The sequence below is a fragment of the Bufo bufo genome, chromosome 5 (assembly GCF_905171765.1).
Source record: "Bufo bufo chromosome 5, aBufBuf1.1, whole genome shotgun sequence".
In the NCBI taxonomy this organism is placed as follows: domain Eukaryota; kingdom Metazoa; phylum Chordata; class Amphibia; order Anura; family Bufonidae; genus Bufo; species Bufo bufo.
Window position 1 is genome coordinate 542,256,903 of NC_053393.1, and position 71,696 is coordinate 542,328,598.

The following is a 71,696-nucleotide window of genomic DNA, read 5'->3' on the forward strand; positions in this document are numbered from 1 at the left end:
AAGAGGAGAACTTAATGAATCTACGGGGTAATTAGATAAGTTTAAGAAAGTCTTCCATATTCTGAGGTAAATGGTAGAGGTTACTTTTTCCCAACATAATAGGGTACATACAACTTCCTTAGATAGACCTCTGTGTTCTATGATTTCCCTTTCAAATACCAGGCTGTTAGATGAAGGTGTCTCACTTCTGGGTGAAAGACAGGACCCTGAAACAAAAGATCCTGTTTGTCTGGAAGAATCCAAGGATCTGTTAAAGAAAGCTTCCTCAACCAGGTGAACCATGTTCTCCTTGGCCAGAAGGGGGCGATCAAAATGACCCTTGTCTGTTTCTGCCTCAGCTTTTGTGATACTCTTGGAAGAAGCCTCAGTGGAGGGAAGGCGTACAGAAGATGATTCAGCCACGGAAGGGATAAGGCATCTATCCCTGTCGGAGAATCTTGCGGATTTAGGGTCCATTCACACGTCCGTTGTTTCTTTCCTGATCTGTTCCGTTTTTTGCAAAACAGATCTGGACCCATTCATTTTCAATGGGTCCTGAAAAAAATCAGACATTGAGCTGTCCGTTTTTTTTTCAGGACCCATTGAAAATGAATGGGTCCAGATCTGGTCCGCAAAAAACGGAACAGATCAGGAAAGGAATAACGGACGTGTGAATAAGGCCTTAGGGAAAAGAATAGGTTGCATTTTTTGTTTTCCCTGGTTGTAAATAGGACTACTTCAGGACAGCCCGAGAGCTGAATTATCTGATTGAAGACTTCTTGGTTTAAACACCTCTCCCTGCTCTAGAAGGTTTCTGCTTAGATACTCTGCCAGCTTGTTTTCTGTTCCCTTTAAGTGTACTGCTTTGATAAAGGGAACATAAGGAATAATTAGGGGGGAAAAAAAGTTTGCGGACATAAGCTTTTTTTGATCTGGTCCCTTCTCTTTCCCTTATGTGAGCCACATAACCTCTGCCATCAGCTTTGTAAAGAGCCTGGGGGCCCGAGATATTCCAACTGGAAGTGCTCTGTATTGTAGATGGACCTGGCCTTCCATGGAAACTGCCACCCTGAGATATTTTTGGAATTCTGCATGAATTGGGATGTGGTAATAGGCACCTTTTATGTCTATGGTGGCCATGACAAGGCTTTAGAATAGATGTTTTATTGCGGAATGCATAGATTCCATTCAGAATTTTTTGTATCTTAGGAGCTGATTTGAGTCTTAGGTTTATGATCGTTCTGAATGTTCCGTCTGGCTTAGGAACAATGAAAAAGGACGACTAAAACCCCCTCCATTTCTCTGAGTCCGGCACAGAAACTAGAACCTTTTTCTCTAGAAGGGAAAAAACTTCTTGTTTTAGTGCTAGTTTTTTTGTAGAATTTTGCACAAGATTTGTCATTTTTAATCTTTCCGGTGTGGTGGTGGGGGGGGGACAAACTCTAGACGGAAACAGTCTTTTATAATACCAAGAATCCACGGGCTTGATGAGATTTTTTCCCCAAGCCCGAGAAAACAAAGAGAGAGTCTTCCCCCCACGGGACAGAAACCGTCATTGTTGACCAACTTTGGACCCTGAAGTGGACTGAGAATTAAAGAGGGATCCCTTATTCTTCCGATTTCTGTTCTCTTGTCGGAAATTTTGTCTTTTGTCTCTATTGAATTTTTTTATTTATTTCTACGAAAAAACTGTTGTCTTTTGGGAGGTCTGGAGACAGGAAACCCTTTTTTGTTATCAGATGCCTTCTCTAGAAGGTCATCCAAGACCGGTCCAAAGAGATAATCTCCCTGGCACGGAATAGTTTATTCTTTGAACCTGTGTCACCAGACCATCCCTTAAGCCAAATCGCTCTCCTTGCAGAATTAGATAGAGCAGCTGACCTTGCATTTAATTTTAATGTATCCGCAGAAGCATCTGAGATGAAGTCTACTGCTTTAAGGATGGTGAAGAACACTGTAATAATTGGTCTCTGGAGGTTTTATTCTGGATATGGGACTCCAGTTCTTGTAGCCATAGTTTTAACGACCTGGCAGTGGAAGTAGTGGCAATATTTGGTTTAAATGCCTGGGTAGAGGCTTCCCATACATTTTTGAGGTAAACTTCTGCTAGTCTATCCATAGATTTTAAGGCGCCGAGATCTTCAAATGGCAAAGCAAATTTTTTTTTTAGAGATCTTAGCGATTGTGGCATCCAATTTAGGAGGCCTATCCCAGCAGGAGGAATCAGCCTCAAAAGGGGTATTTTCTTTTCACATTTTTTTGGAATAAAAAAAATAATGTTTTTCATTTAATGGAAATACTCTTGATCTTTTGTGCCCCAGATCACCAAACATTATATCTTGGACCGACCTTTGTTCTCTAGATTCATCCACTTTCATAGTGGCTGTAATAGGCTTCAGCAGAGATTCCATGTCCTCAGCAGAAAATAAGGGTCTAACCGTGGTTTCTTCATCCGAAGAAGAGTTGAAGTCCGGGTTTGGGTACCACATTCAGTTTTTTTTTTATCACGCACGTGCAAAATGCATTGCACTCACACGGAAAAAACTGACTGAAATTGTGTGCGCACTCGCGTTTCCCGCAATGCCAGTCGGAAAGAGGCCTAAGAGCGCCCCTTTAAAGGAGTTCTCCAGAATTTACATATTAATACCCTATCCTCAGGATAGTAGTGATCCGGTCCACACTATCTTTGTAGAAGCACCACAGGGGGAAGGGGCAGCTTCCAACGGTATCCGTTGATGAATGCTGAACAGGCCAAAACACGTCCTGAGCTTAGGCTACTTTCACACTAGCGTTTTAGTTTTCCAGTATTGAGATCAGTCATAGCAGCTCAATACCGGGAAAAAAAAACCGCTTCAGTTTTGTCCCCATTCATTGTCAATGGGGACAAAAGTTAACTAAACGGAGCGCTCCAAAATGCATTCCGTTCTGTTTAGTTGCATTCCCAGACCGGAGAGCAAACCGCAGCATATTGTAGTTTGCTTTCAGTCCTGGGATGCGGAGCAAGACGGATCCAGCTTTACCCCCAATGAAAGTCAATGGGGACGGATCAGTTTTCTCTGACAATAGAAAACGGATCCGTCCTTCATTGACTTAATGGAGTTCCAAAAAAAAAATAAAAAATTCTGAAGAATTGAGCATCTATCCTCAGGATAGGCCATCAATAGGATTGGCAGGGGTCTGAATTCAGGAACCCCTGGAGACCGGCTGTTTCAGGAGGCCTGCTGCGATCCTGTGATCTCAACTTACCAAGAACAGCGCCGTCCATTGTAAGTGGCTGTGCTTGGTATTACAGCTCAGGCCCAGTCATTTGAATGGGACTGAGCTGCGCCTAAACCACATGACGTCACATGCCTCTCCTTACAACTGGATTGGTGGGAGCCCCAGGAGTCCGACCACTGCCCATCTCATTGAGGTGTGTAAATCACGAAAAACCCCCTTTAAAGGGAACCTGTCGCCGGTATTTTGGGTATAGAGCTGAGGACATGGGTTGGTAGATGGCCGCTAGCACATCCGCAATACCCAGTCCCCATAGCTCTGTGTGCTTTTATTGTGTAAAAAAAAACGATGTGATACATATGCAAATTAACCTGAGATGAGTCCTGTCCCCGACTCATCTAACGTACAGGACTCATCTCAGGTTAATTTGCATATGTATCACATCGGTTTTTTTACACAATAAAAGCACACAGAGCTATGGGGACTGGATATTGCGGATGTGCTAGCGGCCATCTAGCAGCCCATGTCCTCAGCTCTATACACAAAATCCCAATGACAGGTTCCCTTTAAGCCCTTTTTACCAGCTGTTATCTAAACCACCATCACATACCATTCAAGGGGCCGCATATATTACTAGTCCAATACTTAACGCTGCAACCAAGATAAGGTACATGAGAAAGACAAAAGCAGAAAATGTCATTATGTCACAAATATGTTTTATTGACAAAAGAATGAGAGCCGCATCATTGTGGAGGTTGCTGTCCGCGACCACGTCCGAAGCCTCCTCTCTGCAAAATACGAAAGCAATGACTTAGTGACGATCGAAAGGCAAGTGCAAGAAAAGGCTCATTATTGGAAGCAGGGCTTAGGCTCGCATCACCAACTAGGGGCTCATGCACATGACCGCGTGCCTGCCAGGCCCGTGCTGCGGCCGCATGCGAATCCATTCCTTTGAGTGGGGTCCGCGATCCGCATCAGATGGTCTGCAGCACAAAAAAGTAGTGCATGCACTACTTCTTTGCGGTGCAAAGGCATGGACAGAAACCCCTCCGTTCTGACTTTCCGGATTGTGGACCCATTCAAGGAAATCAGTGATGCAGTGCCTTAGTGGCCAGGGCCCATATTTTGCGGGCTGTAATACAGGCCCGGCGGGGGCACGCGGTTGTGTGCATGAGCCCTTACAGTGCGCCTTAGTGCCATCTATTGTACAAGGGACCCGGCACTACTATAAATGCAGGATGTGAACAGAGCCTTAATGGGAATAATTACTTTTTATCAAATGCCCGCAGCTTGCCTCAGTAGACAGAAGATTCATGGTCACCTGCTCCTGGCCTCCACGCCATTTTGATTTACTTCTGGCACAGCATGTTCCACCTCAGCAGTGACATGACCACAAACTGCACGTCACCGCTGAAGCCAGTCATTGGCCACAGAGAAGAATGAATGTAACCAAGGCCATGCTGCATCAGAAGCAAACAAGTTGGGAGCACAGAGTACCGGAGCAGGTAACTATGAATATGTCTACTGAGGAAAGCTGCAGGCAACAGATAAATGTTCCCAGATGAACCCTTTAAAGGGTTCGTTGAGCACTTTTTTTGTTGATGGCCTATCGTGGTTGGCGATGTTTGACAACCTGCACCCCATCAGTATCTCAGTAGCTCTGATAACGGACGGAGCTGTAAAGTGCCAGAGCTACTGAAGGACAGCAGATTGGTAGGGGTGCAGGGTGTTAGACCCCTGCAGACCAAACCCTTAGGATAGACCATCAATATAAAAGTATTGGACAAGCTTTCAAGCCAGATGCCCCACAAAAAAATGTATCACCTATTCACAGAATGTGCTCAGTGGGGGTAAAACTGCTAGGACCCCACCAATCACAAATACAGAGGACCCCTAAGGGACAGAGGTAGGGCGCTTCTCTCCATTCACTGTATGGCAATGAAGGAGATAACTTATCCTCTGTTAGGCGTATTAAGCATGCAAGACAGGATTGTTCCCAATTTACATGGTTAAACAGCAAACACACAATGTGAATGCCGCCCGAGATGGAAATGCATCACCGGAGATTGTTAAAAACTTACAAACTGAAATTCTGTAGCGGCTCCAGCGCCAGCCTCGGCCTTCTTGTCAGCACCAGCTGCCAAGGGAAAATAAACCAGGTTTAGCAGGGCAAGGGCAGCCATGGGAATTTAACAACTTTCATTTCAATGGATGCTTACGTGGAGCAGCGCTGCGTCTGTAGGTGTCTCTGTCCGTCTCTCCTCGGGACAAGCGGGCAGGGCGCTCACCCTCCAAACCTAAAGGAAAGCAAAGAAAAACCATCATCCCTCCGGTTGTGGGTAACATGAGTAAATTCACTTCGTAGTGATAGTGGCCAAAACCATTGCTGGGGTGTAGCTGCTCCCTGCACACGTGGCCGGGGATCGCATTAAAAAATACCAGAACCACTGATAAAAGAAGCTTCACATTTGATGCTCTGTTCACACGGCGGCAGCCAATACTGGAAAGACCGACAGGGGCCCCAGCAAGAGCAGCGTTCTTAGACCACACATGGAATTCTAGAGAGCAGAGCTTCTAGGTGTAATGGCAACGCCCCCGTTGCTCCTTGAGGTTAATTTGCATATATTAAAACACCACTTTTCTTAGCAATAGGGACACAAAGGAAAATGGGGCCAACACGGATGCCTTCAGCCGCCAAGCGCACATGTAACAGGTCAGCCCGTGTCAGGGACAAATCTGCTGACAGAGGCCCTTTAAAGGGGTTGTCCAACCGTCGACAAATGATGGCCTATCTGCAGCGGATGGAGAGGTCACCACTTGCAGTGACTATATCTGGTAGGTTTCTTCCATGACAGTCAAGCTGCACCCCCCGCCCCCACACACTGATGTATCACGGTTCTGTGATGGAGTTGAATAATGTCCTTGAGATCATAGTCACGCCATTAGAGATCTCAGGACAAGGAGTGTTTCTCACAATCTTGCTGCTTCCTTAGGAAATGTGACAAAGATGTTATCTGCAGTTAAACCAAATAGCGACATCCTTTTTTCCTAAATCTTATTTTCGGATTGCAAATTTATTCTATTTCCTGAACACGATTATGTGGTCGGCCAGGTCACCCGAGCTGTTCTTAAAGGGAATGTGTCACCAGAAACTGACCTACTGTTTTAATCATGGGTCCGCAATATACAGGCACCGGCCGTGTCACGGATGCTGACCCACTGACTTGACCGGGTCCGCAATCCGGCAGATATGGAGTGGTGGCACAGATGGGAAGCTCACGGTCATTTTTTTGTGGTGCGGACACAATCTTGAGGATTGCAGACCCCTTCAAGTGAATGGGTCGGCATCTGCACACAGGCAAACGGCTGGAGCACGTGCATTGCAGACCGCTGCATGGGCCACACGGTCGTGTGAATGAGCACCAACAGATCTTATTTTTCTAACCTGTTTATTTTCCGATTAGATTATTCTATTTCCTGAACGTGATTATGGGGGCGGCCATCTTGCCCGAGCTCTTAACAGCATTTAGAAAGTATTAAGAAAATTGCTTTACAGCAGCCACAGACAATGATCTGGGACCTCTGACTTCTACGGGAGAGTTTTCTGGGCATTCTCTGTGCATAGGAAACAATCACCTATTGTGAATGGAGGATCCTGTCTTATCTGTACACAGGCAGGATAAAGGCCCTATTACACGGGCAGAGGTAGCAGACGATTGTCGGGAGCGACGCGCTACCTCCGGGCAATTGCCTACTTGCTAGAGCGAGAGGCTGCCGCTATCACATGCCGCAATCTCCTCCCTATACTGTCGCATTGTTCCCCTTTAGCAGAGCATTTATTACACGGCGCAATCTGCTGGCAAACAATGGAGGATTTTTTAACATGTCAAAAGATCCCGATTACCCAATAAATGAGCATTTGCTTGTTCATCAGATAATCTGCGTCAGTATTACACTGTCAGATGATCACTAACGAGCATTCGTAGCAATGATGATCTGTTTGTGTAATATCGCCCTTAGAATAAGAGATAAGCAGGTACCACCAACATACCATCGCAGCCAGGACTTCAGTAGCATCCTGGCTGCCATGGTAACCGATCGGAGCCCCAGCATTACACTGCTGGGACTCTGATCGGAACTGCCCACTGCCACCAATGATGGGGGGGGGGGGACGCTGTGGCCACTGCCACCAATGATTAATACTGGGGAGGGAGGGGGGTGGGTTTGTTACCAGAGGGGGCTGATCAGAGGCAGGGGGGGCACATGATAGGCTCCCCACTGTTGTGTGCACAAAGCACAGGGCAGCAGGGAGAGTGTAAAGTCCTATTCACCCTAATAGAGCTCTATCCGGGTGAATATGACAAGGGTTCTAGCCCTTAAAGGGAACCTGTCACCAGGATTTGGGGTATAGAGCTGAGGACATGGGCTGCTAGATGGCCACTAGCACATCCGCAATACCCAGTCCCCATAGCTGTGTGCTTTTATTGTGTAAAAAAAAGCGATTTGATACATATGCAAATTAACATAAGAGTCATATGTAACTTGTGTGACCAGAAAAGAGTCATTTTCAAGCTCTGACTCATCTTAGGTTAATTTGCATATGTATCAAATCGGTTTTTATACACAATAAAAGCACACAGAGCTATGGGGACTGGTTATTGCGGATGCGCTAGCGGCCATCTAGCAACCCATGTCCTCAGCTCTATACCCCAAATCCTGGTGACAGGTTCCCTTTAAGGAGGCAAATAGTTATTAAAAAAAAAAAAAAAAAAAAAAAAAAAAAAAAAAAAGTTTAAAGAGGACCTTTCACTAGTTTAAAAACTAAAAATATCAGTGGGCAGAGCGGCGCCCAGGGGTCCCCCTGCACTTACTAGTATGTCTGGGCGCCGCTCTGTTCACCCGGTATAGGCTCCGGTGTCTGCAGCTCCCTCTGTTGTACGGGGCAGAGTTTTTGTATTAGGGTTGTCCCTTGCTGCAGTGCTGGCCAATCGTAGCGCACAGCTCATAGCCTGGGAGTCCCACTGATATAGTTAGTTTTTAAACTAGTGAAAGGTCTTCTTTAAACCCCCCCCCCCCACAATATAGAAAACAATATATCGCGATATATATCGCACGTTTAAAATTATATCGCAATATAGATTTTAGGCCATATCGCCCACCCCTAACTGCAGCTTACAAGGAGGACTGCCAAATCCTATCACATGAACAGTAATTCACTGCAGCACCTGCCATGTGTGAATGGTGCCATCCGACAGCAAACAAGGCATGAAGTGTTAGTTTGGGGGGGTTCTCTGGGCTACAGATATCGATAACCGATTCTCAGGATAATTAGTGCTGGATCTCTATTGATAACAGATCTAGCAGCACTTTTGTTAAAATTCAGTCTTTTGATCCTTCTCCATTAAAAATGAACCATAGCTGACACCTGTATAAATCACACCGGCAGAGTCTGAGTCCCGACACCTGAAGATCAGCCGTTTCTGAGAGCCGCTGCACTCACCGGGGCTCTGGTGAACGATGAAAGCTTCTGGCAGCTTCCCAAGCACAGCGCCGTACATCGTATAGTGGCAGTGCTTGGTATTGCAGCTCAGCCCCATTGACCTAGTAGCTGAGCTGCAACTAGGCCATGCGACTGATGTACGGTGATGTCTAGGGATGAGCGAATCGACTTCAGATGAAACATCTTCAGATGAAACATCCAAAGTCGATTGGCATAAAACTTTGTTTCAATATTGTATGGAGCAGGCGCTCTGTACAGTATTAGAATGTATTGGCTCCGATGAGCCGAAGTTATTGCTTTGCGAAGTCTCATGAGACAGCTCATAATAACTTCAGAAATTGATTTATACTGTTAAAAAAAAAAAAAAAAAAAAAAAAGGTTAGGTTCAAAAATGGTACCTTGGAACCGAACCAGAGTTCATGAAATGCTTTTTTACAGTATAAGGCCTCTTGCACACAACTGTATGGCTTTTTCAGCATTTTGCAGCCCGCAAAAAATATGGACTACGTCCGCGTGCATTCAGTTTTTTGCGGAACGGAACAGCTGGCCCCTGATAGAACAGTACTATCCTTGTCCATTATGTGGACAATGGGACATGTTCCATCTTTGAACTGAAAAAAGGAAACAGAAGGCATAATAGAGTACCTTGCGTTTTTTTTGCAGATCCATTGAAAGTAAACGGAAAAACGCCTACATCAATGCAAGAGGCCTAAATCAATTTGTGAAGTTATGTGAAGTCTCGCGAGACTTCGCAAAGTAATAACGTCGGCTCATTGGAGCCAATACATTCTAATACTGTACGGAGCGCTGGCTCTGTACAGTACTGACACGAAGTTTTACGCGAATAGACTTCGGATGTTTCATCCGAAGTAGATTTGCTCATCCCTAGTGAGGTCATTAGATCAGTGAGGGTCAGAGGTATCAGATCTGCAGGGGTCTGACAGGGACTGGAGTAGTTTTCAATTCAGAAGCACAAAGAATGTGCCTCGCCATAAATTAGGTGCATGCTCCGGCAGCGTCCCGACTATCATATACCAGTCTTTCATAAATGACCCCCAACATGCGTATTCAACTGTGATTCCTACAGACTTGTCAGCCATGGCTTGTTTTTAATGGATAAGAATACAGATACTAAATTTATGACAAATGGCGCTGGATCTCAGTTGGACTGTTGACATGCAGCGTCCTGGAAGACGCTGGGTTACGGCACGCTGGAGTGGCGAGCTGGCCATTGATCTTTAGTTTTTTTGCCTTTCAATATCAGATGGTTAGGGTTTGACACCGATCTTCTGTTTCGGGCAGCCGTGACGCTGGAACCCAGTGTATGGAGCCTTCTGCCAGGAATTTCTATATACACCATCAGCGGACTGTAAAAATCACTGAAACCCCTTTTAACACCGCAACTTTAAGGTTACCCACAGAGACAACTTCAAAGGGGGGCCTCCCGACTCTCCTCTAAATTGACAGACTTTCAATGCCAGATTTGTTCTCCAGGGGAGATAAGCCACCACTAGGCATCTGTAGTAGCTCACTCCCAATTCAGAACACATGCATGATGGGCCGACAGTTATGTGTATAAGCAGCTTTATGACCCCCAATGGGAATCCATTTTGGTGTTCTCTAAATGCAAGAGCCCCTTTCAGCCCGGTTTGCCCAAGGAAATCCCACTGGCTCATAACTGGCACTGCCCAAGAGCCTGGCAGCAGAATGACAGGAGACACTCACCTTTGGGTCGTGGTCTGCCAGTCTCTGGACGACTCCTCCTCAGAGTAGCAGGGACGATCTCTGGGGGCAGGTGCAGGAAATCCCGCAGATACTGGATGCCTTCGTTTGTAAGATACCAGTAGAAGTGACGCCAGGCAAACTGCTCCTTGACGTAGCCACGGGACTTCAGAGACTACGGGAAGAGAAATGGGAATCTCAGGACATGAAACTGGGGGGGGCAACAGACAGGAGGAGTAATAGGAGGGCGCCCACACACACACACAATGCCTCTACCGTTACCCAGAAACCTTTAGTCCTAGAACACAATCTAATTGTACGCTTGCACTGCGACACACCTGCATGGCCTTCATGACGTGGAGGTTGGGCACGTTCTTGTCAGCTAGTTCCGGATGCTTTGGCATATGTACATCTTTCTTGGCCACCATAACGCCCTCCTTAAAAAGGAGCTCGTAGATGGCAATGCGATCTTTCTTGGGCATCAGCATCTGAGGAGGAACAGGAAAAAGTTACTGATCATCTGTATGATAGACGGTATCCTACAATTCATACAGGAGGGATAAGCAGAAATCAGGCCTAGACATGGATCTGATCTGGACAACGATCCAGCACATACATTCTCCAAACTATAGGAGTAAAAGAAGCCTGACAGACGCATTAAAGATCTGCTCCGTTCCCTTACAGAGGGCCGGTCACTGGATATTTTATTCTAAAAACTAATCTCTTCTGCTGTGGTCCGCCTTCATCAAATGCCATCAGGTTATTCTTATAGATTGACCCCTCTGCTGGCCACATCACCCCCAATATGAAAATGGGGAGCAAAGGTACAGGGAGTGGGAGACCTCAGCTCTCTCCAGCGAGTGCCTGCACGTGACACTGTCCATTCACTGCGGAGCGCTTCACAGTCCAGGAGAAGACGTGCTGTTCACAAAGTCTCATGAGAACAGCCTGCAGAAGGAAGGAATTCCCGACCGATGCCATTTTGATCTGAGACGACGTAACAGGCAGAAGAGAAGGGGAACCCAAGATTAGAGCTTCGGATCCGAGTGCCGGATCTTTGATTCCTCTTCTCAGGTCAAAATGGCATCAGTCAGAATTACTTGCTTCCATAGGCAGTTCTCCAGATTTGGTAAATCTTGTGAGAGCAGAACGTCTGCTCCCGGTCCACAGCGATCAGACCGTGTCCGCCAGAAGACGCGCACAGAGAAGAGCTGAGGTCTCCCTTGCTGCTTTTTTGCATATTGGGCACCAGAAGCAGAGCAGTGGGATAAGCGGCGCAATGGAGAGGTCAATCTGAAGAAACAAAATAAACGCATAATCGCATCTGACCAAGGCGACCACACAAACTTATTTTCTTTCCGCTTCCGTTCCTTTTTTTTGTGGACGGTATGCGGAACCATTCACTTCAATCGGGCTGTAGAAAATACTGAAGTTACTCCGTTTGTATGAAAAAAAAAAAAAAAGTACTGCATGTCCTATTATCGTCCGCAAATCACGGTCCGAGGCCCCATTCAAGTCAATGGCTCTGCAAAAGATACAGAACGCACACGGAACACATCCGTATTTTGCGGATCCATACTGTAAAAATGCTATGCCTAGCCCACATCGCTCATGTGTTTGGTGATTAATAAGTTAATGTTTCCGATCCGCAAAAAAAACTGATCAAATACGGAAACCATACGGATGTTTCGTGGAATAACAGAATGGAAGAGGACTTAAATCAGAAGAAGAAAACCCTCAGATACGGACAAACAGATCCGTGAAAAACGGACCACAAAACGGTCGTGTGCATGAGCACTTAGAATAAAAATCCAATGATAACTGAAGCCAGGATACGCCATAAATCCAGTGCTCGGTACAAGCAGCACTTTCTGCTCTTCAGAATTTTATCGCAGAAACATCTGACAACCAACATCTCTGACAACCTCCTGATCCCTCCTTCAGGCCATTTTCACATGGAGTAAATCCTAACAGTGCGACCACAGCATTTTTATGACTTTTTTTGCAGAAACTGGAAATGGAGGGATTTCTGCTTCTTTCCTGGAGGATCCACTTCTGGCTTTGGCTTAAAATCTGGCAGATCCGCTTCAAAGCCTCGTTAAAAAAAAAAAAAAAAAAAAAACCCTGGCCAAACCCTAAATACATATGGCATGGAATCGACGGCAGAGATCTCAAATTAAGGGCTCTTTCACACTTGCGTTCTGTTCCGGCATAGAGTTCCGTCGTCGGGGCTCTGCGCCGGAAGAATCCTGATCAGGATTATCCTAATGCATTCTGAATGGAGAGAAGTCCGTTCAGGATGCATCAGGATGTCTTCAGTTCCGGAACGGAACGTTTTTTGGCCGGAGAAAATACTGCAGCATGCTGCGCTTTTTGCTCCGGCCAAAAATCCTGAACACTTGCCGCAAGGCCGGATCCGGAATTAATGCCCATTGAAAGGCATTAATCCGGATCCGGCCTTAAGCTAAACGTCGTTTCGGCGCATTACCGGATCCGACGTTTAGCTTTTTCTGAATGGTTACCATGGCTGCAAGGACGCTAAAGTCCTGTTTGCCATGGTAAAGTGTAGTGGGGAGCGAGGGAGCAGTATACTTACCGTCCGTGCGGCTCCCGGAGCGCTTCAGAGCGACGTCAGGGCGCCCCACGCGCATGGATGATGTGATCACATGGACGTCACTCTGGAGCGCCCCGGGAGCCGCACGGACTGTAAGTATACTGCTCCCCCGCTCCCCACTACTACTATGGCAGCCAGGACTTTAATAGCGTCCTGGCTGCCATAGTAACACTGAACGCATTTTGAAGACAGATCCGTCTTCAAATGCTTTCAGTTCACATGCGGTGTAACGGATCCGGCGGGCACCTCCTGGCAAATTGAGTGCACGACGGATCCGGACAATGCAAGTGTGAAAGAGCCCTAACCCTTGGATTTCTGCTGTGTATAGGGATGAGCGAACCCAAACTTCGGTCTGGTATCCGTTTTGCAGTACAGAAACCAGACAGATCCGTTGTGCTCGGCCAAAACAGGACGCCTCTTAAAGACTTCCACTTTACATTCCGTTAGAATTATTATACCACCCAAACCCGTAAAGTGCGGTTCGCTCAGCCCTAGCTGTGGATCCATTCAGTTCTGTTTACAGGCAGCAATGATCCCCTCTGCACCAGGATGGGAGCTACGATCGTTCGCCTCCATTCACATTCATTCTTTCCTGTTCCCACAGAGCGAAGCGCTGACGACAATTTCCTGCGCCGCGTAAACAAGGGAACGTTGTGCTCGCACGCCAGGCGAATTTACAGGGGGCAGCGATGGGGGAACGAGTGTCTGTAGAAATTGCCCGAACCCTCTGCCTGGGTAAATGATTGCTACACAGAGGAGCAGAGGACTTCCTCTGTCACCCCACGAGGGCAGGGCGCTATACAATGGCCGCCGGATGTGTCACCTACGCCTCCTAGAAGGCCTTAAAGGGGTTGTCCAGCCTTTAGGACCTCTTGGCTGGATTTTCTCACGAGTCAGAACACACTGCTAGGGACAGTTAAAGAGGCTGTCCAAAAATACAATTCTCACCCCATTCCCTGCCAGTCCTCCTGCGGCTGCTCATTTACATGCAAGTACACGGAGGCCAGCGATTGGCTGCAGCGATGACGCGCCATATACCAGCATGTCACCGCGCAGCCTGTAAACAGAGTCAGGGAAGCCGGACCAGCGCCACAGAGATCGGGGGGTCGTCGCAGGGATTGTCTGGAGGTTTATTTTTGTCAGAGAACTCCTATAAACAGGAAGTCCCAAAGGCTGGACAACCCCTTTAAGGAAAAAAAAAATATATAACATATCACCTTTTTACAGACTGAAGTCTCTGAATAACGGAGATAAAACCGTAACACTCTCCGCGTCGGTGACCCAAAATCATTCTCCTTCACGCAGTGAACGGCGCAAAAAAATAATTTAAAAAATCAATTAATGGAAGCCATAGAAAGCGTGTGGCACGGCGAGCTCGACTGGTTCCGTAGCCCCTGACACCACCAGTCGCCCCAGTATGATGCCCAGGGTGGGAGCCACACTCAGACATGTTGGGGCCCCGCTGTATCCCTACAGTAGGAGGCCCCCTTTAAGGCCAAACCAGCTACACGGCCATAAAGGGTTTAACACCCCAGCAAAGCGTAACGTCCTGCACCCCCGGCACAGCACCGGAACCTCCCGCCTACTAGGCCGCAGACCTCCCCGGGACACCGACACCATTACCGCCTCGTTATAAGCCACACCACGGAGATATCCGGCGGCTCTGCTCCCTCAGGGGCTCCGCTACACAGCGAGCTATACACAAGCCCCGCGCGGCACCGGATGGCCGGCGGCTCGGGCGGATTCACAGGCGCCGGCGGACGCTCACCTCTGCAGCTTTCTCGGAGGCCTGAACAGGAAAGGAAGGAGCATGCGCAGAACGCACCTACTTCTTTCAACGGGGAGGACCCCAGCTGTGGTGTCCTCGTTAGTGCCTGTACGCGCTGGTAAGCACGTGACCGTGTATTTCTCCAGCTTATTGGGACTCGCGGCCTCTGACGGGGCGCCGTCTGATGACGTCGGCAGCGCCGTTTCCATGGAGCTGGTTACCCTGGTGACGCGTCCTCTTCCTTCTAAAGGACGGAGTGAACCCAACCGGTTAAGTGATCCGAAGGGACGAGCGACCGGGCGTACTGCTCAGGTAATAGAGGCGGAGCTGCTGACACTTGTAGTCCCACCACACAGTCATGTCTATGACAGTTCCTCAGGGCTCGGCTCGGTGATGGCTGTAACACAGTATACAGGATCTGCCCCCCTCCCCCATACTGTACGCCTTTATCAGAACACTGCCATCATCATACCAGCCAGAGTGCCTGTAATAATTGTGTGCCCCCATAGGGTAGCCCCTGCCCCATCTTGTATAGTTAGATATATATATATCCCTTTATCAGACCCCATAATATTCAGGTGCCCCATAGGGTAGTCCCTCTGCCCCCTCCCCCATCCTGTGTATATATACAGTACAGACCAAAAGTTTGGACACACCTTCTCATTCAAAGAGTTTTCTTTATTTTCATGACTATGAAGGCATCAAAACTATGAATTAACACATGTGGAATTATATACATAACAAACAAGTGTGAAACAACTGAAAATATGTCATATTCTAGGTTCTTCAAAGTAGCCACTTTTGCTTTGATTACTGCTTTGCACACTCTTGGCATTCTCTTGATGAGCTTCAAGAGGTAGTCCCCTGAAATGGTTTTCACTTCACAGGTGTGCCCTGTCAGGTTTAATAAGTGGGATTTCTTGCCTTATAAATGGGGCTGGGACCATCAGTTGCGTTGAGGAGAAGTCAGGTGGATACACAGCTGATAGTCCTACTGAATAGACTGTTAGAATTTGTATTATGGCAAGAAAAAAGCAGCTAAGTAAAGAAAAAACGAGTGGCCATCATTACTTAAGAAATGAAGGTCAGTCAGTCAGCCGAAAAATTGGGAAAACTTTGAAAGTAAGGGCTATTTGACCATGAAGGAGAGTGATGGGGTGCTGCGCCAGATGACCTGGCCTCCACAGTCACCGGACCTGAACCCAATCGAGATGGTTTGGGGTGAGCTGGACCGCAGAGTGAAGGCAAAAGGGCCAACAAGTGCTAAGCATCTCTGGGAACTCCTTCAAGACTGTTGGAAGACCATTTCAGGGGACTACCTCTTGAAGCTCATCAAGAGAATGCCAAGAGTGTGCAAAGCAGTAATCAAAGCAAAAGGTGGCTACTTTGAAGAACCTAGAATATGACATATTTTCAGTTGTTTCACACTTGTTTGTTATGTATATAATTCCACATGTGTTCATTCATAGTTTTGATGCCTTCATAGTCATGAAAATAAAGAAAACTCTTTGAATGAGAAGGTGTGTCCAAACTTTTGGTCTGTACTGTATATATATATACCTCTTTATCAGGGCCCCATAGGGTAGTCCCTCTGCCCCCTCCCCCATCCTGTATTTGTATGGGGCCCTTTATCAGGGCCCCATAGGGTAGTCCCTCTGTCACCCGGTCACTCGCAGCCCCACCCCCATCCTGGGGTCTATGGAAGTGAATAGTGAATCTTTTCCCTCCCCCTCCAGGGTCATCATGGAGTCAGACGCCGCAGTGAACGAGAACCTGAGGCTGCAGTTCAGAGCGCTGCAGGAGCAGCAGCAGAAGCGTCTGCAGAGACGGATGGAGCGCAAGAGAGAGAAGTACGAGGGCGACACGAAGCCCGACGCGTTTGGTGTACAGGACGAGCTGAACCTGCTGCAGACTGACGCAGAGGCCTCCCAGGAGACAAGAAGCAGGTGGGAGCCGCCGGTGACTTTTCCACCATCACCTCCCCCAGTGCTGCTGACAGATGTTCATAGGGTCACCTCTGATGGACTCTTACTGTAGGTATTGAGGGTGGTGATGTCCAAGAAGGAGGCCTCGTAGCCTGCAGACCTGCCACGTATAGCTAAGCTGCTGGGCTACAGTCACACCTTGTTTGATGCCCTTTGGATGGCATACACTTCCGTACACCTGGGAGATTTGGTGCCCATAATACCAAATGTGTTGTGAACAGAGCCTTACCCTGCCCAATGTGGTATTTGTGGGGGACCTCAGCTACCAGCAGAACATGTCCATGCAGGGTATTAGAAAAGGAGTTCAAAAACCAAACCTACAGCAAAGCTGTCTCCACAATATCAATGTCCATTTACAGGCACTTTGACATGGAAAAAAAATAATTTTTAGTGCATAATTTGCATGAAATAAAAATTGCACTAAGTTTCAGGATGGAATATTCATTCCTTCCACCTGCTCCTAGTTTCAGACTTTTCTCACATGGACATGACCCTCCCCGTAATAGATGCTGAGTGTGATCTGTGTGTCCGGGATGCTGCTATCTTTCCTAGCTCTCATGTGCCAGCGTCTTTCCTGCACTGATTTCTCATACAGCTCACTGTGTGGCCCCCTCCCTCCTCCTGCAGAGTCGGCTGCTTTCTCTCTACACTTGTACACAAACTGCCTTGTCTGCTTTCCTCCCTGTCTAAAGCTTGTATGCCGCCCTCCTTCAATCTTCTCACCACCTCTCCACACTCTGATCTGCCATGTACAACTTCCCACCCTTCCCCCGCTATCTCTAAGGGCTGATTAACATGACTGTGCTTGGTCTGGGAAACATGGCCCATGTGTTGGCCACATCTCCCGAAACGACCACCAGAAGGGATTGCATCACAGTGTTTTATGATACAGTCAGTTCCTATCTGATTGCAGGTCTATTGTACTGTGCTCATAGGATGATGCGAGTGTAGTACAATAGAACCACAGTTATATAGGAAGTCATGACTGTGATGCCGTCAGTTCTGGTCAGGGGGGCCATAGTCAGTCCGGGAGATGCAGCCTACACGCAGGCCTTGTTTCCCGGATGGAGCACAGTCATTGGTGCCAGTAACTGGAGGACGGATTTAGGCTACTTTCACACTTGCGGCAGAGTGATCCGTCGCCGGAACTGCCTGCCGGATCCGTCAAAACCTATGCCAACTGATGGCATTTGTAAGACTGATCATCCTGATCAGTCTTACAAATGCCATCAGTTGGCATAAGTTTGGCATAACCAGTTTGGCATAAGTTGGCATAACCGGAAAGACGGATCCGGCATTTCAATGCATTTGTAAGACGGATCAGGATCCTCCTGATCCGTCTTACAAATGCATTGAAATGCCGGATCCGTCTTTCCGGTTTCATCCGGAGAAACAGATCCGGCATTTATTTTTCTCATCTTTTTTTTTCGGTCTGCACACCGGCATTCCGTTTTTTTGAATGCCGGATCCGGCACTAATACATTCCTATGGAAAACAAATGCCGGATCCGGCATTCAGACAAGTGTTCAGTTTTTTTTGGGCCGGAGATAAAACCTTAGCATGCTGCGGTATTATATATGCCTGATCAGTTCTTTTCCGGTATTGAGCCCCTAGGACGGAACTCTATGCCGGAAAAGAAAACCGCAAGTGTGAAAGTAGCCTTCTAGGTGAAGGACCTATTCACACTCTGCAGAAGCAAAATGGTTGGAAATGTTAGACTATTGAGACTATTACTTCATTTCATTTTGCATTTAGGAAGCAAATGAAGAATAATACAATTCAGGGCAGAGGTGTCCGTATCATTTAAAATCGTCTTCCGCTCCATCTTTCCCACATTTCAGGCTTCTGGAAGATGAGAACGAGCAGCTGCAGGGCCAGATCCGGGAGCTGCAGGATGAGAACGGCCGGCTCCACAAACTTCTCAAGGAGAAAGAGTTTGAGATTAAACGTCTGAGAAAGAAAGTAGAAGACAACAAGATAGCGCTGGCAGGTGACAGCCCCCCGACCATAATGACGTAGACGGGATACACTCCACACTCAAATTGCAACACAGAGAAGGAAAAGTCATAGGAAGAGACAAAATATTTTAAACGTGCAGAAATCTACCACCTTTCACGCCTTGGCTGCCATCAGTGAGGCTATTGATGGTTGTCTTGAGGAATGTTCTGCCACGCTGAATGCACTTGGGCACACAGATCATCAAGATCCGCTGCTGGCAGCAACCTTTACAATTGCCGACCAATGACGTCCCAGATGTGCCTGATAGTAGACAAGTCCGGAGACCTATGGGCCATGGTAGCACGTTTAGGTCACGCAGATTGTTCACAGTAGCACCAGCAACATATGGCCTGATGTTGTCCTGATGAAAAATGGCTCCTGGGACAATTTGTCTGGGTACTGTGCATAATGCCACCGTAGGACCTGTGTGATGTTCCCTTGTGAAGGCCTCTTCATGGTGTTGCCCACATGGTTTCCAGACCAACCTCCAGCTATCATTGTGTCTGTGACAAAAGCGGGACTCATCGCTGGAGAGGACAGACCTTCATTTCAGCCTCTATTGCTGTCTTGCTGTGCACCATGATAGCCTTTGAGAGTGGCGCGAGGTCAGTGGAACTCCAGTACTAGACATCTGGCTCATAGCCCAGTGTCGCGCGACGCCTCATGATAGTTTGTGTAGAACACGTTTGCCGCCCTAGGCTTGGGATATGACACTTTCCCTTGCAGAACAGAATGGATGACTACGCACCATTCTTCTAATCAGACGATCCGTCTGGGCAGAGGTTCTCCTCTGTGCTCCTCTTGCTGTCTTGTCGTTGTTCTCCCAACCACCAGACAGGCAACTTTGAACATCGCTGACATCTTGGTCTAGGAGCCTAGTGATCTGCCGTAGTGATAAACCAAGGTCTCTCAGCTCAAGGATTCAGAACCTCCCAGTCTGTGACAAGTGGTAATAATTGGCGTGTCAATGAACAGGAGGCTTCGCACAATCATCCCACACGACTTAATCCGGTTTTTGAGGTTTCATGTGGCTAATAAACTTTACTTTCAATCTGGCTTTATGCCTAGATTGGAGCTAGGTGCTGAAAATTTCATCATCTGCAGATCTTAGTAATACCCGATACTTCCTCAATTTTATAACCTTACGGCTCATCCTTCCTGGTGTTGTGATTTCAGTGTTGAGGAGTGTATTCTATATCGGGCTGGGGAGACCCTGTGAGATGCCCCCTTCATCTTGAGAATGAAGTGGCTGAAGCATTGATTTAGAGCCGTGGCCCCTTTGCTGTGGGTGGCTGGGAGATGCAGTACAGCAACATTAAGCAGTAACCATTTAATCTAGACCACAACATCCTGAACTTCTAACCCATCGTAGATCTCTTGGAATATTAACCTAAAACCACCCTAAAGCACCACATCTACTGCTGTTAACTCCTCTACCACCCGGGACCACCAGTGGTATTGGTAATAACCCATACACCTCTCTAGACCACCAGGGATATTACCAGGACTACTACCCCAAAACCTCCATATGTAAAGTAGGTGATGTAGTACATGTAGAAAGTAGACTAAACGAGTGGTTGTCCTTAGGAGCTGTGCCGTAATCCACCTTTGTATCTCTGCAGGGACGGCTGGCCTGTCTGGAGACGTGGCAGCCACAAAAATCGTAGAACTGTCCAAAAAGAATCGGGAGCTGACTGCTGAAATGGAGAGGGAGAAAAGCAAAGTGCGTCAGCTGGGAAACAGAGTGAAGGAGCTGGAGAGAGAGGTAACGGACGGAGACGCGATGGAGTCACACAGGGAGACCATTGTCCAGTCACAGTTAAAGGGGTTGTCCCCGAGTGACATCTTAGGGGATAAGTGTCTGATCAGTGGGGGTCCCAACAGATCACAAGAGCCGGTTCAAATGTGCCCCATTTGAATGGAGCGGTTGCCAAGGATATTCACTGTCGCCCCATTCAGTGCCATATTGCTTGACAGCCCCTCCATTCCAGGGAAGGACATTGCGCTTTGCCCTTTGATTTGTCCGGCGGGGTGCACATTGTGCTGTTTTATCCTGTGCAGTATTCCCCAAATATCTAACCCCCACAAAACAGAGGGCGATGAGGGGAGAACACATACCGGGGGATTTCACTTGGCCTTTGTGAATTTGTTTTGCAGCTTCAGAACTCACATGATCCTGAATATTCCGGGAAAGACTCGGGATCTGAGCCGAAAGTCTCCCGCTCTGCAGAAGGAACCCCGGTTAGTTTACAACTTAAAGGATCTGCTCATATGTTAGAGATCGATCTGTGATCTCAGGGTCAAGGGTCCTTTAGAGCAGTGTTTCCCAACCAGTGTGCCTCCAGCTGTTGCAAAACTACAACTCCCAGCATGCCCGGACAGCCTTTGGCTGTGCGGGCATGCTGGGAGTTGTAGTTTTGCAACAGCTGGAGGCACACTGGTTGGGAAACACTGCTTTAGAGAGTTTATACCCCTTTGGCACTACTCAGTGGTGATCACAAACTACAGGGTTCCCCATACAGATGAGATGTCTGGTCAACCAAGCCAACTACACCATGGGTCCAACATCTGCCAAGACGTCATATACATTAAATTGCCATTGAATGTCCGCCCTTGAACACCATTTTTTTTTTTTCTCATCATTCTTTCCTGATTAGTTTCTTAATATATCTTCATAGTGGTCAGAGATTTGTTTTTCTGATACGGAGCTCTTAATCCCCTGCCTAGGCATAGATTTAAAGCATAAAATTCTGGCTTCCAGCAGCCACCACTAGGGGGAGCTCAGTGATCAGTGAGAGTCATTACCATAGAGGTTGTTCACACAACTGTTGTGGGTCCCGTGTTGAAATGGGGGCAGGTACTGAACTGCTCCCCCTGCTTTGTAGTCACAGCATTTATTTGAAGCTGCCACTAGGGGGAGCTCCCTGCACAGAGATTTCTGTATGTAGTGAGCTCCCCCTAGAGGTGGCTGTAAAAAAGGCACAATTTTATCACTTTAGTTTATGACTCGGGTCAAGCAGGGGATTTGGAGCTCTGTAACAGAAAAACAGAGCTCTGACCCATGAAAAGAGAAGTGAGTGGGCGGGCAACTGTATTCTCTATGTATAATGCAATATATAGTCTAACTGTATACGCCTGCAGACGGACGGCGCAGAGATGAAAGCGTTACAGGACAGGCTGGCGGCTGCCAACCTTAAACTGACCGAATATCGCAACCAAATCCAGACCACACGGCAGGAGATGAAGATGGCGCACAAGGTCTGACCCTGCAATGTAGAGATGCGTTATGTCACTTGAAGGGGTTATCCCAAGATTTAAACTTATCACCGTTCCACGGAGTAGAGGTTTAAGTGTCTGATCATTTGGAGGGTCCGACCTGTGAGTCCCCCACTGATCGCAAGAACAGGACTCCTGTGTCCCCCATAGGCCTCATTTATTTCTATGAAATGACCAAAAAGAAGCTCAGTACAGCACCCATCCCCATAGAGATGAATGAAGCAGCAGAGGCACAGGAAGCCCCTTCTCGTGATTGTGGGGGTCCCAGCAGTCGGACTCCCTCCTGAGGATCAGTTGTAATCTTGGGTCAACCCCCCTTCGTATGTGGACTTCTTCAGGATGAAAGGCTTATATTATCCCATGTGCCTACAGGTGTTGGTCAGCGAGGTCGGTGAGGATGTGAACATTTCGCAGCTGCTGTCTTCAGCGGGCGGCTGGAGGGGGCGAGCACAACAGATACTTGCGTTACAAGGCAGGGTGAGTACTATCCGAAATATGTGGGCGAGTAATGAGGATATTGTGTGTGAGCGGCCGCCTGCTGGCTGTAATGTGTACTGCAGCCTGTGCCAGCGAGCATTGTGTGGGTATGCCAATGCAGATATGGCTCAGTATAAACTAATAGTCAAAAAGCCACATGGGTTGTACTTACTGCGGTTGAAGTGAATAACACGGATTATGTAGTGACAATAGCGTCTGTCAGGAGACGGGGGCGAGCGCGATAATGGCCAAACTGGGATGTGTAGACGACTTGGTCAGAACATCGCCAAAATGGACGGTCTTGTGGGGTCTTCCTGGTTTGCAGTGGTTGGAACCTGCCAAAAGTGGTCCAAGAAGAATAACTGGTGACAGGGTCATGGGCACCCAAGGCTCATTCATGTGTCGGGGTATTCCAGACAGTCTGGTCCAATCCCATAGAAGAGCAAATCACTCAAAAACATATGAAAGAAAGGAGTCACGACATGCAGGACACGGGGCGGCGTAGCCAAAGACCGGTCAGAGTGCCCACAATGGGCCCTGGAGCATCAGGACCGGACTACTGGGCAATGGAAGAAGATGGCGTGGTCCGATGAATCATGTCACATTATGTGCATGGCCGGGGGGGGGAAGACGAAGGCAGTGTGAGCCGCTGGGCAATGTTCTGCTGGAAACCTTGGGAGCCTCAATGGAGACAGAGACTGATGTGAGTGAAGGCCATCTCTGCGCTGCCTCTATATAAATGAATAACATAAATGCTATGGGAAGGGGGGGGAGGGCTAGCGGTTACTTCAGCAGAATATGTGGGATGGAATATGAAAAGATTCTGAGGAGTCCCTCGTCTTTTAGCCGCCTTGTTCTTGGTCTTTCCTCCAGGTGCGGGAGCTGGAGAGTCAGCTGGGACAGGCGAGGAGTCCGGCCTCCGAGCTCAGCCTAGAAGAGGAGATGTTGGGCATTTCTGTACCAAGGAGACTCGCTGCTCAAGACAAGAACTTATTTAGGATCCGCAACCTGGAGAAGGAGAGGAAAGAAACCTCCGAGGTGAAGCGTCTTCTGCCTTGTATGACCATCCGGAAGTGACAACCAATGGGGTGGCAAAAATGGCCGCCATGTACAGTGACTCATGCTCTGTCTTATTCTAGAGGCTGACGGGAGAGCACGACGCTCTTAAAAAAGACTACGAGGAACTGAAAAAGAAGTTTGAGGGCTCAAAAGCCAGGAGCAAGTCCTTGTCTAATGACCTGAAGTCCCTGAAGATGCAGATGGTGACGCTGCTGGAGAAAGGGAAGCACGACGACGAGCTGATCGACGCTTTACTGGTAACATCGCTTGTATTCCTACTGTCCTGAGTCACTCTCATTACCCGGTACCACATGACTGCGTTACCTGATGATTAAGGGTTAATCTGTTTCCCAGTGATTCCAAAAAGGAGACGTAATCAGAGCCCATTGCGGCCCCTCTGCCATGACTCACAGCAGAGGGGCCACGCGCTGTACTTAGATGTCTCCGGCAGCCCCATAGGGAATGAATGGAGGGGCATACTCAACCTGCTGCTCCATCAGGAGGGGGAAATGGGACCCCTTTGTGAGGATTGGTGGGAATCCTAGTGGTCGGACCCCCTCCGAATAGATAACTTAAAAACTTGGCCCAATATCTGATAGTCTAGGGTAGAGGTGTGGGTTATATTTATTACCTGGTAGTGTAGGATAGAAAAGGGTAGGAGAGGGGTTAAATTCTATATTCCCTGGTGGTCTAGGGCGACTCTCCCTTCCTTTATAGTCTGGAGTAGAAGAGAGGTCCTTAATAAATCCCCTAGTGGTCTAAGGTAAAAGAAGTGGTTCATATTCTATTCCTCGGTGGTTTTGAGTAGAAAAGAGCATTAATACCTGGTGTCCTGGGGTAGTAGAGAGGTTAATATTTTATTCCCTGGTTATTTAGGGTAAGAGTTTTCAGACCCCCAAGCTAAAATGAAATAAGAGTTTGAATTAGTTTAAAGGGGTCATGCCCGAGCCCCTCACACAATGTACTGACCTCACTCCCCAGCCCCCGCGCTGCTTCTGAAGCCTGCATGGCCGCGTGCGGATGAAAACATCCAACGTCGGGGGGCAGCCAATAGCAGGCGGTGACGGGAACGAGCCTCCTTAGCCTTGCGGGTGACGTCAGGGAGGCTTGTTCCCGTCACCGCCTGCTCCCCCATCTCCAGATGTTTTCTTCCACGCGGCAGGGAGATGCAGCGGCAGCCGCGCGGGCTTCAGAAGTGACGCAGGTGCCGGGGAGCGAGGTAAGTACATTGTGTGTGAGGGGCCCGGGCATATGAGGGGGGGGGGGGGGGCATTACGGGGGTTGGATAACCCCTTTAAAATAAAAGGTCACTTACCTATTAGCACCTACTGTTTTCCAGCAGTCAGGATCCCAACCCTGCCTTTTTGCAGTCCCTGCTGCACCAAAGTGTAAAGCCCCGTCCATCATCACGTGCACTGCTGCAGCCATTCACTAGCCTGAGTGGTGACTTATACCAAAGTGCATGTGACCACTGAGCTTCAGGGACACGTCAACGCTGAGGCCAGTGAATGGCTGCAGCAGTGCACATGACCATGGACAGGACGTCACCTTTCTGATCCACAGGGGACCAGAAGCAGCAGGAACAAGGCTGCCAGTGCTGGAACAAGGCGCCAGTGAACAGGGGAGTGGTTTTCTCTTTAATTTTAAGCGCATTCTGCCCCTATTTCATTCTAGCGTAGGGGTCTGATAGCCCCTTTAACACTTGATGGTAGATAGAAGGGGGTCTGCACGGTAATGTCTATGATCAGGCAGACCGCTTGGTGATTATTTAGGAGGCAGTCGTCTGGTGCCCACCTGACTCCAGTCTGTAAGACACAGAAACCCTTTAGTGCATTCTATATTAGAAGTGCAGTCATTTGTCATGTCCTTCCAGAGCCAGCAGAAGAACTTGCAGGAGATCCTAAACCGCCTCAGTCAGCAGGAGCAAAAGCAGAAAGATTCCCAGCAAACCCTGAGCGGGCGGCTGAACAGCGAGAACCAGAAACAGAACTCCCTGGTGACCCAGCTGAAGCAGATGGTGGCCGAGCGGGAGGCGAAGGTGAAGGAGCTGGAGGAGGAGGTGCAGCAGCTGACGCTGAAGGTGAGATGTCCTGCTGCTTGTCTGTCAGGCCCCTTTCACACGAGCGAGTTTTGCCCACGCTGGTGCAATGCGTGATGTGAACGCACTGAATCCGGACCCATTCATTACAAATGGTCTGTTTTTTTTTTCACGCATCAGTTCTGCGTTGCATGAAAAACGCAGCATGTTCTATATTCTGTGTTTTTCACGCAGCCCTGGCCACAAAGAAGTTAATGGGGCTTCAGTGAAAAACGCATCGCATCCGTAAGCAAGTGCATTTTTCATTGATGGTTGCTAGGAGATGTTGTTTGTAAACCTTCAGTTTTTTATCACGCACGTGAAAAACGCATTGCACCCGCCTGGAAAAAAAATTAACGCAATCACAGACAAAACTGACTGAACTTGCTTGCAAAATGGTGCGAGTTTCACTGAACGCATCCGGAGCCAATCCGTCATGCTCGCGTGAAAGAGGCCTCACTCCAGTTATCTTCACCACTTGGGACCTAGTCTGTCTGTCTGTCTCTCATCTGTCTTAAAGTATGGATCAATATATTTACATGCTGTCTGATATGTCATATCTCATGTTTTATTGACAGAGCCCTCCTGAAAAGCAAATGAGAAGTAAAAGTTTTGACACCAAAACTGCATCAGAGATGAGATCTGAGATCCGGGGGCCTTTGCGGTCACTGTCAGACAGTGGGGATTCCCTCAACTCGGCCAGGTAACATATAACCTACCCCTGGTGGATGTATAGATAGAAAGACAGACAGAATATATGGGGTTCAGTATTGGGCCCCACACTTTAATCATTGAATTCAGGCGATTCATCTAGACCCCAGACATGTAGTCCACCATTACCACAGGTGTATAACATCCAGGTCCAGCCATGCAGTCTACCATTACCACAGGTGTATAACATCCAGATCCCAGCCATGCAGTCTACCATTACCACAGGTGTAGAACATTGCCTTTACAGACTTTGGTGACAAAAATAGCTCATTGTAAACAGCTCCCTGAATTTCAGCTTGGTCCTCTAATAGGAGCCATGACATGTCTTCCCTCCTAGATATTCCACCATCACCTGTGAGTGGTATTACTGTAAAGTTAAAAGGAACCACAGCAACTCAGCCACAAAGTGATGACCACGTAAATTTACAGAGCACGGTCACCAAGTGCTGAGGAGCTATTGCATAAAAGTCACCAATGCTGGGCAGACTCCAAAACTGATGTCCAGACCTCCTCTGCCATTAACACCAGCACAAAAACTGTGCTGTGCCAGGAGCTTTGTGGCATGCCAGCCTTCCATCAGGCGCAATGCCAGGCCTGGGATGGAGCAGTGTAAAGCATGATGCCACTGGACTCTGGAGCAGTGGACATTCACTTCTATAGGCCCGATGGAACTAGCCAAGCCAGTGCGCCTCTATTTTCGATAGCCCCATAGAAAATAAATGGAGAGCGACTGCGCATGTGCAGTGCGCCCTACACCACTTTCGGGGCTCTGTTCTCGATATAGGTGGAGGTCCCAGTGGTGGGACCCCCACCTATAAGACAATGGAGGCATATCCTAGTGATATTCCCCCATTGTCTGTGATTAGACAATCCCTTTAATACTTCAGCAGACAAGACATTGTGTAGAATTGTATGGTGACAGCTTTGTAGGAACAGTTTGGGGGAAGACCCTTTTCTGTTCCTCCATGACTGCACCCAGTGCACACAGCAAGCCCCATAAAGATATATGGTTGAGGGATTCTGGGAGAACCTGACCGGCTGTGGAGTCCTGACCTCAACTCCATCTAACTCCAGAACACAGCCCTCTCCTCCAGCCATCAGGGTCTCACCTCACAAATGATCTTCTGGATGAAGGGGCAAAGATTTCCACAGAAACCCTCCAAAATCTTGTAGAAATCCTTCCCAGAAGAGCAGAGGGCCAACTCCAGGGGATCTAGAATGGGTGGTCATAGAAGCTCCTGGAGGTGACCTCATACACTCACCTAAAGAATTATTAGGAACACCTGTTCTATTTCTCATTAATGCAATTATCTAGTCAACCAATCACATGGCAGTTGCTTCAATGCATTTAGGGTTGTGGTCCTGGTCAAGACAATCTCCTGAACTCCAAACTGAATGTCAGGATGGGAAAGAAAGGTGATTTAAGCAATTTTGAGCGTGGCATGGTTGTTGGTGCCAGACGGGCCGGTCTGAGTATTTCACAATCTGCTCAGTTACTGGGATTTTCATGCACAACCATTTCTAGGGTTTACAAAGAAAGGTTGTGAAAAGGGAAAAACATCCAGTATGCGGCAGTCCTGTGGGCGAAAATGCCTTGTGGATGCTAGAGGTCAGAGGTGAATGGGCCGACTGATTCAAGCTGATAGAAGAGCAACGTTGACTGAAATAACCACTCGTTACAACCGAGGTATGCAGCAAAGCATTTGTGAAGCCACAACACGCACAACCTTGAGGCGGATGGGCTACAACAGCAGAAGACCCCACCGGGGACCACTCATCTCCACTACAAATAGGAAAAAGAGGCTACAATTTGCACGAGCTCACCAAAATTGGACTGTTGAAGACTGGAAAAATGTTGCCTGGTCTGATGAGTCTCGATTTCTGTTGAGACATTCAAATGGTAGAGTCCGAATTTGGCGTAAACAGAATGAGAACATGTATCCATCCTCTGATGGCTACTTCCAGCAGGATAATGCACCATGTCACAAAGCTCGAATCATTTCAAATTGGTTTCTTGAAGATGACAATGAGTTCACTGGACTAAAATGGCCCCACAGTCACCAGATCTCAACCCAATAGAGCATCTTTGGGATGTGGTGGGACGGGAGCTTCGTGCCCTGGATGTGCATCCCTCAAATCTCCATCAACTGCAAGATGCTATCCTATCAATATGGGCCAACATTTCTAAAGAATGCTATCAGCACCTTGTGGAATCAATGCCACGTAGAATTAAGGCAGTTCTGAAGGCACAAGGGGGTCCAACACCGTATTAGTATGGGGGCACTAATAATTCTTTAGGTGAGTGTATATAGTTTATACAGACAGATAAATAGATTAGATAGATCATCTTGAAGATGATTCAGAGTAAGGCCCCATTTACACAACCGTATATATTTTTTCCGCACCAGGTGTCCGTATTTTTATGGATCCGTGGTTTGCAGTCTGCAAAATGGACATGGGCATGTCAATAGGGCCTAGTCTACCTGCAGACAGTGCAGATTACGCGTGGTGTTTCCGTAATACAGTACCAGCAAAGTGTATGAGATTAAACAAAGTCTTGTGTGCACTTTGCTTGTTTCTTCTATGTGGAAATTAACCTGCCGTCCGGATTTTGTTTGTGCGATTATTGTTTTTTGTTTTTTTTGTGTCCAGTTTTCACCTGTCGCAATGCAAGGGTGAGATATGTGGCAAGTCCACTTAAAAAAACACAAGTTACGCCTATGGCCTCTTGCACACAAACGTATTTTTTTTTTGCGGATCGTATACGCGGGGCAGTTTCTAGGGAATTTTTTTTAACAGGGCGAACATCAAAAAAGCGCCCCATCCCCCCGATTGTGGGCGGATCTCTGCCGTACCCCATTGTAGTTGATGGGGGTGGCGGGCATTCAGTCTGCAGTGCCGGATCCAGTGAATTCCGGAAGGCTGCTCTCAGCTGGAACAGCCCGCCAGAATCACTAACGCAGTTGTGAAAATAGCCTAATACAGGTCCACATACCTCGTACATCCAGTGATGTCTCCTGTGATGTAGATGTTCTCTTTCTTTATCTTCTCCATTCAGACCAGACCCCCATCATAATTTATTTCAGCCGTCTCTTCTCTCTGCAGAGTTTGACAGACATCTTAGTTTCCTACTTTTCCATCATCCTCCCACCTTCTCAACATCCCATCACGCACCCCCAAAACTATACTGCAGAAACCGATAAACCCCCTGAAAATACTAGTTACGCACAGATAGCGCAAATCTTATGAAACAGCCCTAAAAGCAAACCTTCAGTCGTCACTAATAATAAATGTTCATTTACGCGTGAGATGTTTTCTGTGTATGTTATACCACATCTCTAGGGCTCACGCACACAACGGTAGTTTTGGTCCGCATCCGAGCCGCATTGTTTGTGGCCTGAATGTGGATCCATTCACTGCAATGAGGCCACAAAAGATCCGGACAGCACTCCGTGTGCTGTCCCATTTTGCAGACAAGAATAGACATTTCTATCATAGGACGGGACATTACCGCCGCACACGGGTGGTATTCGTGTTTTGCAGATCCACAATTTGCGGACTGCAAAACACGGTACAGTCATGTGCATGAGCCCTCAATGTGTATGTTGCAGGCATGACGTTGATTACTGCCCCGATTATAAGGGATAGTTCAGTTACTGAACGTCATATATAGAAAGCCGGAGTACGGCCGCCACGCTAGCTGTCCAAAACATTTATTTATATTTTTTTTTACACATCACTGCATGGAGTTATGGAGATTGCAGTTTTTAGCGGAGACAATTGCTGGACATATGGTGGACTAAAACCGGACACAGATGCGGAGGAGGCGATCACCACTCCACAGATAGATGAGCATCGTCATGAACTGTGTCCACTAGGAGTCTGGTGAGATGAACAAATCCCTTCTTCATTAGATACTGATGTTATTTATGTCTTCTCTCATCTTATCCTCAAAACCAGGACGGTATTAAAACTGGGGCATGAACTAGTGGAGACAGCGCAGGCCTCTTCTACGGTCATCAGCACGCGATCCTCACCACGCAGGTAGAGTATCAATAATGGCCATGATGATGCCATGCTAATCGTTAATTTCTAACGATAATTTGTTTTCCCTTAGTCCTAACAGTGGCACAGATGGGGTATTCTGCCCCTGTGGACTGGTTAGGACAGGTGGAAGTTTTAATGAAACAATAAAAAACTGACATACACACGCCCTCCCTGCCCCCAATAAAGAGGGGCGTGACCCTCAGAACCCTGTGTAATTACAAGTAGACAAAAATAACCACAATTAATAAAAAAAAAGGGGGGGAAATTTGTGTGCCACTGTTAGGACTAAGGGAAAACAAATTATCGTTAGAAATTAACGATTCCCTTACGTCCTAACCAGTGGCACAGATGGGGATTTAGCAAGTAGAAACCCCCATGGGAGGGTCCTCATGCCTGGCGGAAGATAACACTGTCCGGCCAAATGAGGAATAACTATGTATTCTAGTATCCACTCTATAGTGTGAGATAAAAGTGGAGTGAGAACTCCAAGAAGCTGACTTACAGATCACGTCCAATGGGATCGAGCTTCTCTCTGCAAAAGAAGTGGCCACTGCTCAAGTAGAGTGGGCCCTTACAAATTCAGGGGGCTCCGAGCCCTGAGACATATAAGACTCCCGAATTGCCTCTTCAATCCAGCGACCGATGGAGGGCTTAGAGGCTTTCCTCCCCTTATGGGTACTGGAAAAAAGGATAAGGAGGTTTTCATCCTTCCTAAATACCTTGGAGCGTTCCAGGTAAATCCTAAGACATCTCGAAATGTCGAGGGTATGGAGCCCTCTTTCCTCAGAGGAGGGGGGGTGGAGCCAACGTTGGCAGGGAGATCACCTGATTGATATTGTCAAAGGAAGGAACCTTTGGGATGAAAGTAGGCAAAAATTTGAGAAGTACCCGATCCTGCAGGAACTTTGTATATGGCTCAAAGGCAGAAAAAGCCTCGAGTTCCCCAACTCGCTTTGCAGAGGTAACAGCCAACAAGAAGGTGATCTTCCAGGTCAGGAACTTGAATCCCGCCTCCTCTAGGGGCTCAAAGGGGGGAGATGATAACCCCCTGAGCACGACCGACAAATCCCAAACCGGGATAGGTCTGATTACTGTAGGCTTTAATCTTGAGGCTCCCTTCAGGAATCTCTTGATAAGGGGGTCTTGAGAAATAGCTCTGTTGAGACAAGCAGAGATTGCTGAAATCTGCACTTTAAGGGTAGCTGGTGATAGCCCCCTGTCCAGACCGTCCTGAAGAAATTGGAGAATCATCGGGATGGAAGCTTTAGCGGATCTTTGCTGATGCCTTGTACACCAGGATGAAAAGATCTTCCAGATTCTGGAGTAGGCCTTATTGGTAGCTTCTGATCTGGAGTGCTCTAAGGTTCTCAAGACCGACCCTGATAGCCCTTCTATCCGTGGAAGGGACTGGTCAACCTCCAGGCCGTCAGGTTGAACATTTGAAGATTTGAGGAGATCTGAGTGTCCCCCGACACCAGTACTCTCTCTGGGGGAAGCCTCAGAAATTGACCCCGACTCATCTGTAAGAGTTGGGTAAACCAAGCTCTTTTCGGCCAGTATGGGATAATGGCGATAACTGACGCTTGGTCCTGCCTGATTTTCATCAAGACCCTCGGTATCAAGGAAATTGGAGGGAAGATGTAGGCCAGCCTGAACCTCCATGGGATTGACAGTGCATCTATTGCCACCGGGTTGTCCTCCCTGTAAAGGGAGCAATACCTCTCCACCTTGGTGTTGAACCTCGTTGCCATGAGATCGATCTCTGGCATGCCCCACCTGAGCGTTATCTCCTTGAAGACCTCTGGATGAAGTGACCATTCTCCGGTTGGAAGACCTCGGCTCAGGCGATCCGCAATCACATTGAGAACTCCGCGAATGTGAACGGCTGATAAGTGGGTGAGGTTCAATTCTGTCCAATCCAATATCACCCCTATCTCTCTCAGGAGACTTTGTGACCTCGTGCCTTCCTGCTTGTTGATGTACAGCACAGCGGACATGCTGTCTGACTGTACCTTCACTGCCTTCCCTCGAATGAAGGGAGCAAAATGAAAAAGAGCTAGTCTGATTGCTCTGATCTCCAGGAGATTTGATGACAATAACCTCTCCTGAGGTGTCCAAGTTCCCTGGACTGTCATGTCCTGAAGATGCGCACCCCAGCCTACTAGGGATGCGTCTGAAGTAAGTATGATCCAAGAGGGCTGGATCAGGGACTTGCCGTCCTTGAGGTGGGACCACCACCTTAGAGAGGATCGGACCTTGTAAGGCAGGGAGAGCACGGAACTGAGTCCCACTGGACTGTAATTCCACTTGGCTAGTACTTCCGACTGGAGCGGACGTAGGTGCCATAATGCCCAAGGTACCGCCTGAGCGGTTGAAGACATTAGTCCCAACATTCTCATCCATGTTCGAATTGTTACCTGTTTTGGTACAGAAAGAGAACGGGCTGTCTGTTGCACGGATTGCCTTCTTTCGGGAGTGAGATGAATCGTCATCCTGACTGAATCCACCATGAACCCCAGGAACCTTACCGAGGTGGCTGGTTGAAGTTGGGATTTGTCCCAATTGATTATCCATCCCAACCGATGCAGGAATGTAACAGCCTGCTGGATGTGTTGGGACAGGATCGCCTGGGAAGGAGCTCTGAGGAGCCAGTCGTCCAGGTATGGAACTATACTCAGGCCCTGAAGCCTTAGCGCGGCCACCACAGAGACCACCACTTTGGTAAAAGTGTGTGGGGCTGAAGAAGTCCCAAACGGGAGGGCCACAAACTGAAAATGTTTTAGGACCCCCCCGATGCTTACCGCGATCCTTAAGAATCTTCTGGACCCAGGATGGATGGGAATATGGAGATAAGCATCCTTGAAGTCTAAGGTTGCCAAGAAATCTCCCGGCATAAGAAGATTGGTCACCGACTGGATAGTTTCCATACGGAACTTCTTTTGTTTTATGAAACGGTTGAAGAACCTCAAATCTATAATCATCCTCCAACCTCCGGTATTCTTGGGTACCAGGAAAACTGGGGAGTAGATACCTGTTCCCCTCTCTTGGAGAGGAACCTCTTCTAAGGCCCCCTTCTGGAAGTATTCTAGCACTTTCTAGAATCTTTTGCTTGTTGCAGGGAAGAAGCCTTGTTTGGACGAACTTGTCCGAAGGCGGACTGCTCAAGTCCACAAGGTAACCCTGAGAAATTACACGCAGGACCCAACTGTCCTGGATATGATCCTGCCAACAAGGTAGAAAGTGCTGTAGGCGACCGCCTACGGGAATATGGGGAGAAGGGAGCCCGGGATTTCCAGTCAGACCGGCTAAATACCAAGAGCCTCGAGGAGGCCCGCAATCAGAGCGCCGAGGACTTCTTGGGGGGTCTAGAGCCCCGAGAGGATCGTCCTCCTCTACGGGAACCCCAATTCCTCTGGGCTCTGGGTTGAGGTTCCGCCCTGGAACCAAACCCCTTGCCCCGACCACGAAAAGACTGCTGGGGAAGGGACTTGCCCTTCTTGTCCGACAGCCCCTCCATTATCTGGTCAAGCTCTGCACCGGGTTCATATGCCATGGCACAAAGATTGTGTTTTGAGGTCATATCGGCCTTCCAAGGTTTCAACCAAAGCGGACGCCTGCCCGCGGTTGAAAGAGCCATGGACTTGGATGCCAGCTTCAATTGTTGTGGAGCTGCGTCACACAAGAAATCTATGGCAAGGCTGGCCGTCTTACATGAGGCCAGAATGTCGTCCCTAGAGACCCCCTGGTCCAGGTCAGACTGAATCTGGGAGAATCTAGCTTTCAGAAAGTTCGCCACTTCGGACGAAGAAATCGCAACCGAGGCGGATGCTGAGGAATAAGCACGCCTAAGGGCGCAGTCCGCCTTCCGGTCCATTGGGTCCTGCAAACTTGACCCGTCGTCTGATGGGATCAGGGTCCTTCTAGATAGCTTTGCGATTGCCATGTCCACCTTGGGGACAGGCCCCCAGGAAGATACTTGATCCTCTTTGACCGGAAACACAGCCTTGAATCTTTTGGTCAACACTGGACCCTTCTCTGGCTTTCTCCACTCTGTTTTCATCAGAGACAGGAGAGAATCATCTGCTTTAAAGGCCCTAGGCCCCCTAGAGGCAGAGGATGAGGCTTCTCCCGGATCAACGTCCTGGTCCCCCGACCGGACGGATTTTAGTAGCCGCTGGAGCTTCTCCAGCGGAAAAAGATATGAAAACCCGTCCTCCTCATCCGAGGAGGAAGAGGCTGAACCTTCTCTCGCCTCCTGACCCCCCGAGACCTCCATCGCCCGATGGGGGGAGGAGGGACGATGGCATTTGGAAACCAGGGTATTCTTCAGCTCCTGTATGGAGGCGTTCACCTGGCTCATATTAGACTCCATATAGCCCTTTACCCAATCGACAACGTCGTGGACCGATGGCTCCAGATGGGGGAGAGTCTTGGTCCTACAGGGTGGGCACCGGAAAAAATCATAGGAGTCCTCCAGCACGATCTGGCAGTCATGGCACTGCAGGTGACGCCTCTTGCCCGTGGACTTCCTGCTGGGCTCTCGCTCACCGTCCCCGGTAGAAGACATGGCTGAAAAATAGAAGAGACATGAATTTAAGCATAATTCAAGAAAAAAGAGCTTTACCCAGAAGATCCTAGCAAGCTCTATAGTAAGGAAAAAAGGTTTTCAGCAACACAGAGGTTTGCAACCACTATAGCACCAAACCACACTCAAGGTTAACAGCAAGCTGCGCTCCAGGAGACTGAACCTGGAGCTTCACCAAGTTTAAATAGGGTTGTTTAGGCGCCAAAAGAAAGCCCCGCCCACAAAAGGGGCGGGGTAAACCTCTAAAGTTTATTTCTTGGTTCTGAATAACCAAACTCCTTGCTCTGGACCCCAGAGAGGGACCCTGAAACATCTAAAGGCCCCCCACGGCCCTAGACAATGAAAATACTCCCTGGCCGACGCTACTGCGATCGGCCGGAGAAAACCCGGAAGTGACGTCACCTGACGTCACTTCCGCAAGATGGCGGCGCCCAGCCGAACATGCGGGACGCCGCTACCGCCTCTCCAGCCCCGAAATGAGGTAAGCTCAACAGGGATAGGGCTCTGATCTCCAGGAGCTGACCCCAGCTAAGGCATGAGCGTTATCCTCAGGCCGCATAGAAGGAGCGGCCCCGCTCCCGGAGGGAACAAAATAACAAAAAAAGGGGAAAAGACACACCGCAGGGATGGAGGAGTGCACCACCCGTCCCGTCCTGTCCGCAGGACAGAAAAAAACACAAGGTTCTGAGGGTCACACCCCTCTTTATTGGGGGCAGGGAGGGCGTGTGTATGTCAGTTTTTTATTGTTTCATTAAAACTTCCACCTGTCCTAACCAGTCCACAGGGGCAGAATACCCCATCTGTGCCACTGGTTAGGACGTAAGGGAAGCATGGTACACAGGATGACTTTGCAGGCATTACTAGTACACAGGAAGACATGCCAGGCATTACTAGTACACAGGATGACATTCCAGGCATTACTAGTACACAGGATGACATACCAGGCATTACTAGTACACAGGATGACATACCAGGCATTACTAGTACACAGGATGACATACCAGGCATTACTAGTACACAGGATGACATACCAGGCATTACTAGTACACAGGATGACATACCAGGCATTACTAGTACACAGGATGACATACCAGGCATTACTAGTACACAGGATGACATACCAGGCATTACTAGTACACAGGATGACATACCAGGCATTACTAGTACACAGGATGACATACCAGGCATTACTAGTACACAGGATGACATACCAGGCATTACTAGTACACAGGATGACATACCAGGCATTACTAGTACACAGGATGACATACCAGGCATTACTAGTACACAGGATGACATACCAGGCATTACTAGTACACAGGATGACATACCAGGCATTACTAGTACACAGGATGACATACCAGGCATTACTAGTACACAGGATGACATACCAGGCATTACTAGTACACAGGATGACATACTAGGCATTACTAGTACACAGGATGACATACCATGCATTACTAGTACACAGGATGACATACCATGCATTACTAGTACACAGGATGACATACCATGCATTACTAGTTTACAGGATGACATACCAGGCATTACTAGTACACAGGATGACATACCAGGCATTACTAGTACACAGGATGACATACCAGGCATTACTAGTACACAGGATGACATACCATGCATTACTAGTTTACAGGATGACATACCAGGCATTACTAGTACACAGAAAGACATATCAGGCATTACTAGTACACAGGATGACATACCAGGCATTACTAGTACACAGGATGACATACCAGGCATTACTAGTACACAGGATGACATACCATGCATTACTAGTACACAGGATGACATACCAGGCATTACTAGTACACAGGATGACATACCATGCATTACTAGTTTACAGGATGACATACCAGGCATTACTAGTACACAGGAAGACATATCAGGCATTACTAGTACACAGGAAGACATACCAGGCATTACTAGTACACAGGATGACATACCAGGCATTACTAGTACACAGGATGACATACCAGGCATTACTAGTACACAGGATGACATACCAGGCATTACTAGTACAGAGGATGACAGAGCAGGCATTACTAGTACACAGAAAGACATATCAGGCATTACTAGTACAGAGGATGGCACACCAGGCATTACTAGTACACTGGATGACATGCCAGACTGTAACTTCATTTTTGCTCTCAGGTGTGACAGCTCGGAGCTGAGGGTTTGGCAGACACAAGCTGCAGAGTTCAGAGCGCTGTGCCAGGCCGCCGAGGTGGAGAGAGACCGCCTGGTGGAGTTTGTGTCTGTCCTGCAGAAGAGGGTGGAAGAAAGCAGCAAAAAAGCCCTGGAGGCCGAGAAGCAGCTTCAGGAGGAGAGGAAACGCTCAGTCCTCCTGGAGCAGCAGCTGGAGAAGCTGAAAATGGAGGCAGGCAAGAACGGAACTACACAAAAGCTGTCTGCTCGCGGCAAGGCCGGTACGTTCATTACATCAGTGCACTCCACTGGAGTACATACAAGTGACCTCGGGACCCCAGAGGTTACTATGGGGGCCATATGGTCATCTGAGGAAACCCTGATTCACAGTATACCATAACATACCTTCCCTGGCTGTAATTCTGCGGGGGTCCCTCCTGACACCCTGTTTTCTCTCCACAGCTCAGTCTCTAAGCACCTCCAGACACTTCCTGAATGAATGGAGCGAATTATCATCTAATGTCCCCCCGGAGACACAGATAGAGGAGCTCAGCACCAAGTAAGTGCCCTCTGCAGTTGCCATGTTGCATCTGATGAGAATGCCCTAACGTGTGGAGAGAAAGGGGCTGCAGACGCTGCTCCCCCCACCCCACGGTGCAGGTAACAGCTGTCCGCTCTATGCACTTGAATGAGCCTGTTCTTCAGGTCCCTGTATAGTGGATAGCCTGGGGCGCCATGGTCCAGGGGGCACAATGCCACGGTACTGTGGGGGTCCCCTAGTGGCATGCCGTTAAACACACTCTATTTCAGGCTCGCCATACAAGTCGATGAAAATGACGCTCTGAAAATGGCCCTGAAGAACGCGCTGAAGACCAAGGAGGACGACCTGAGGCTCTACCATGACATGATCACCCAGGTGAAGCAGATCTTTCTCCAGGCCCTGCGGCAGTACAAGCAGGAACGCGGCGCCCTCTAGCGTCCCAGAAGGTGACAGCCCCCGGATGCTGATGTTCAGGACTTCTCTAGTTCCCTGAGAAGTATCCATGGACCTCTCACATCGGCGTACTGTGTCTGAACCCATAGAAGCGCTTTAGACGTAGACGGGACAGTGTGACATCATTGACTGCTGGGAGCCCCCTCTCACACAGGGCAGTTCCCAATAAAGGGGGATGTACAACTATAAGTCACAGTCCTCACATGATTGATGAGTGGCCCCAGCTCCGGTTGGCCCTATTCTGGTTACCACTGAGCGGCAAGATCCTCTTTCTCCCTCCTGAGACTCAGGAACACCAAAGAATAGAGGGGGGTCACTAACCAGGGGGTGGCATGTTCTGCTCTGCATGGTCCTGGGTGTGGTTTTTTTATTTATTTTTATGCGCCAACACGTCTATGGCATCATCGGTGTGTAGTACACAGGTCAGTGACCTGCTATATATACATTATATGACAGGACGGACTACTAGAGAATCCCATGACTGCCAATCGTACAATATACTTCTATCAGAATCAATCCGTCAGTCAGCAGGCTATGCTTCTGCAGACAGAGGACAGGCTGCCATAAACAGCACCTGTAAAGTCACCCAACACATTCATAGCAAGTCCTGACGAGGCTTCACGTGACTTAGTGGCAATTAGATGGCGATGACAGAACGTTTCTTTGGACTGCCGGAGCCTCTTATCTGTCGTGTAGAAGGAAATCGAGATTCCTAATGTTGATGTAATTTCTTGAATAAATAAATAAGGGCAGCTTCACGGAGCCGGCCGAGACTTTATGTAGAACTCTGGAGTTACGTCTCTGCTGTATTTTTACAATCCATCAAAAATGGGGACAGATCCCATCAGAATGGTTAAAAAATACAACACCAATAGAAAGGTTGGACTGCTGCAAAACTCGTCCTGCAGATATGTAAATCATTAGAGGGAGTCTGTCACCTGAAATCACCATTATAGAACACAAACATCAGGATCTCCATTCCCCATATTAGAATGCGACCTTCCATATTGCTGTCCATCGCCGATTTTCTCAGAAAAACACTTGTGTTCAATATTCACAGTCAAGTCCATAAATATTGGGACATGGACACATTTCTAACATTTTTGGCTCTATACACCACCACAATGGATTTGAAATGAAACGAACAAGATGTGCTTTACCTGCAGACTGTCAGCTGTAATTTGAGGGTATTTACATCCAAATCAGGTGAACGGTGCAGGAATTACAGCAGTTTGCATATGTGCCTCCCACTTGTTAAGGAACCAAAAGTAATGGGACAGAATAATAATCATACATCAAACTTTCACTTTTTAATACTTGGTTGCAAATCCTTTGCAGTCAATTACAGGCTGAAGTCTTGAACGCATAGACATCACCAGACGCTGGGTTTCATCCCTGGTGATGCTCTGCCAGGCCTCTTCAGCAACTGTCTTCAGTTCCTGCTTGTTCTTGGGGCATTTTCCCTTCAGTTTTGTCTTCAGCAAGTGAAATGCTCAATCGGATTCAGGTCCGGTGATTGACTCGGCCATTGCAAAACATTCCACTTCTTTCCCTTAAAAAACTCTTTGGTTGCTTTTGCAGTATGCTTTAGGTCATTGTCCATCTGCACTGTGAAGCGCCGTCCAATGAGCTCTGAAGCATTTGGCTGAATATGAGCAGATAATTTTGCCCGAAACACTTCAGAATTCATCCTGCTGCTTTTGTCAGCAGTCACATCATTAATAAATACAAGAGAAGCAGTTCCATTGGCAGCCATACATGCCCACGCCATGACACTACCACCACCATGCTTCACTGATGAGGTGGTATGCTTAGGATCATGAGCAGTTGCTTTCCTTCTCCATACTCTTCTCTTCCCATCACTCTGGTACAAGTTGATCTTGGTCTCATCTGTCCATAGGATGTTGTAACAGAACTGTGAAGGCTTTTTTAGATGTCGTTTGGCAAACTCTAATCTGGCCTTCCTGTTTTTGAGGCTCACCAATGGTTTACATCTTGTGGTGAACCCTCTGTATTCACTCTGGTGAAGTCTTCTCTTGATGGTTGACTTTGACACACATACACCTACCTCCTGGAGAGTGTTCTTGATCTGGCCAACTGTTGTGAAGGGTGTTTTCTTCACCAGGGAAAGAATTCTTCGGTCGTCCACCACAGTTGTTTTCCGTGGTCTTCCAGGTCTTTTGGTGTTGCTGAGCTCACCGGTGCGTTCCTTCTTTTTAAGAATGTTCCAAACAGTTGTTCTGGCCGCGCCTAATGTTTTTGCTATCTCTCTGATGGGTTTGTTGTGTTTTTTCAGCCTAATGATGGCTTGCTTCACTGATAGTGACAGCTCTTTCGATCTCATCTTGAGAGTTGACAGCAACAGATTCCAGATGCAAATAGCAGACGTGAAATGACCTCTGGACCTTTTATCTGCTCATTGTAATTGGGATAATGAGGGAATAACACACACCTGGCCATGGAACAGCTGAGAAGACAATTGTCCCATTACTTCTGGTCCCTTAACAAGTGGGAGGCACATATGCAAACTGTTGTAATTCCTGCACCGTTCACCTGATTTGGATGTAAATAACCTCAGACTAAAGCTGACAGTCTGCAGGTAAAGCACATCTTGTTTGTTTGTTTCATTTCAAATCCATTGTGGTGGTGTATAGAGCCAAACATGTTAGAATTGTGTCCATGTCCCAATATTTATGGACCTGACTGTAGCTTCTGAAGGTGCCCGGAGAGGCATTCATGTGGCCGGTGCCCGGGCCCCTTGTCACTTTTCATACGAAACCCCTCCCCTTTCACCCCTCTGGCCCGCCCTAGGTACTTCTGATTACATCCCCCTCTTAGTGAGAAATTCCACACCAGCGCCGTTCAACAGATTTGCCGCGAATGCGCACTTCATTCCCCATTATGGGCAGAGGCACAAGGCCGCCTAGATCAGGATGTACAGGCCGGCGCATTAAACGCTCTTGTGCCTCCGCCCATAATGGGGAATGAAGTGCGCAGGCGTAATCAGAAGAACCTAGGGTGGGCCAGAGGGGTGAAGGGGGTCATATGAAAAGAGACGAGGGGCCTGGGCACCGGCCACATGAACGCCGCCCCGGGCACCTTCAGAAGCTAAATATTGACTAAGTGTTTTTCTGAGAAAATCAGCAATGGACAGCAATATGGAAGGTAGCATTCTAATTGAGATCCTGATGTTAGTGTTCTATAATGGTGAAAGACTCCCTTTAAAGATGTGGTCTTAGCCATTCAGTCTTGCCAAAAGAGGGCGTAAGCGCGTCCTCCAATGCCCTATAGAAAGGCTCTCAGAGGCTACATTTGGGTGGTGTACCTCTTGGCGAGACTGTTAGGCATGACTCACTTGGACATACTATCCTGTTCACAGAAGGGGTACCATCACTGAACGGAGAGAAGCAGGATGGTGGTTTCTATAAATTGCTGCCATCCAGGCAGTTCTGACCTCGCTGTTAGATATTGGGAGCAGTGGTTACGTGAGGGCACACACACGTGGGGAACAGGCTCCAGATGGCCGCAGTAGAGGATGTTTTGCTCCACCGACAGGCATGAGCAGCCTCCAGAGTTTCATCGTTTACCATCCAGACACAGGCAGCCCCTTCATTACCCCCATCTGTGCCTGGAGCTCTTCCCAGGGGCTTTGCAGAAATAAATTTGGTGCCACAGCATCCATTACGTGTCCTGCCCATTGACAGCCAGGCTTTGTTTGCAGCGATGCCATGAATTAGAAGCCTGGCTATGGACTGGAACTGTATGGTCTTTAGTGATAAACGCAGGTTGTTTGGGATCCGACAATGGTCGGGTTGGAGTATGGAGACCTGGCGGTGAGAACTTCAATCCTGCCTGTAGAGCAACACTCTGCTAGTGATGATCTGAGGAACCATGATATAACAGTCACCCCTAGTAATGATACGAGGGACACTAACCGCTCAGCGATACGTGCAGGACGTCCTGCCGCCACACGGGTTCCTCTCATAGCAGGGTAATGCTCGCCCGCACACATCAAGAATTTCCCGGGAATGTCTCCTCCAGATCACAACACTTCCTGGGCTGCCGGGTCACCTGATTTATTGCCAATCCAGCATTTATGGGACCAGCTGGGATGCCATCGTCACCAACCTACAAGTGTGCAGGGTCCTAGAGCCTCCTTTCGGTTGTACCGTTTCCCCAATAAGCTTCTCTAATATTGTAATCACATTTATCACTACATTCACATAAAGTTTCATCCCAACAACTCCTCGGTGCGGGAGATGTACAGGACAAGGTAATGCACACCTTTGAGGTCTTTACTTAAGGGCATTTAGCACCTATGTTTTTACATTTCTCTGCACATCATGGGGGCAGCCATGTTGCCCAATCTATTACCAGCATCAAGGGATGACCTCACAGCAGCCACGTGGACCGTATTCCACGACGGACAGGAGCAGTAAACCACAGCAGACAGACCCGAGTTTGTGAAAGTTGTTTATTGAAGGAGGGGAGGGCAGAAGACGTCTAGGATCTTGGTCTCTCCTTCTTGCCTTTGTACAAGGCCAGCAGAGACACGTTGGCTACTTTTACGACCTTGAACCTGACACCGGGAATGTCACCAACGGCATGGCCAGCCCGACCAAATCCAGCCACCAAAACTTCATCGTTTTCCTTAGTAGAAGAAAAAAAAAGGAGACTTGTTAGAGTGACAGAATCGGTCGCCGTACATCAGGGAGAGCTGTAGGCCCAGCACAGAGGCTACAGGCGGCCAGTGAAGACACACGGGCGCCGCTCACCAACGCAGAACGCCGTAACCAAATGAAGGTCTTCTAAAAATGCAATACAAGAACCATGAACACGTTGTGCTTTGGACATTTCAGTCATCGGTAGAGATGAGCGAATGCAGACACCTGGGAATGGGTTCAGACACAGGACCACCACCTCAGCCCCCAGATATACCCCGACGTGACCTGTGCACGCACATGTACCCAGAGCAATGGCAAAGGGGCGAGATTGCCAAAGCAAGGCAAGTTGTGCGACAGTCAAATTGAAGGAGGGGGACGTGGCTCCAGAAGCCAGATTTGGAATCAAATTTGATTTATAAGGGTACATACACACAAGTGGGGGGGGGGGGGGGAAACAAAAATGGCCATAAATAAAAATGAATTTCCTTGTTTTTCCCCTCTTAAAGGGCTTCTGTCACCCCCCAAAACTCTTTTCATTTTTGGGAATATTAAAATCCTTATTGGACGACTATTCAATATATAGGGCTCTTACCTTGTTCTGTGCCTTTGTTTCATTAAAAATCGAGCTTTTAAAATATGCAAATTACTTCACTACCAGCAAGTAGGGAGTCTCCTTACTGGTAGTGAAGTAATTTGCATATTTTAAAAGCTCGATTTTTAATGAAACAAAGGCACAGAACAAGCTAAGAGCCCTATATATTGAATAGTCGTCCAATAAGGATTTTAATATTCCCAAAAATAAAAAAGGAGTTTTGGGGGGTGACAGAAGCCCTTTAATATCCCAACAACTGCCTCCCCAGGACTTACAGGAGCTCTCTCTGCACTGGGGGCAGTAGGACCTGACGTTCTCTACATAATGCCATTGCGCTGGGAGAGTCAGGGCCTGCCGCCTCCAGTGCAGAGCGAGTGTTACCATGCATTCAAGTGGTGAGAGGCCCATTTTTACCCCCCCCCCCCCACAAAGTGCACTCATTTATTAAACGCCAAAGTCTAAGAGGACAACCCCATCAATAGCTGTAAACAATTCTGTCCATGGGCTGCACCAGTGAAAACCGCAAGTTCTCTTTTCTAATCCTGTACAGCCCACCGACGTGTAATCAGACAGACCCCCGAGACTCCCTCCGTCGTATAGGAAACAGATCGGCCGCCGCTACGGACCCGTCATTGGTAGGAACTGAGGCAGCTTTTTGGTCTGGATCTTCAGACAGAAAATCCACAGCGGATTACAGCATCCACTAGGTGAAATCAGGGAACGGATCTGCCACATGACGTTTGCCGTGGTCCGAGCAAGGACTTGCTGTGGATCCTCCCAACCACCTTCAATGGAGAAGTGAACATCCACAAGCTTCTCTACAGCAGCATCCACAGGGGCAGAGGAGACGGAGTTGCTCTGTATACCTCACCTTCCCAGTCTCCTGCTGCTCCCATGGAGAGGCCTGACTCATCCAGCATTGACACGTGACCACTGCAACCAATCACAGGCTTCTGAAGTCACGCATCAACATGCGCTAAAGACACAGGCAGCGAGCAGGGAAGCCTCAGCACGAGAGAACCAAGAGGCAAATACTTATTTTTTCGTCCCCCAAGATCAAATGTCAAACTTTCTGCATCAAATCTGCCCAGTGTGAACCGGGCCTAACCGGATAAACATTGCATTATAGTTACCTCAATAAAGTTCAAGCAGCCGTCGTTAGGGACGAAGGCGGTGATCTTCTTGCCGTTCTTGATCAGCTGCACTCGGACACATTTCCTGATGGCAGAATTGGGCTGCTTAGCCTCAACACCTCTGGAAGACAAGACGGGTTTCATAAGACCCCAGATCACCCCGTATACAACGCATCAGCACGGACCGCACCTTCACATGTCCACTGCTCCCCATCAGGATAGTGGTCACACACGGCACAGTATCTACAGCGACAAGAAAGTCATAGACGTCGTCGCCGCCCCCCCCCAACCCCACTTACACTTTTTCCAGGACGATTCCTTTGGCGTGGGAAGCGCCTCCGAAGGGGTTGGCCTTGAGAGCGGTCCCCAAGTTGGCCTTCTTGTACTGCTTGTCGTGCCACTTCTGCTCACGTCGGTGGTTGCGCAGCTTTCTTGCTGTACGAAGACCTCGGCACTTGCCTGAGAGGAGAAATAAGAGATTAGAGGTGGTAAGTGTCTGCACCGAGGTTCATCCGTGGGACACGGGGCCCCAAACACCTTAACGACGGAACAATCCCAGGAACTACGTCCACCAGAAATCAGTGCACATCAGTGACCCTCTACAGCTTACTGACTGGTCATGTGACCAGGGACGACACCCCCCCCCCCCCCCACACACACACACACACACACACACACAATCAGGGCCGGCAACTATTTTTACAGGGGTTGTCCAGACTTAAAACATGGGGCTTTCTTCCTAAAACTGCACTACCCCTGTCCACAGGTTGCATGCAATACTGCAGATCTGTTCCATTGACTCTAATGGTACCAAGCTGCAATACCAGACAACCCACGGACAGGGGTGGTGCTGTTTTTAGAAGAAAATAGCCATTGTTTTTTTCCCCTAAGGACAAATACACACCGGTATCCATTTTGCACCCAAAAACCACAGATCCGCAAAACAGACACCATCCGTGTGCACGCCGCAGTTCTCTCGCTCCATTAGAACAAACACAGGACATGTTCTAGATTTTGGGGAACGGCCGCAATAGAAAGGTGCGATCCCCACAAAAAATGTAGATCTGACATGGGCCCAGAATACGATCGTGTGCAGGCAGCCTAACCCCGGAGATGGGCCAGCTTCAGATAAAGGGCTCTCCGCCAGGATCCCAGCAACCACCATAATACAGGAGCCCCGCAATCTGCTGTACGGGGCGGAGGAGGAGAACCACAAGCATCCGCTTCGGGAGCTGGTCATAATACACAGCTGGGATCAGAGGTGACGTACACCTGCCATTCAGTCCCTGTCACCCCATCAGCTGGAGGCCGGACGATGCCCCCCAATGTCAGCCATCATAGTCCCGCTAGCGTTACACTGACAGCCATAAGGCACCGCATCAGAGGTCGCCGGTTTAAATCCCCCGGTAGAAGGGGGGGGGGGGGGGATTTAAAAATTCTTTAAAAGAAAAAAAAAAGGCCTAGCCTAATTTACTAGGTAAAAAATAAAATCACTAGCAAAATTACTGTAAAAAAAAAAAAAAAAAAAAAAATTACTAGTTTTTTGCCTCCTAGAACAAAAGCTATGTACTCAGTATGTACACAGCCATAATCTGGACATAAAAAGTAGCAAAACTAAACAGCTGCAAAAAACGTAGGAGCCGTTCACATTAGTAGGAGAAGAACCGCAGCTTCTACAATGCCATGGGAGAAACCACTGTGCAGAGCGCGGGGGTACACGGGAGAGACCACAGAGTGGAGAGCGGGAGGACTCGGGAGAGACCACACGATCCTAGGGGGGACACATCCGGGCTCTGCAGCAGCAGCAGCAACACGACAGGACAGACGCCTTGGTCTGCAGCCCGGCTGTGGGAGTCCCGCCTGTCATGGCGCCCGCGCCTCACACCGCGGCCTCATGGTGTACCAGACACGCCGTCACGTCTCTCCTCACACCGGCGGCGCTGCTGACGACCAGCCGGAAAGATGCCGGGCCCCACCGGAGCCCATGGTACCTCCCGGCCCGCTCTCCAGCCGCCCAGGTCCCGCGCCACGCCGCAGAGCCGCACTCACCCATCTTGTCTGTCTCAGGGCCGACTACGGAAAGATCGATTCCCAGAAGCCACCGAGAAACCCAGGCGCCCAGAGGACCCCACGAAGGCTGTCCTGCAGTGTGCCTGTCCCCGTAACACAGAGGTTACGGCCGTCAGTTCTCGCTAGGTGAACCCTGGATGTGAGATATCCGCAGTATAATGATAATATTACACGCAGATGAATAATGGATGATGTTATCCGTAAAATAATGAGACTTCATTGTCACGACACCGGCAATAGGTGGCTGACGCCGGCAGTGAACTACGAATCCCATGATGCTTGGCGTCTGTAGCGGCCTAGAGCTGACCCCGCCCACTGGTGACCCCGCCCACTGGGGTTGGTTATATGTAGTGCGGTGCAACATGTTCGGATCAGACATAATCTACAGTCAGGTCCATAAATATTGGGACATGGACACAACGGATTTGAAATGAAACGAACAAGATGCACTTTACCTGCAGACTGAGGGGATTTACATCCAGATCAGGTGAACGGTGCAGGAATTACTACAGTTTGCATATGTGCCTCCCACTTGTTAACCCCTTAAGGACTCAGCCCTATTTTACCTTAGGACCAGGCCATTTTTTGAAAATCTGACCAGTGTCACTTTAAGTGCTGATAACTTTAAAACGCTTTGACTTATCCAGGCCGTTCTGAGATTGTTTTTTCGTCACATATTGTACTTCATGACACTGCTAAAATTGGGTCAAAAAAGTAAATTTTTTTGCATAAAAAAATACCATATTTACCAAAAATTTTGAAAAATTTGCAAATTTCAAAGTTTCAGTTTCTCTACTTCTGTAATACATAGTAATACCCCCAAAAATTTTGATGACTTTACATTCCCCATATGTCTACTTCATGTTTGTAGCATTTTGGGATTGATATTTTATTTTTTGGGGATTTGTTAGCAAATCTTGAAATTTTTCAGAAATTTACAAAAACCAAATTTTTAGGGACCACTACAGCTCTGAAGTCACTTTGCGAGGCTTACATAATAGAAACCGCCCAAAAATGACCCCATTCTATAAACTACACCCCTCAAGGTATTCAAAACTGATTTTACAAGCTTCGTTAACCCTTTAGGTATTGCACAAGAGTTATTGGCAAATGGGGATGAAATTTGAGAATTTCATTTTTTTGCCTAATTTTCCATTTTAACCCATTTTTTCCACTAACAAAGCAAGGGTTAACAGCTAAACAAGACTGTATCTTTATTGCCCTGACTCTGCCGTTTACAGAAACACCCCATATGTGGCCGTAAACTACTGTACGGCCACACAGCGGGGCGTAGAGTGAAAGGTGCGCCGTATGGTTTTTGGAAGGCAGATTTTGCTGGACTGTTTTTTTTGACACCATGTCCCATTTGAAGCCCCCCTGATGCACCCCTAGAGTAGAAACTCCATAAAAGTGACCCCATCTAAGAAACTACACCCCTCAAGGTATTCAAAACTGATTTTACAAACTTTGTTAACCCTTTAGGTGTTGCACAAGATTTAATGGAAAATAGAGATACAATTTCAAAATTTCACTTTTTTGGCAGATTTTCCATTTTAATATTTTTTTTCCAGTTACAAAGCAAGGGTTAACAGCCAAACAAAACTCATTATTTATTGCCCTGATTCTGTAGTTTACAGAAACACCCCATATGTGGTCGTAAACCGCTGTACGGGCACAAGGCAGGGCGCAGAAGGAAAGGAATGCCATACGGTTTTTGGAGGGCTGATTTTGCTGGACTGTTTTTTTGACACCATGTCCCATTTGAAGCCCCCCTGATGCACCCCTAGAGTAGAAACTCCATAAAAGTGACCCCATCTAAGAAACTACACCCCTCAAGGTATTCAAAACTGATTTTACAAACTTTGTTAACCCTTTAGGTGTTGCACAAGATTTAATGGAAAATAGAGATACAATTTCAAAATTTCACTTTTTTGGCAGATTTTCCATTTTAATATTTTTTTTCCAGTTACAAAGCAAGGGTTAACAGCCAAACAAAACTCATTATTTATTGCCCTGATTCTGTAGTTTACAGAAACACCCCATATGTGTTCGTAAACCGCTGTACGGGCACACGGCAGGGCGCAGAAGGAAAGGAATGCCATACGGTTTTTGGAAGGCAGATTTTGCTGGACTGTTTTTTTTTACACCATGTCCCATTTGAAGCCCCCTGATGCACCCCTAGAGTAGAAACTCCAAAAAAGTGACCCCATTTTAGAAACTACAGGTTAGGGTGGCAGTTTTGTTGGTACTAGTTTAGGGTACATATGATTTTTGGTTGCTCTATATTACACTTTTTGTGCGGCAAGGTAACAAGAAATAGCTTTTTTGGCACGTTTTTTTTTTTTTGTTATTTACAACATTCATCTGACAGGTTAGATCATGTGGTAATTTTATAGAGCAGGTTGTCGCGGACGCGGCGATACCTAATATGTATACAATTTTTTTTATTTATGTAAGTTTTATACAATAACTTCATTTTTAAAACCAAAAAAAGTTTTAGTGTCTCCATAGTCTAAGAGCCATAGTTTTTTCAGTTTTTGGGCGATTATCTTGAGTAGGGTCTCATTTTTTGCGGGATGAGATGACGGTTTGATTGGCACTATTTTGGGGTGCATATGACTTTTTGATCGCTTGCTATTACACTTTTTGTGACGTAAGATTTTTTTATTTTTTACGGTGGTCACCTGAGGGGTTAGATCATGTGATATTCTTATAGAGCCGGTCGATACGGACGCGGCGATACCTAATATGTATACTTTATTTTTATTTATGTAAGTTTTACACAATGATTTCATTTTTGAAACAAAAAAAAATCATGTTTTAGTGTTTCTTTAGTCTGAGAGCCATAGTTTTTTCAGTTTTTGGGCGATTATCTTGGGTAGGGTATGATTTTTGCGGGATGAGATGACGGTTTGATTGGTACTATTTTGGCGTACATGTGACTTTTTTGATCACTTTTATTACCTTTTTTGGGAAGTAAGGTGGGCAAAATTTCAATTTTCTCATAGTTTTTATTTTTTTATTTTTATGGTGTTCACCGTGCGGGGAAAGTAACATGACCGTTTTATAGATCAGGTCGTTACGGACGCGGCGATACCTAATATGTGTAGTGTATTTTATTTTTTTTATTTTTATTCAGTGATGAATGTTTTTTTTTTATCTTAACTTTTTTCACTTTTTTTCACTTTTTTTTTGACCCAGACCCACTTGGTTCTGAAAGATCCAGTGGGTCTGATGTCTGTATAATACAGTACAGTACAATATATATTGTTCTGTACTGTGTTTTACACTTGTCTGAACAGATCTATGCTTTTAGCACAGATCTGTTCAGCACCATGGACAGCAGGACGCCTGAGCAGGCGTCCTGTTGCCATGGGAACCTTCCCCGTCTGCCACAACTTCGCAGACGGGGAAGGGTGAGGACGGGGCTGAGGGGGGCTCTCTGGGGGCTCTCTCCCTCTCCATCGGGGGGCTGCAAAGGCACAGCAGCCCCCCGATGGTGAGGGAGGGAGCTCCCTGACCGATGACAGTTAATTTTTTCCATACAGCGGTCCGTACGGACCGCGGTATGGAAAGGGTTAAACGGCTGACATCTTCACAGATGTCAGCCGTTTATACCAGGGTGCCAGCAATGTGCTGGCACCCTGGTATACCCACTAGAAGCCAACGATCGTTCATAGGGAGGCGGGCGGGGGATCGCGATCCCGCCTGCCGCACCGCCCGCCTCCCGCAACGCCCCCACCGCATGCGACACCCCCCCCGCACCACCCGCCGGCATCAAATCGTGCAGGGGTGCAGGGGGGGGGGTGAAAAATATTGATTATAGGCACTCAAAAGTTTCTGATCCCCGCGGTCAGGGACCGCGGGGATCAGAAACTGCAAAAAGCGCAGCAAACCGCAGGTCTGAATTGACCTGCGGTTTGCTGCGATCGCCGACACGGGGGGGTCACATGACCCCCCCTGGCGTTGTCACAGGATGCCGGCTGATAGATTTCAGCCGAAATCCCGTTCTGATTAACCCCTGGGGCGCCGGAATACTGATTTCAAGTTAGGACGTACCGGTACGCCCTGAGTCCTTAAGGACTCGGGAAATAGGGTGTACCGATACGCCCTGCGTCCTTAAGGGGTTAAGGGACCAAAAGTAATGGGACAGAATAATAATCATAAATCAAACTTTCACTTTTTAATACTTGGTTGCAAATCCTTTGCAGTCAATTACAGCCTGAAGTCTGGAACGCATAGACATCACCAGACGCTGGGTTTCATCCCTGGTGATGCTCTGCCAGGCCTCTACTGCAACTGTCTTCAGGTCCTGCTTGTTATTGGGGCATTTTCTCTTCAGTTTTGTCTTCAGCAAGTGAAATGCATGCTCAATCAGATTCAGGTCAGGTGATTGACTTGGCCATTGCAGAACATTCCACTTCTTTCCCTTAAAAACCTCTTTGGTTACTTTTGCAGTATGCTTTGGGTCATTGTCCATCTGCACTGTGAAGCGCCGTCCAATGAATTCTGAAGCATTTGGCTGAATATGAGCAGATAATATTGCCCGAAACACTTCAGAATTCATCCTGCTGCTTTTGTCAGCAGTCACATCATCAATAAATACAGGAGAAGCAGTTCCATTGGCAGCCATACATGCCCACGCCATGACACTACCACCACCATGCTCCACTGATGGGGTGGTATGCTTAGGATCATGAGCAGTTCCTTTCCTTCTCCATACTCTTCTCTTCCCATCACTCTGGTACAAGTTGATCTTGGTCTCATCTGTCCATAGGATGTTGTTCCAGAACTGTGAAGGCTTTTTTAGATGTTGTTTGGCAAACTCTAATCTGGCCTTCCTGTTTTTGAGGCTCACCAATGGTTTACATCTTGTGGTGAACCCTCTGTATTCACTCTGGTGAAGTCTTCTCTTGATTGTTGACTTTGACACACATACACCTACCTCCTGGAGAGTGTTCTTGATCTGGCCAACTGTTGTGAAGCGTGGTTTCTTCACCAGGGAAAGAATTCTTCGGTCATCCACCCCAGTTGTTTTCCGTGGTCTTCCGGGTCTTTTGGTGTTGCTGAGCTCACCGATGCGTTCCTTCTTTTTAAGAATGTTCCAAACAGTTGTTTTGGCCGCGCCTAATGTTTTTGCTATCTCTCTGATGGGTTTGTTGTGTTTTTTCAGCCTAATGATGGCTTCACTGATAGTGACAGCTCTTTGGATCTCATCTTGAGAGTTGACAGCAACAGATTCCAAATGCAAACAGCAGACGTGAAATGACCTCTGGACCTTTTATCTGCTCATTGTAATTGGGATAATGAGGGAATAACACACACCTGGCCATGGAACAGCTGAGAAGCCAATTGTCCCATTACTTTTGGTCTCTTAACAAGTGGGAGGCACATATACAAACTGCTGTAATTCCTACACCGTTCACCTGATTTGGATGTAAATACCCTCAGATTAAAGCTGACAGTCTGCAGGTAAAGCACATCTTGTTAGTTTCATTTCAAATCCATTGTGGTGGTGTATAGAGCCAAAAATGTTAGAATTGTGTCGATGTCCCAATATTTATGGACCTGACTGTAGCTGCTTGTTGTAAGGGCCCCCATAACAGACAGCCAGTGACAACCACAGAGCCCCCATAACAGAGACAGCCAGTGATAACCACAGGGACCCCAATAAGAGAAACATTCAGTGACAACCATAGAGCCCCCATAAGAGAGACAGACAGTGACAACCATTGTGCCCCCATAAGAGAGACAGCCACTGACAACCACAGGGCCCCCAGAGGAGAGACAGCCAGTGACAAATACAGGGCCCCCAGAGGAGAGACAGCCAGTGACAACCACAGGGCCCCCAGAGGAGAGACAGCCACTGACATCCATAGGGCCCCCATAACAGAGACAGCCAGTGACAACCACAGGGCCCCCAGAGGAGAGATGTAACATCCCAGAGTATGTCACTAAACTCTGTCACCCAGCTTCATGATGTTAAGATGTTAATGTCCTATGTAATCTCAATGTGCATTGCCATGTTTATGTCTGTATTTTATATATTTGCTGTAATTTCCATGTACACCAGCAGGTGGCAGCAGTATGTAGCAGATAGTCTGTAGGAAAGTTAGTATATCTAGACTGGAATAGACCATTCCAGCCTAGCTTCCCCCATCTGAGGAGGAGTGGAATGTTCCCACTCTTAGGCCTCTTTCACACTTGCGTTGTCCGGATCCGTCGTGCACTCTATTTGCCGGAGGTGCCCACCGGATCCGTAACACTGCAAGTGAACTGAAAGCATTTGAAGACGGATCCGTCTTCAAAATGCGTTCAGTGTTACTATGGCAGCCAGGACGCTATTAAAGTCCTGGCTGCCATAGTAGTAGTGGGGAGCGGGGGAGCAGTATACTTACCGTCCGTGCGGCTCCCGGGGCGCTCCAGAATGACGTCAGGGCGCCCCATGTGCATGGATGACGTGATCCATGTGATCACGTCACCCATGCGCGTGGGGCGCCCTGACGTCACTCTGAAGCGCCCTGGGAGCCGCATGGACGGTAAGTATACTGCTCCCCCGCTCCCCACTACACTTTACCATGGCAAACAGGACTTTAGCGTCCTTGCAGCCATGGTAACCATTCAGAAAAAGCTAAACGTCGGATCCGGTAATGCGCCGAAACGACGTTTAGCTTAAGGCCGGATCCGGATTAATGCCTTTCAATGCGCCTTAATTCCGGATCCGGCCTTACGGCAAGTGTTCAGGATTTTTGACCGGAGCAAAAAGCGCAGCATGCTGCGGTATTTTCTCCGGCCAAAAAACGTTCCGTTCCGGAACTGAAGACATCCTGATGCATCCTGAACGGATTTCTCTCCATTCAGAATGTATGAGGATAATCCTGATCAGGATTCTTCCGGCATAGAGCCCCGACGACGGAACTCTATGCCGGAAAAGAACAACGCAAGTGTGAAAGAGCCCTTACTTCAGAGGGAGGACAGGAGGTTCTAGGCAGTGTACCAGCCACCCCCTGTTGGGGTAGGCTGTGTGTGAATAGGAGCTCTCAGAGAAACAGGGATCCCAACCAAGGATTCAGGCCTAACCTGAGGCTCAAAGCAACCTTCCCAGCCTGAGTTCCTTACCTCAGCTGGATGACAAAGAAAGCAGCAACTGCAGAACTACTAGATCTCCAGGACGAAGCCACCATTCCCTGCGAGCAGTCCTGTAAGTACAGATTCCAGAACAAGGAGAAGATAAGTACCTCCATAGCTAGTCAGGCCCAAACCAAAGCAGAACCCAAGACAGAGCAGAAGACAGATACCTGCCAGATCTATAGGCGTATGTTCAGATGCAGAATATATAGATATAATTCCTGCCACATATTGCCAACACCTGCTGGGACCCTAGACTATTGCTGTAAATTGTATGGATCTAAAGCTGCCACTTATAACATCAAGTAAAGACAAGTTGGACCCTCTTTTCTGTGTGGAATTCCATCATTCCTCAGTTACACCTATTTACAGCACTCAGTTTTATTGCATGTGAGCCAGGATACAGGAGTTCAGCCGTACTACAGGTAGGAGACACCGTTGACACAATACAGAGACAATATCCCCCTCTGGCATTCCTAGCCTAGTACGTGAGCTATAACATCTTAAAGGGCCCTGTTACAGTACCTGCGCAAGCTGCAATTGGCGTCACGAACTAAAAACTATTAATATTGCGCCAGTGTGCATCTGTCCCAATCCGGCTTACTGCATATTTTGGCATCACTGTGAACAGGATCGGATTGAAATTGTGTGTCCATCCCTAAACAGCAGAATCGCATCTAATTGCGCTAAAAAACGGACTTAAACCGCATGCTAAACAGTATAACAAAAAGGGCTGAAGATTGTACCAAAACCGCTTAAAAAGCGAATTGCCTACTTACATTGCTGTGCCAAGGAAAGCGCTGCACGTGCGCTGCTGCACACAAAGTGTTGATTCGCCATATTCGTTCCAAGATGGCGCGGCGTCTTCATGCTGAAAGACAAAGAAATCAAGAAACGCCCTCCCAGGAGCGCGAAAATGCTAAATACGCCCCCAGAAGCGGGAAAGTATGACTACACCCCCTTCAGCAAAGCGCGAAGATATCGAATACGCCCCTTCAGGAGCGGGAAACTTGGAGAACGCCCTCTATGGACTTATCTATGATCAGGCCAGAGGTGATATAAACTCCGCCCTCTGTGCCCCTCCTTTAGTGTTAGCAATCAGCGTGTGCCGGAGCACAGTGAAGATGGCCTATCCAAGACCAAGGTGGAATGCCATGTCCATCGCTGGGGAAGAAGTGTACCCAGAACAGCCTATGGAGATCCGGGTCTCCCAACTAGTCCAGAGACGCGGACCCTCAGCTCTTGCTGCCCGACAGGAGGCCGTGGATACCCCTGCGCTGCAGATCCCTGCTGCATCTAGCTTACCAGAGCTACCGGAGATGTCTGAGGAGAGTGAAGAAGTCCCGGTTCCTGACAGCGGTGTCCCAGACTTGGTAATCGAGTACCAAGAGGCCGTGGATCCCTCTGCTGTGTATAGCGCACCCGCGGAAGTTGAAGAACCTGTCCGGATGGATGTCAACGTTGCTCCCGCAGAGGACGTCGCTGACGTCACTCCACCAGCCAAGAAGGAGAAGCCTGTGATCCAGATGGCGCCTGAATCCGGAGAGGACCAGCGGAGGACACTGGAACCGGCCACCCGGCCGTGACGTCAGGTAGGAGCTACGGTCCATGTCCGCTCCACCGCCACGTCCAGAGACCTCGTCACCACCAATCAACCTGAGGCCGACCAAGCCACATCCACCTACTGGTGCAGTGGAGGCGGCCAGGGATTCCACTCCACCGCCCAGCTACAGCCAGCTCAGCAGCCTCAATCCAGAGGTACCCCATGAGATCACCGCATTTGCCCAGACGGTTTGGGAGTACAAGTCAGCCGTAGAGGAATGGGTGAAGGAAGTACTTGACCACCCCCAGTCTGGAGATCCCGTCCTGGCCAGGCGTACAGGAACCGTCCTATGGTTCTCTGTGTAACGCGGCATAGGTTTTCTCCAGGATAACCATTCAGGCACAGAAGTGTTTGTGGGCCGCAGGTCCGTAAAGCGCCACTACTTGCCCCAGGAGAGGCACAATTTATACATTGGGGACCAGGTAGAATATACCCCCATGCGGTCCATCCAAGGACTATTTGCGGCTGGAGTAACCCTGCTCCAGAAACCTCTCTCCCCTGCCATCACCCCAGAGACCTGGCAGGAAGATCCAGGCTCTGCGGCAAAGACAAGATGCCACAGGAGACCCCAGATGGCCGGCTGGTATTCAAAGAAAAAGCACAACCAGCCCCTGCACCTCTCATTCCAGATTTATCACCTCCACCAACCCTGAGGGTAGGACAAATTAACAATTCAGTGTTAACATTCAACCCCAAGGTGCAGCCATGTTTTATACCCCCCTATGTGCTCCCATGGAAGCAGTCCCAGTCAACTGTTCCAGCACTCCCTGAGCCACTGAAGCCAGAAGTGTTACCCCTTCCTGCACCGGCTGTGGATCCCAGTCTGCAGCAAGCCACAGCCACATTCTCCAGGCTGGCTGTCCAGCCTATACCTACAGTCACCGGTAGAGGCCGCTGGCGCACCACAGTCAATACCACTCTCCGCCACCAGCAGAGGCAAGATGTCCCTCTCATGAGGTTCAGCAGCTCCAGCAGTGACGAGGAGCTGGACACCTACCTGTAAGGTGTCCCTACTACAGGAAAACAACCACCAGTGACATTGTTCTGGGAGCCACTCCGTGGACTGCTACCTGACGGGTGAGGACCTGTTGGCATTGTTGTGTGATGCTTTTAACCGTTTGTGTTCCAGGTTGCCAGGTTTGTCCTCATCCAGATGGTCATGCTAGTTAGGACTCCTCCCATCAGCACTTTAACCCCTTCAAATCCAAGTTGGACGTTTTATCCCCTTTCTCAGGTTACTTGATAGCCTGCTGCTATTAACTTTTAACCCTTTGGATTACAATTGACTCTTTTGCCCTGTGGATTGCAAAGGAACTTTTATCAGATTCCAGAGGATTCTGAAACTTCAAGCACTTCCAGGAATATGGATTCAAGTTATTGTTGAGCCTATCCCTTGCACTTATAAGATTGCACTATTTTATAAAATGTTTTATTGCAACATAAAAGCTTGCACTTTATAACTTATGTCATTGTAACCAGATTACAAATGTTATGGAATGTTCAAGATATCCTGCCCATTGTGTGTATTATCTCTCCAGGTACCACAATGTGAATTTATGCACTGTTCAAAATGATTGCACTTACCATTGCACTTAACAAAAATTGTAGCAACATACCTAAAGTGTGCCTTTTAACAGCTCTTGTTCTCTTCCCCCTCATACGGACTGTCTATATACGGACGTTATACACCAATGGCCTACACCCGGTGAAGTATACCCATAGGTACCCAGGGTAGGACCAAATGGTAAGTCCTGACAGGTCTAGTAGTTTCACAGGTACCCATGCTGCTTCGGGAATCGTTAGAAGCCCTAGGCTGCTCCTTCCCGCTTGTTAAATGTTCCGGATTGTTCCCATCCGGAGGTGTCTCATTTCCAGGAGCGCACAGGATTAAAGTCCCTCCTCCTATGACATTGCCAGAAGACACGGAGACGACGCATACCTCCCCTTCTGAGCCTTTTTGCCTAAGGTATGGTACCTCAAGCCTTAGAGCCACTACTTAGCTTCCTCTTAGTCATCATAGTGATCGTGCTACAAGCCAAATTTCTTCAGGCTATGGTGCAGGGAAGGGAAAACAGGATAAAGCCACCCTTCTATTTGCGGGCTTTGCATTACATAATGGTGGGATTACGGAGTAAAGAAACCCCCATGCTTTCTTTGATGTTTGAAGGATCCAGAACATACAAAGTCAGTCAGTGATGTTTGCTTTGTGCAGTTATAGGTTCACTGGTTATACCAAGATAAGGAAACTGTGTGTTGGACACCTTATGCTAGCGGGCAGGAACCTCGAGGAAACCGTTATATGTTTTGTCTATGTAATGTCTTATATGTAAATTCATGCAGCACGTTGTATTAATTGGGTACCCAGAGCTTATTCCTTTACCGCCTATCTTGCGCCGAGGACGGCTTCACTTAAAGTAAGCGGGTATGTAACATCCCAGAGTATGTCACTAAACTCTGTCACCCAGCTTCATGAAGTTAAGATGTGAATGTGTTAATGTCCTATGTAATCTCAATGTGCATTGCCATGTTTATGTCTGTATTTTATATATTTGCTGTAATTTCCATGTACACCAGCAGGTGGCAGCAGTATGTAGCAGATAATCTGTAGGAAAGTTAGTATATCTAGACTGGAATAGACCATTCCAGCCTAGCTTCCCCCATCTGAGGAGGAGTAGAATGTTCCCACTCTATCTTCAGAGGGAGGACAGAAAGTTCTAGTGAGTGTGCACCAGCCCCCCTGTTGGGGTAGGCTGTGTGTGAATAGGAGCTCTCAGAGAAACAGGGATCCCAACCAAGGATTCAGGCCTAACCTGAGGCCCAAAGCAACCTTCCCAGCCTGAGTTCCTTACCTCAGCTGGATGACAAAGAAAGCAGCAACTGCAGAACTACTAGATCTCCAGGACGAAGCCACCATTCCCTGCGAGCAGTCCTGTAAGTACAGATTCCAGAACAAGGAGAAGATAAGTACCTCCATAGCTAGTCAGGCCCAAACCAAAGCAGAACCCAAGACAGAGCAGAAGACAGATACCTGCCAGATCTATAGGCGTATGTTCAGATGCAGAATATATAGATATAATTCCTGCCACATATTGCCAACACCTGCTGGGACCCTAGACTATTGCTGTAAATTGTATGGATCTAAAGCTGCCACTTATAACATCAAGTAAAGACAAGTTGGACCCTCTTTTCTGTGTGGAATTCCATCATTCCTCAGTTACACCTATTTACAGCACTCAATTTTATTGCATGTGAGCCAGGATACAGGAGTCCAGCCGTACTACAGGTAGGAGACACCGTTGACACAATACAGAGACAATATCCCCCTCTGGCATTCCTAGCCTAGTACGTGAGCTATAACATCTTAAAGGGCCCTGTTACAGTACCTGCGCAAGCTGCAATTGGCGTCACGAACTAAAAACTATTAATATTGCGCCAGTGTGCATCTGTCCCAATCCGGCTTACTGCAGAGACAGCCACTGACAACCACAGGGCCCCCAGAGGAGAGACAGCCACTGACAACCACAGGGCCCCCAGAGGAGAGACAGCCACTGACAACCACAGGGCCCCCATAACAGAGACAGCCAGTGACAACCACAGAGCCCCCAGAAGAGAGACAGCCACTTACAACCACACGGCCCCAGAAGAGAGACAGCCACTGACAACCACAGGGCCCCTATAACAAAGACAGCCAGTGACAACCACAGGGCCCCAGAAAAGAGACAGCCACTGACAACCACAGGGCCCCTATAACAAAGACAGCCAGTGACAACCACAGGGCCCCCAGAGTAGAGGCAGCCAGTGACAACCAGAGAGGCCCTTATAAGAGACAGTCAGTGACAACCACACACGTGCGTCCTGTTAGGTGCACATCTTCAGTAACCTTTCCCGCCAGTTCGCAGAATATCACCCTTTCCTAGAGATGGCGGATTTACGGTATATGACAACTAGCCAGTAAATCTAGGAGGCCATGGTGTTCATGGGCCAATGATATGTCGCGTCTTTTGTTGCCATGGTAACGAGCAGCTTACTAAATACCTGGAGGATTGGCAGTGCCATCTTACTCATGGGTACCCGGGTGAACAGCGACACCTACTGTAAGTACAGGGAGTACACAGCGTCCTGTGGGATGTGATATGGGCCCTGTGGACTTAACAAAACCAGAAGATCTAGAACCCCCTGCATACCTGCAGGATGCTGTGCGGCAGCAGGTTGCCTCTAGATGGTGCTGTATTTGTATAGTATTCATGTATTATCACACATGGTAGCTTCACATTGGCCATAGATGTAAAGATTTCCCCCAGTAAAGGCCTGGACCAACCCGACCGAGCCCTGAGCCAGTGCTACACTCACAAAAGGGGGCTGTGCCCGCTGCATAACAGTGGGCCGGGAGCGGCTCCGGGCTCCTCTAATCCCATAGTCATACGCTGGAGCACCACGTGTCCATATCACCACATCACATCCTCCTTCTAATAGAAAAGGGGCAGCATCACCCTCTGTCCGGTTCCCCACCCTTCTGCTTGCTAATACTGAAGTGTACACCGAGGCGAGAACATTTCGAGGAGTCCATCCGTTTTTAGCAGCCTTGTTCTTGGTCTTTCCTCCAGGTGCGGGAGCTGCGACAGGCGAGGAGTCCGGCCTCCGAGCTCAGTCTAGAAGAGGAGATGTTGGGCATTTCTGTACCAAGGAGACTCGCTGCTCAAGACAAGAACTTATTTAGGATCCGCAACCTGGAGAAGGAGAGGAAAGAAATGTTAGAGGTGAAGCGTCTTCTGCCTTGTATGACAATCTGGAAGTGACAACCAATGTGGTGGCACTTCGCTTTTGTAAAAATGGCCGCCATGTACAGTGATTTATGTTCTGTATCATCCTAGAGGTTGAAAGGAGAACACAACCCCCTTTAAAAAAGAATACGAGGAATTGAAAAAGAAATTTGATGGCTCAAAAAGTCATTGTCTAATGACCCGAAGACCCTGAAGATGCAGATGGTCATGCTACTGGAGAAGGGGAAGCACGACAATGCTTTAACGTCCTGTTCGCACTTGTGACATTACACCCGGTGTTCGCTTGTCTTTTCTACTGTCCTGTGTCACTCTCATTACTCAGTACCACATGACTGGCGTTACCTGATTATCAAGGGTTAATCTGTTTCCCAGTGATTCCAAAAAGGACCCCATGGTCAGCACCCATTGCGGTCCCTCTGCCATAACCCACAGCAGAGAGGCCAGTCATGTTCCCATAAGGGGACCCACAATGTAAGATGGTATTGTCCCCTTTAAAGGGGCTTTTCAGTATATCTAAAGGGAGATGACTGACACTGAAGGACTTTAAAATGACTTCTTATAATCATTGGGTGGTAGGAGCACCCATGACGGATCATCATCAAAGAGGTGTAAGGACTATATGTAACATTCATATTCATTTCACATATTTTATATGACATAAATATGTGTGTTGCATAAAACTGGGCTACCACATTTTTCAGACCATAAGACGCACCAGCAGAAAATAATAGGATAACCCCCCCCCTTCCCAGGTGGTCTAGGATAAAAGAGTTGGGTCACTTAGATTTCCATAGTGGCCTCCTTCTTTGGCAAATTAAGGCAGAAGAGGGGTTTATTTGTTATATTCTTCAGGTCTGGGGTAGAAGAGAGGTTTAATCCTGGTGGTCAAGAAGAAGCAGGTAAATACCTGGTAGTCTATGGTACAAGAGGGGTTCAAATTGTATTCCTGGATGGTCTAGTGTAGAAGAGAGGTGTGATACCTGGTGCTGTAAGGTTGATAAGAAGATAGTACTTTCTTCCCTGTTGTGCTGTTTAATGCCCCTTTTTTTGGTAGCGTAGGGTAGAAGAAGGGGTTCTCCGGGAATTAAGAATATGAAAACACTTAAATATTACTTCAGTATAAATATATTCCCAAATACATTTCATTAGCTATAATTGTTCATTTTGTCTAGGGAGCAATCATTAGGAGAAATGAAATGGCTGCCGTCCTATTAGTGCACACAAAACCCGTCCTAATCACACAGGAGGACAAGTTACTTCACAACACTGAGGTAAAGAGCCGCCTTATCCTCCTCTCCGCTCTGCTTGTCAAGGATTATGATCCTGAATACAGATGATAAGATCTTCAGCTGAATATCTGTAGTAATGGAGTTCATGAGGAGACATGAAGTACAGAGAGAATGGACAGGACAGACTGTGGTAATGGAGACTGCATACAGGTGCTGCTGTTCATTATCTACACCCCCGCTATCCTCTCTGTACTTCATGTCTCCTAATGAACTCCATTCCTACAGAGATTCATCTGAAGATCATATTAAACTGTATTCAGGATCATAATCCCTGACAAGTAAGAGAGGAAGAAGGCGCAGCTCTGTAACTTGTCTTCCTGTGTGATTAGGACAGGTTATGTGTGGACTAATAGGACGGCGGCCATTTTATTTTTCCTAATGATTGCTTCCCGGACAAAACGAGACATTATAACTAATGAAAGGTATTTGGTAATATATTTATAATGAAGTAAAATTTAAAGGGGTATTCCTATCACAGACAATGGGGGCATATCGCTAGGATATGCCCCCACTGTCTGATAGGTGCGGGTCCCGCCTCTGTGACCCGCACCTACAATGAGAACAGAGTGGGGAAATGAATAGAGGGCGCACTGCGCATGCGCAGCCGTTCTCCATTCATTTCTATGGGGCTGCCGAAAATAGCCGAGCGCTGGTTCAGCTATTTCCGTCTGCCCCATAGAAATAAATGAGAGCAGGAACCGCGCGGTGCGCTTCCATTCACTTCTATGGGAGCAGCGCTTGGTGGTGGACGGACCCTAGGAAATCCGGGGTCCTCCAGCCACAGCTCTCCCCGCTCCGTTCTCATTGTAGGTGCGGGTATCAGAGGTGGGACCCGCACCTATCAGACAATGGGGGCATATCCTAACGATATGCCCCCATTGTCTGTGATGGGAGTACCCCTTTAAGTATTTTTATTTTCTTAATTCCCAGGGAACCCCTTTAATATCTGGGTAGAAAATTGGTTCACATTTTGTTGACACTTGGAGGTCTAGGGTATGTGGGGATTCGCTCTGGTAGTTGGGATAAGCGCGTGCAGTACAGAGGCAAAGTACAAGTTCGTAATTCAAATGTCCGTGTTTATTCACACATAAGGTCAAACAAAAACACTGTTTGCAGGGTTGGTGTTTGTTCACACCGAGTAGAAAGTTTGTGCGTAACAAAAAATCGGCACCTTGTCGGCGGTTCTGCCTCCAGCAGTCCAATTGCAGGCTTTAGGTAGCCTGCTCTCCCAACACACAGATCTCAGCTTTTCAGCCCAGCACAGGGCTCAGTTCCCACACCAGCGATTGCCAGAGCTCCTCTGTCAGAGAGAGGTAATTACTCCCAGCTGACACTGCTGGCTGGGTTTTTTATAGGCCAATCAAGACCCGGCCTGGAACGTGGGGAGTAGTCACCCACCCAGCACTTTGACTACTCCCAGGAGGAGCCGTCCTGGATCAGCTATACTAAAATATCAAAGTGTCAATCAGCAATAGCTGCCGATGACACCTAAAAATACCGGCTCTTACTTCACCGAGGCCAGGAACCTCGGTGACACATACCTTTATTCTACGACGGACCCTTGCGCCTTCCTACATACTTCCCCCCTTTGTTCAACCCTGAGGGGGTGAACACACGGCAGACCGTGTACTCGGGACAGGGCATCCACGTTTCCCTGTAACCGGCCTGCCCTGTGTTCCACTGAGAACTTGAAGTTCTGTAATGACAAGAACCATCTGGTGACCCAAGCATTCCTCTCTTTGGCCTGGCTCATCCACTTGAGAAGGGAGTGGTCGGTCATCAGACGGAACTTTCTCCCCAACAGATAATAGTGGAGAGACGCGAGTACCCACTTGATGGCTAGGCACTCTCTCTCCACTATACTGTACCTAGTCTCGGCTGGGGTGAGTTTTCGGCTCAGGAAAACAACTGGATGTTCCTCCCCATTGACTTCCTGAATAGAGTACAGCTCCAAGGCCTACTTCAGAGGCATCGGTCTGTACCACAAACTCCCTCTTGAAGTCGGGCGTCACCAAAACCAGTGACCCGCACAGGACCGACTTCAATGCGGAAAAAGCCTCTTCTGCCTGGTCATTCCAGCGGACCATCATGGACCTCCGTCTCTTCAAGAGCCCTGTCAACTGAGCCACTAAAGTTGCAAAATGGGGGACAAACCTCATAAAAAAGCCCACCATTCCCAGGAACCACTTAACTTGCCTCGTGGTGACAGGTCGGGGTAAATTTCCGAATCGCCTCTATTTTATTCACTTGGGGCTTGATAACTCCACGTCCAATGACGTACCCCAGGTACTTAGTCTCCTCTAACCCTATTGCGCATTTCTTTGGGTTCGCGGTCAGTCCAGCCTTCCTAAGGGAGTCCACTACGGCCTGTACTTTGGGTAGGTGACTTTCCCAGTCGGTACTGTGGATGACGATATCGTCCAGGTAAGCCGAAGCGTACCGACGATGTGGATGAAGTACAATATCCATGAGTCATTGGAACGTGGCGGGGGCACCATGCAGACCAAAGGGTAACACTTTATACTGATACAGCCACTCAGGGGTGACAAAGACAGTTCTCTCTTTGGCAGCCTCCGTTAAGTGCACCTGCCAGTACCCTTTCATGAGGTCCAAAACAGAAAAATATCAGGCTTGGCCTAACCTCTTGATAAGCTCATCCACCCGGGGCATGGGATACGCATCAAACTTGGAGATTTCGTTTAGTTTGCAAAAATCAATACAGAACTGTAACGTCCCGTCTGGCTTGGGTATTAAGACTATCGTACTGGCCCACTCACTTTTGGATTCCTCAATGACGTCTAGTTGCAGCATTAGCTGCACTTTCTCCGATATGGCTTGTCGCCGAGCCTCGGATACCCGGTACGGTTTTAATCAGACTTTTTATAGACCCTACTCTGGGCTCGCTGAGCTGCCTCCATATGCTCCCTGATCAGTGGCAACACTGTCTCCACCCGTCCTTGCATCTGGGTGATGTACTCAATGACACTTCTGTGCGGTGTGGGTTGTTGTTCCCATGCTTCGTTGGCTATGTTCAACAGACCGCGAGGGTGTCTGCCATATAGCAGTTCGAAGGGCGAGAACCCAGTAGAGGCCTGGGGCACCTCTCGCACTGCGAACATGAGATAGGGCAGAAGAAGGTCCCAGTCCCACCCATCCTTAGACACCACTCTTTTTAACATGTTTTTTAGTGTTTGATTAAATCTCTCTACCAAGCGCTCCGTTTGCGGATGATACACGGACGTCCGTAGCTGTTTTATGTAGAGCAACTTACAGAGTTCCCTCATGACTTTGGACATAAAAGGGGTCCCTTGGTCAGTCTGAATCTCCTTAGGCAGACCCACTCGGGAAAACATCTCCATTAATTCCTTAGCTATGAGTTTGGCTGATGTATGACGCAGCGGCACCGCCTCCGGGTACCAAGTGGCGTAGTCTAGGATGACCAAGATGTGTTGGTGCCCTCTAGCGGACTTTGGTACTGGGCCTATGAGATCCATAGCAATTCGCTCGAACGGGACCTCGATAATCGGGAGAGGCACCAGGGGGCTCCGAAAATGTGGCTGGGGGCTATTTATATGGCAGGTTGGGCAAGACTTACAAAACTCTTCTACCTTTCTGAATACACTGGGTCAGTAAAATCGCTGTAGTATCCGGTCCTGCGTTTTCTGCCACCCCAAGTGACCCCCAAGAACATGTTGATGGGCAATCTCCAATACGAGCTTGCGATACTCCGTGGGCACCACCAGCTGTTCAATATGCTCACCCCGTAGTTGGTTTACCCGATACAGCATTTCCTGGTGAACGACAAAATAGGGAAACATTGACTCGGCCCCAGATTTTTGTGGTTCACCATCAATTATTACCACATTCTGCCAGGCCCGGGATAAGGTTGGGTCCCGGTGTTGTGCGGTTCCGAAATTTTCATCGAAGACATTGAGGTCTGCCAATTCAGGACCCGGCGGCAAGTCCTCAGCGTCTCCTACCAACACACTCAGCGGGGTTGTCTCTCCCTCTTCCATGGAAGTGGCGGTCACCCTTACTGCTGGCCCTTCGGCCTCAGGTTCCCAGGGTTCTGGCCTCCCGCCCGAGCCAGGCCACTCTGCTAAAGTTATCCCTGACTCAGGGGCATCAACAACTCTCACAGCCGGCCACAGGGCCGGGAAGCCCGGAAAGTCTCTCCCTATTATCAGTTCATAAGGTAAAGTGGTGGCAACGGCCACCCCGTGGGTCCACTTGCCGCCTCCCGTGGATAGAGACACCCGGAGCGGTGGGATAGTCCTTTAAATCTCCATGTATGCACACAACCCCGATTTTTCGGCCAGTATATTCGTCGGTGCCAGAGTGTCTCGTACTTCTACCTGGCACAGATGGTTATTGTCTATAGTCTCTGGGATACCTGATGCACACAGCTTCTTGGCGTACGAGTTGCGGTATCCATAGTTAGTCTCCATGGGTTCGCCCCGATGGGGACAGTCGGCCCTTACGTGGCCAGGCTTCTGACACCGCCAGTATCGGAGCCGGATCTATGGGGGGTTACACCCTGGGCGGGCCTGGATGATAGGGAGAGGAGCTCGCAATCACTCAATACTATATGGGTAATATGCAGATGGTAGAAAGTATATTGGTGGTTAAGTGGAGAGGACAGCAGCCCCAGTTCCGGCAGAGAGGTTAAAGGAGGCTTACCAGAGATAAAAGACGAGGTGGACGGGGTGGTCCCCGTGAAACGGATCTCACAAGTGGACCCAGAAACACCAGTGTGAAAGTAGCCTTAGACAATGACATTTGTTCTCTACTTGAATCCCACCCTCTTCCCTCATCACTAATGTGTTCCTTTTTCTTTTAGTGACTCTTGTGACCAAGGACCTATTGTGACCGAAACGTCAAGAAAACAGTCACAGTTTAATTATAGGCAATTATTCCATGTATTTTGCTTCCTCTGGATTTTCTTTTGCATATAACCTGTGAGTGTGCTGTGGTTTTCTTTTTCTCATATATATACAGTATACTGTCCTCTGTAGTATATATATATATATATATATATATATATATATATATATATATACAGTATATCGTCCTATGTAATATATATACAGTATACTGTTCTCTGTAGTATATATATACAGTATATTGTCCTATGTAGTATATATACAGTATACTGTTCTCTGTAGTATATATACAGTATACTGTCCTCTGTAGTATATATATATATATATATACAGTATATTGTCCTATGTAATATATATACACAGTATACTGTCCTCTGTAGTATATATATACAGTATATTGTCCTATGTAGTATATATACAGTATACTGTTCTCTGTAGTATATATACAGTATACTGTCCTCTGTAATATATATATATATATATATATATATATATATATATATATACAGTCGTGGCCAAAAGTTTTGAGAATGACAAATATTAGTTTTCACAAAGTTTTCTGCTAAACTGCTTTTAGATCTTTGTTTCAGTTGTTTCTGTGATGTAGTGAAATATAATTACACGCACTTCATACGTTTCAAAGGCTTTTATCGACAATTACATGACATTTATGCAAAGAGTCAGTATTTGCAGTGTTGGCCCTTCTTTTTCAGGACCTCTGCAATTCCACTGGGCATGCTCTCAATCAACTTCTGGGCCAATTCCTGACTCACTTCTTGGAGTTTGTCAGAATTAGTGGGTTTTTGTTTGTCCACCCGCCTCTTGAGGATTGACCACAAGTTCTCAATGGGATTAAGATCTGGGGAGTTTTCAGGCCATGGACCAAAAATGTCAGCGTTTTGGTCCCCGAGCCACTTAGTTATCACTTTTGCCTTATGGCACGGTGCTCCATCGTGCTGGAAAATGCATTGTTCTTCACCAAACTGGTGTTGGATTGTTAGAAGAAGTTGCTGTTGGAGGGTGTTTTGGTGCCATTCTTTATTCATGGCTGTGTTTTTGGGCAAAATTGTGAGTGAGCCCACTCCCTTGGATGAGAAGCAACCCCACACATGAATGGTCTCGGGATGCTTTACTGTTGGCATGACACAGGACTGATGGTAGCGCTCACCTTTTCTTCTTCGGACAAGCCTTTTTCCAGATGCTCCAAACAATCGGAAAGAGGCTTCATCGGAGAATATGACTTTGCCCCAGTCCTCAGCAGTCCATTCACCATACTTTCTGCAGAAGATCAATCTGTCCCTGATGTTTTTTTTTTGGAGAGAAGTGGCTTCTTTGCTGCCCTTCTTGACACCAGGCCATCTTCCAAAAGTCTTCGCCTCACTGTGCGTGCAGATGCGCTCACACCTGCCTGCTGCCATTCCTGAGCAAGCTCTGCACTGGTGGCACTCCGATCCCGCAGCTGAATCCTCTTTAGGAGATGATCCTGGCGCTTGCTGGACTTTCTTGGACGCCCTGAAGCCTTCTTAACAAGAATTGAACCTCTTTCCTTGAAGTTCTTGATGATCCTATAAATTGCTGATTGAGGTGCAATCTTAGTAGCCACAATATCCTTGCCTGTGAAGCCATTTTTATGCAACGCAATGATGGCTGCACGCGTTTCTTTGCAGGTCACCATGGTTAACAACGGAAGAACAATGATTTCAAGCATCACCCTCCTTTTAACATGTCAAGTCTGCCATTTTAACCCAATCAGCCTGACATAATGATCTCCAGCCTTGTGCTCGTCAACATTCTCACCTGAGTTAACAAGACGATTACTGAAATGATCTCAGCAGGTCCTTTAATGACAGCAATGAAATGCAGTGGAAAGTTTTTTTTGGGATTAAGTTAATTTTCATGGCAAAGAAGGACTATGCAATTCATCTGATCACTCTTCATAACATTCTGGAGTATATGCAAATTGCTATTATAAAAACTTAAACAGCAACTTTTCCAATTTCCAATATTTATGTAATTCTCAAAACTTTTGGCCACGACTGTACAGTATACTGTCCTCTGTAGTATATATACAGTATACTGTCCTCTGTAGTATATATACAGTATACTGTCCTCTGTAGTATATATACAGTATACTGTTCTCTGTAGTATATATACAGTATATTGTTCTCTGTAGTATATATACAGTATACTGCCCTCTGTAGTATATATACAATATACTGTTCTCTGTAGTATATAGCGAAAATTTACTTACCGAAATTTTTGTTTCCTGGAGTCCGTAGGCAGCACACACCAAAGGGTTAAGTCCCCTAGGTACAACCAGAATAGAGACCAATTAGCAAGCAATAGATTGATTAATTAGATAGTACCTCCCAGTATAAAGCACCACAGAGCACACAGAGCCATGTATTGTATGCAGCAATAATTTATTAAGGGTGGGCATATTGTGCTGCCTACGGACTCCAGGAAACAAAAATTTCGGTAAGTAAATTTTCGCTTTCCTGTTCGTCCTTGGCAGCACACACCAAAGGGATATTTAAAGCAGTACTCAAAGGGGGGGAGCACTGGCCGCCAACTGTAGCACTCGTTTGCCAAAAGAAGCCTCTTCTGCTGCCTGAATGTCTAGCCTGTAGTGTTTAATGAAGGTCGATGATGTAGACCATGTTGCGGCTCTGCAGATTTGTTCCAATGGGACTTCTGCCAGCTCAGCCCAGGACGAAGCTGTGGACCTTGTTGAATGGGCCTTTAATAATAATGGACACTGTAACTCAGCCATTGAGTAGGCCAACTCTATAGTCTGTTTGATCCACCTCGCCAAAGTTGCTTTACTGGCCCTTTTACCCTTGTTAGGGCCCTGGTGCTGTAAAAAGAGACTTTCACATCCTCTGAATGATGAAGTGACTTGTAGGTAGAACAGAAGAACTCTTCTGACATCCAGGAGATGAGTTTGATCCTGGTCTTGAGTGTTAGACTGGATTACTGGGAGCGATATCTCCTGGTTAATGTTGGTAGTTGAAGCAACCTTGGGCAAGAAACCTGGCATTGTGCGTAGAACCACGGAGTGGCCTAAGTCCCTGAAATATGGTTCCCTACAGGATAGGGCTTGTAGATCACTTATACGTCTTGCTCATGTGATTGATACTAGGAATAAGGCTTTCCCAGACAAGTGTTTTATGGAAGCTTCTTCAAGCGGCTCGAATGGAGGTTTACACAAGGCGGACAATACCACAGACAGATCCCAGGATGGAATTGGAGAATGGAAGGAAGGATTTATATTCTTCAAGGCTTTGAAGAAAGTGCGGATTAATGGATTATTTGAAAACTTTCCTTGTTGTTGCGCATTTATTGCAGTAAAGTGAACCTTCAATGTATTCGTTTTCAGACCTTTTTTGAAGCCTTCATGCAGAAAGTGAATGATCGTATTTAGGGATTCTGGGTCTTCTGAGTTGCTTTGGCACCATGTCTTAAAGATGCGCCAAACTCGATTGTAAACTTTAACTGTAGCCGGTTTTCGAGCAGCTAGGAGAGTATTGATCACTTCCGTGGGAAGACCTAGGTGAATTAAAGAATCCCGCTCAGTCTCCAAACCGACAACTTGAGGTTGTTGGGGTTCGGATGAAAAAACACGTTCTGACTGAGGAGATCCCGTCTGGGTGGAATCTTCCAAATCCTCCCTTTGGATAGACGGAGAGCTAGGGAAAACCACGTTCTTCGTGGCCAATAAGGTAGGATCACAATTGCTTCTGCTTGGTCCTGCTGAATCTTCTTGAGTACCTTTGAGATCATTGGAACTGGTGGAAAGACGTATATCAGACCTTCTTTCCAGCTGACTGATAAACCGTCGATCGCAAACGCTTGAGCGGAGCGGTAAATGGAACAGAATATTTTGGTCTTTCTGTTCTGTTCCGTTGCCATTACATCCATACGAGGTTCTCCCCACCGATTCTCGATCTCTGCAAACACAGCCGGATTGAGACTCCATTCCCCCGGATGCATCTTCTTGCGACTGAGTAGGTCGGCCATGACATTCAATGCACCCTTTATGTGGACTGCTGTTATTTCTTGGGTCCATACTTCGGCCCAAGCCATCAGAAGACTGCATTCCCTGGAGAGACTGCTGTTTCTTGTCCCTCCCTGCTTGTTTATGTAGTACACCGTGGAGATGTTGTCTGACCGGATTAGGACACTGCGGCTCTTCAGATGATCCTGGAAATGAATTAAGGCTAGGTGTACCGCCTTTAGCTCCCTCCAGTTGGAGGACCTTTTGGAATCTGCTGTGTTCCACTTCCTCTGCACCCACAGACTGTCGACATGGGCACCCCAGCCCCAGGAGGAGGCATCCGTAGTGAGGTGAATCTGGGTTTGAGATTGCAGACTTCTGCCTTGTTGAAGGCGTTTGGGTGACATCCACCACCTGAGATGACGCCGCGTCGATACTGGTATCACAAACTTCCTGTCCAGGGAGTGATAACTCTTGTCCCACGCTGTGAGGATGGCGTGTTGTAGCTCTCTGAAGTGAGCTCTTGCCCATGGAACTGCATCCACTGAGGAAGTTAACCGACCCAGTAGAGACATGGCCTGCCGAAATGTTACTCTGGGGGCAGAGATCAGGTGTGAGGCCTGTTTCTGGATAGCTGTTATCCTTTCTGTGGATAACTTGACATTCATTTTCTTTGAATTCAGTATGAATCCCAGAAACTTTATCTCCTGAGAAGGAACAAGCTGAGATTTTTTGTGATTTACCAGAAACCCATGATTCTGGAGCATTAGTAGAGCTTCTTTCAAATCTGTTGATAGTTGAGCCGCAGAGTTTGCTATCAGAAGCCAGTCGTCTAGATACGGTATGCAACATATGCCTTTGAGGTGCAATGCTTCTGTCAGGACCACTGCTACTTTTGAGAACACCCTGGGTGCCGATGATATCCCGAAGGGTAAACAGGTGAACTGAAGATGCGATGTTTTGTATTGAGTTCGACTCGCTATTCTTAGATACTTCCGATGCTTGGGAAGGATTGGAATGTGTAAATACGCATCTTGGAGATCTACTGATGCCATGTAGCTGTTCTCCTCTAATAGCGAGATCACCGATCGGATTGATTCCATTCTGAACCTCTTCTTGGCAATATACTTGTTTAGGTACGTTAGATCCACTACTAGCCTCCACTTGTTCCCTGGTTTGGGTACCGGGACTGGCTCCAATGCTGCCTTCTCTGTGAATTCTTCTAACAGTTGAAGGATCACTGGATTTGTCTGGTTTATAAGAAACCGGTCTGGAGGGATTTTTGAAAATTCCAGGACATAACCTCTCTGGATAGTGGAAATGACCCAGGCGTCGTTCGACGTGTTCTTCCACGCTGCGGTGAATTCTTTTAGTCTTGCTCCTAC

At 47.7% G+C, this 71,696-nt stretch overlaps 3 protein-coding genes across 3 annotated transcripts; 1 reads left to right on the top strand and 2 right to left on the bottom strand.

Annotated features, from left to right (window-relative positions):
- Nucleotides 1-3,891: 3,891 nt before the first annotated feature.
- RPS10 (ribosomal protein S10) lies at nt 3,892-14,906 on the bottom strand. Its single transcript, XM_040431328.1, has 6 exons — nt 14,800-14,906; nt 10,756-10,905; nt 10,421-10,592; nt 5,415-5,492; nt 5,277-5,332; nt 3,892-3,983 (listed from the first exon to the last, which is right to left on the bottom strand). Exons 2-6 carry the CDS (start codon nt 10,903-10,905, stop codon nt 3,939-3,941), a joined length of 501 nt encoding a protein of 166 aa, XP_040287262.1. The 5' UTR covers nt 14,800-14,906; the 3' UTR covers nt 3,892-3,938.
- Nucleotides 14,907-14,983: 77 nt separating this feature from the next.
- Nucleotides 14,984-38,666, top strand: CCDC13 (coiled-coil domain containing 13). Its single transcript, XM_040433280.1, has 15 exons — nt 14,984-15,111; nt 16,536-16,745; nt 18,626-18,774; nt 20,405-20,547; nt 20,940-21,023; nt 21,924-22,040; nt 22,431-22,535; nt 23,409-23,573; nt 23,675-23,851; nt 25,468-25,674; nt 26,250-26,374; nt 30,343-30,426; nt 37,184-37,458; nt 37,640-37,736; nt 37,988-38,666. The coding sequence occupies exons 2-15, from the start codon at nt 16,543-16,545 to the stop codon at nt 38,151-38,153; spliced, it is 2,097 nt and encodes a 698-aa protein (XP_040289214.1). The 5' UTR covers nt 14,984-15,111; nt 16,536-16,542; the 3' UTR covers nt 38,154-38,666.
- A 3,960-nt stretch (nt 38,667-42,626) lies between these two features.
- Nucleotides 42,627-46,749, bottom strand: RPS23 (ribosomal protein S23). Its single transcript, XM_040431330.1, has 4 exons — nt 46,610-46,749; nt 44,860-45,019; nt 44,561-44,681; nt 42,627-42,821 (listed from the first exon to the last, which is right to left on the bottom strand). The coding sequence occupies exons 1-4, from the start codon at nt 46,611-46,613 to the stop codon at nt 42,675-42,677; spliced, it is 432 nt and encodes a 143-aa protein (XP_040287264.1). The 5' UTR covers nt 46,614-46,749; the 3' UTR covers nt 42,627-42,674.
- Between the last annotated feature and the right edge of the window lie 24,947 nt (nt 46,750-71,696).

Coding starts and splice junctions, on each gene's coding strand:
- RPS10 (XM_040431328.1), bottom strand. CDS start 10,905: ATGCTGATGCCCAAGAAAGATCGCATTGCCATCTACGAGCTCCTTTTT. Junction 5,333..5,414: donor CAGACGCAGCGCTGCTCCAC/GTAAGCATCCAT, acceptor TTCCCTTGGCAG/CTGGTGCTGACAAGAAGGCC. Junction 3,984..5,276: donor CCGCTACAGAATTTCAGTTT/GTAAGTTTTTAA, acceptor CGTATTTTGCAG/AGAGGAGGCTTCGGACGTGG.
- CCDC13 (XM_040433280.1), top strand. CDS start 16,543: ATGGAGTCAGACGCCGCAGTGAACGAGAACCTGAGGCTGCAGTTCAGA. Junction 23,574..23,674: donor AGAGGAAAGAAACCTCCGAG/GTGAAGCGTCTT, acceptor GTCTTATTCTAG/AGGCTGACGGGAGAGCACGA. Junction 37,459..37,639: donor GTCTGCTCGCGGCAAGGCCG/GTACGTTCATTA, acceptor TTCTCTCCACAG/CTCAGTCTCTAAGCACCTCC.
- RPS23 (XM_040431330.1), bottom strand. Junction 44,682..44,859: donor GGAATCGTCCTGGAAAAAGT/GTAAGTGGGGTT, acceptor CTTGTCTTCCAG/AGGTGTTGAGGCTAAGCAGC. Junction 42,822..44,560: donor GCTGCTTGAACTTTATTGAG/GTAACTATAATG, acceptor TCTTCTACTAAG/GAAAACGATGAAGTTTTGGT.